General features: G+C 47.3%; 4 protein-coding genes across 5 annotated transcripts in view; 1 reads left to right on the forward strand and 3 right to left on the reverse strand.

Moving 5' to 3' along the window:
- Positions 1-11,091: 11,091 nt before the first annotated feature.
- On the reverse strand, positions 11,092-17,385 carry FIGLA (folliculogenesis specific bHLH transcription factor; the record flags this gene model as incomplete). The annotated part of the gene is made up of 3 exons (XM_084901245.1): positions 11,092-11,319; positions 12,878-13,030; positions 17,185-17,385. 3 exons carry the CDS (start codon positions 17,383-17,385, stop codon positions 11,092-11,094), a joined length of 582 nt encoding a protein of 193 aa, XP_084757371.1.
- A 5,242-nt stretch (positions 17,386-22,627) lies between these two features.
- On the reverse strand, positions 22,628-34,476 carry CLEC4F (C-type lectin domain family 4 member F). 2 transcript variants are annotated; one of them, XM_084901195.1, is made up of 8 exons: positions 34,339-34,476; positions 33,483-33,596; positions 33,179-33,274; positions 31,523-31,707; positions 30,589-30,844; positions 27,776-27,927; positions 26,681-26,799; positions 22,628-25,997 (listed from the first exon to the last, which is right to left on the reverse strand). In XM_084901195.1, exons 1-8 carry the CDS (start codon positions 34,397-34,399, stop codon positions 25,847-25,849), a joined length of 1,134 nt encoding a protein of 377 aa, XP_084757321.1. In that variant the 5' UTR covers positions 34,400-34,476; the 3' UTR covers positions 22,628-25,846. The 2 variants fall into 2 exon arrangements, with proteins under 2 accessions (XP_084757321.1, XP_084757320.1); XM_084901194.1 differs by having other exon boundaries at positions 30,589-31,707.
- Positions 34,477-37,341: 2,865 nt separating this feature from the next.
- CD207 (CD207 molecule) lies at positions 37,342-43,473 on the reverse strand (the record flags this gene model as incomplete). The annotated part of the gene is made up of 6 exons (XM_084901260.1): positions 37,342-38,447; positions 38,939-39,057; positions 39,997-40,148; positions 40,724-41,098; positions 43,187-43,303; positions 43,398-43,473. The coding sequence occupies 6 exons, from the start codon at positions 43,471-43,473 to the stop codon at positions 38,297-38,299; spliced, it is 990 nt and encodes a 329-aa protein (XP_084757386.1). The 3' UTR covers positions 37,342-38,296.
- A 24,614-nt stretch (positions 43,474-68,087) lies between these two features.
- VAX2 (ventral anterior homeobox 2) overlaps positions 68,088-71,037 on the forward strand; it is a gene marked incomplete at both ends in the record, with an annotated part of 23,216 nt that continues 20,266 nt past the window's right edge. Inside the window, one exon of the mRNA XM_084900964.1 lies at positions 68,088-68,307. Within this exon, the coding sequence (XP_084757090.1) occupies positions 68,088-68,307 (220 nt within the window). The remainder of the gene's footprint in view (positions 68,308-71,037) is intronic.

The following is a 71,037-nucleotide window of genomic DNA, read 5'->3' on the forward strand; positions in this document are numbered from 1 at the left end:
CAAGAAATTCAGGAATTGGATTGTTATGATGATGTTCCAGAAGATGATGACATGATTGTCATTGAATAAATTAGTAAATTCTTGATACTGTAGGATTCACAGTTTGTCTGGTTTGTGTTGACAACTACAGTACTACCGTACCGTATACAGGTAATAGATTTCCTTTATTTTCATTTAACAATAAATGTGTACCGTATTCTTCTTCATGGAAAAATAAGACATGCCCTGAAAATAAGACCTAGTGCATCTTTGGGAGCAAAAATTAATATAAGACACTGTCTTATTTTCGGGGAAACAGGATAGGGAATTTTTGTTTAGTCCACAAATAGCAGGTTTCATAAATTTCCATCACTCAAAAAATGTATTTTCCTGGTGTGTAATTTCATTTTCAAACTAATAATAGCAAGCTCTGTTGGCTCCTGCCACTGTTCTCAGGGCTTTACATGCATTTTTATTCATTTACTCTTCTGAGGGTGGTACTCTTATTGCCCCATTTTATAGATGAAGAGACTGAGGCACAAGATGATAGGAAACTTGCCCAAGGTTGCATAACTAGTGGGTGGCTGAGCCAGGATTCAAACTCAAGTACTATGGCTTCAGAGTTTATGAGCCCTAATCACTATCCTGCACATGGCCTCTTGGAAGAGACAAAATACTAATTTTTATTTATTTTTAAAAATATATACTTTATTGATTTTACACAGAGGAATTGAGAGGGACAGAGAGTTAGAAACATCGATGAGAGAGAAACATCGACCAGCTGCCTCTTGCACACCCCCCACTGGGGATGTCCCCAAAACCAAGGTACATGCCCTTGACCGGAATCGAACCCGGGACCCTTCAGTCCGTAGGCCGACGCTCTATCCACTGAGCCAAACCGGTCCTGGCAAAATACTGATTTTTAAAAGCCAAACTAGTTCAAGACACCAATAAAGTTGATAAGGCCAAAATATTCTCCTTTCCCCAAAAAGTTATTTTGCTCCTCTAGCCAATAGAGTCTAAAAAATAAAATATAAATATCCCCCCAGCTTCTCCCAGATGCCATCTGGATACAAATTATGAGTGCTGGGAAGAGTAGCACCATCTGGTGCCTTCAGAAATCGTTTAAGAGCCAGGCAGAACACAAGACTTTATTGTTATATTAATTTCCATATTAATTGCCTAGATGAAGTTTTAGCTGATGTTCTGAAGTTCTCTCTCATTCAAGTCCAAACTCACTTTGAAATCCAGTGAAAGAAACTATCACTATAGTTGGCTCCACAGACTGTGCTAGGAAGATCCCTTGTATTTGGAGTCCCCACTGCTTGGCTTTTTTTTTTTTTTTTTTTTTTTTTTATATATATATTTTATTGATTTTTTGCAGAGAGGAAGGGAGAGGGATAGAGAGTTAGAAACCTTGATGAGAGAGAAACATCAATCAGCTGCCTCCTGCACACTTTCTACTGGGGATGTGCCCGCAACCAAGGTACATGCCTTTGCCCAGAATCGAACCTGGGACCCTTGAATCTGCAGGCCGACGCTCTATCCACTGAGCTAAACCGGTTAGGACCTCACTGCTTGGCTTTTAACTAGGGGCAGGGCAGCATCAGAGACTGCATGTCAGACCCAGAAAAACCACATTTGGCTAGCCCCCAGTGGCCAGTTTAAAATCAGATTTTCTGACTCATTTGCAATAAAATTATTCCTAATCTCTTTACAAAACTTTCCGGCCAGCAATAATTTGTTAAAGAGAGAAGATGGCAATATAACAGACACCCACAGTGTTCCCGCCTCTTGGTGTTCATGCCCTGTGTAATCCCCTTCCCTTAGGGACTGGTGGGGCCTGTGACTTGCTCCTAACTAATAGAATACAGCAAAAGGGGTGGATGTGTTACAGAAGATTCTTGTGATTGTGTTACAGAAGATTCTTGACCTTGCTAGCTGACTCTCTTAATTGCTTTCTTAGCTTGAATGCTTTAGGCAAATAACCATGTTAGGAAAACTTAAGTGTCAAGGAACTGAGGGTGACATCTGGCCAGATCCTTCCCCAGCCAAGCTTTCAGCTGAGACCCCAGCCCAGACTGCCACTTTGATTTCTGCTTGAGAGAGACCTTGAAAGAGAGGATCCAACCAAACCATGCTCAGGCTCAAGTGCTGCCCCATAGAAATTGAGAAAATAAATGTGTTGTCTTAAGTTGCTAAGTTTGTGATAATTTGTTACGCAGAAGTAGATAACTAATAGATTGTCTTAGCACTCGCCAGCCCAGCCATACCTATCTACAGCTTTCCCCAAGGTGTGCTCTCAACCAATGACCATCAGAAATCTGTAGATAAAGAGCCTGAGTCCATGATCCGAGGTGTTGGAAGGACACATCTGGGTCATGTGCCTTCATAGGATTGAGCCTCAGCTGCCCACAGCAGTAACCTGCTCAGTCATGCATCTTTCATAGGCTGCTTCCTTCTCAGCATCACTTCCTCACACCCCAGTTGATGTTTCCCTTCCTCAAGTAATCTATAAATCCTGGCCTACTTTTAGGGGAATCCAATTTAAGATAGGAGATGGGGCCCAGCCAGCGTCATTCAATGGTTGAGCATCAATCTATGAACCAGAAGGTCATAGTTTTATTCCAGGTCAGTGCACATGCCCAGGTTTCAGGCTCTGTCCCCAGTGTGGGATGTGTAGGAGTCAGCTGATCAACGGTTCTTTCTCATTGTTGATGTTTCTCTCTCCCCGTCTCCCTTCCTCTCTGAAATCAATTAAAAAAAAAAAAAAAAAAGACAGGAAATGCGGGAGAGACAATGCTTTCAGAGCAAGAACAATGATAAATTCTAAGTCTAGATCTCCTGAAGACCCCACTTTCAGCCATCTCAAAAGAGGCCAGGAATGGAGATGGGATTGTACCAGCTAAGACACTGCCAGTTTGAACTACAGGGGACAGAGTAAACAGGACAGGATGAAGGTAGGTGTTGGACTTCCTGGATTCTACAGAACCAGACCATAGAATTATCTGGTTGTAAACTTTACATGCACTACTCTTCAAGGAGGCAATTCAGAGATCAGAGTTGCCGCTCTGACCACAGGCCCAGGAGGCAAGTCTATCTCCTCCAGGTTTCAGAGGGCAGAGCCATCACTGCAGAGAGCTGTGTTGGGGGGGAGGGGATGATGGGGGCTAGCGTGGGAATAAGAGGGGAATGATGCTGCCAATCCAGGCCTCCTGGAAGGTGGGATATTAAGCCAAAGAGGATTGTTGTGAAGTCATAAGTTCCAATGGAATTTGCCTTGCTAGTTTTGAGGCCTTAGTGGGACCCACCATCCTTTATTCTTTCCTATTCCCCTTTCAGAATGGGAATGCCTATCCCATGCCTATTCACCATTGCATTTGGAAACACATAGCTTGTCTGCTTTCCCAGGGTCACAGCTAGAGAGGAGTTTTGCCTCTGGGTGAATCATACCCAGAGTCAGTCATACCCACAGTGATATACTCAGATGAGATTTTGGACTTCAGACTCTTGAGTTGATGCCGGAATGAGTTAAGACTTCTGGGACTGTTGCAAAGGAATGAATGTATTTTGCATGTTGTAAGAACATGAGTTTGGGCAGTTAGGGGCAGAATGCTATGGACTGAATTGTGTGTCTCTCCCTCCCCCACCCCCCGCCACTCCCTGCCAAATTCATATGTTGAAGCCTAACCCCCAATGTGACTACTTGAAACCTTTAAGGTTAAATAAGGTTCTAAGGGTGGGACCTTAATCCAGTGTTTTTCAACCTTTTTTGGGCAAAGGCACACTTGTTTCATGAAAAAAATCACGAGGCACACCACCATTAGAAAATGTTAAAAAATTTAACTCTGTGCCTATATTGACTATATATAAAGTAATTCTCTTGAATAGGAATCAAATAAACACAAAGAAAGTATTTTATAATTACTTTATTATGAAATATTAAGTAAACAAAATAGTGAAAAATTATAAAATTCTTGTCTTGTCTGCACCTACGGCACACGCCGCGGAACAGCGGTTGAAAAACGCCGCCTTAATCCAATAGAATCAGTGTCCTTATAAGAAGAACAGAGACCAGAGCTTTCCCACTCACACTAGTTCTCTATTATAGGAAGCCACAGAGAGAAGGCAGCTGTCTGCTATCCAGAAACCAAACCTCCTAGTGCTTGATCTTAGCTTTCCCAGTCTCCAGAACTTTGAGAAATAAATTTGTTGTTTAAGCCACACAGGCTATGGTATTTTTATAGCAGTCCAAGCTAGCTAATACATGTTTTGTGCCTCAGTTTCCTCATCAGTAAAACAGGGATAATCGTGGCTACCTATTAGGACAGTTGTGAGGAAAGCTAACATAGGAAGATATGGAGGACAGAACCCAGCTACTTTAAGTGCTATGTCTTTTCGAGGAACTGTTATAAAAATGAAGACTACCTCTGTGCTCAAGGTGCATGGGTGTCCAACTTGCACAAAGGTGCCATGTGGCCTTGGCTAGATATTGAGATAATCCAGAAGATTCTCACTCCCATTGGCTAATAGTTACAACTTCACATTCTGCAAGCTTTAATTTGTATTCTTCTTACAGGCTAATTTTCCCAGGAAAGGGATCAGAAACTTATTTCTCAGGTAATGAAAACAGATGGAATGAAAGATATTAGGTGTAGGACCTGAGAGGATGAGGACAGAGACCACTGGAGGGGTTGGAGAATAAGAATGAAGGCTGACAGCCCTACAGCCTTTTTCTTCAAAGCATGAAATTAAAGAGAAAGTACAGTTGAGTAGATTTGTAACAAGTAAGGCCATTTACAGGGTAATTGTAAACTTTGAATTATCACACACACACACACACACACACACACACACACAAACAAACAAACAAAACAAAAACAACAACAACAAACTTTAAAGACTCCAAAATTGAATTTATTTGTCTGCAGAATATAGGCCTGCACCAGTTTTTTCACTTTCCATATTTGGAACCTGAAACACAGATGAGAGTTTACTGTAAATGTTGAAGACAGGAACAGACAGGTCACAAAAGAAATGTCTAGAAACCTGTTCATTTATTTTTTATTTTTTTAAATATATTTTATTGATTTTTCACAGAGAGGAAGGAAGAGAGATAGAGAGCTAGAAACATCAATGAGAGAGAAACATTGGCCAGCTGCCTCTTGCGCACCCCCTACCGGGGATGTGCCCGCAACCAATGTACATGCCCTGGGCCGGAATCGAACCTGGGACCTTTCAGTCCGCAAACCGACGCTCTACCACTGAGCCAAACTGGCTTCAGCTAGAAACTTGTTCATTTAATTAGTAACCAAAGAAGTTTGAATTTAAAGACATCATTTTTACCCGCTAAAATTCTATCATTTTAATAGACCCCACTGTTGGCAAGGCTATGAATTCAGCACTCTTATAGATGACAGTATTATTAATTAGCACCATGCATCAAGTCATAGGTTGTACCTACCGTGGCTCAGGAGTTCTACTTCTGGGAATCGATCCTTTAAGAAAAAATACAGAAAGAGTAAAACACATTTGGTTATTTGCCATGTTTATGAGAACAAAAACCTGAAAACAAATGTCTGTCCATTAGAAAACTGTCCAATTTAATGAGCCATTAAAACTTGTAATAAAGACCATATATAAACCTCTAAACATGCCAATAGTAGAACAAGGAACAACAGAATACACAATGTTATATATCCCATGATAATTTAACTCAGTTGTATAGAAAAAAATATTTGAAAGCATTTTAGAATATTTCCATCAGCGGTTTTACTAAGATCATTTTGTATCTTCTCGAATTTCGGAAATCTCAACTTGAAGAAAAAACAAATGCATGGCTAAAAACAAAAACTCACTCAAATGATGGTCAGGCAGTTTGTACAATACATTGGAACCTAGATGTGTGTCATTGTGGATAATAAAATACCAAATGCTTTAACTTAGGTTAAAGTTCTTATTTATTTCCTGGTCCCCCCTCATTCACATTTCCAGAGTGAGTTTTGTTAGAATGAAAGGCAGGTAAAGGATTTAACACTATTTCCCACATCCCACTGACTCACTGAATATCGGGCAGCTTACTTAAACTTCTGTCCCTTAGTTTCCTGACACGTAAAATGGATATAATCGTCTGTACATCACAAGTTGGTTACAAAACTTAATAAGCTACGAGGTACAATCTTCCAGGAACAGTGTCTGGCACAACGTAAGTATCAATAACTTTTCCCCCCTGACCTTGATTAAGCCTTTTCACTATACATGTGATCAAGCTTTCTTTTCTTGAGTTCAAATTTAACTTTACACCTTTTATTTTAAACGTTTTTATATATCTAGGAGGTTTTAAATCTAAGACAAATTCATGTAATATTTTGTTTACTTGAAGGATTAAAGGGTGGTTTAATTTTACCTGCCTATGGTCTAGTATATTATATATCATTGTCTTTGTTTTTTTCTTAAGAGTTTCCTGGAAAACTCCAAAAAGGCAATGTTTAAGAATGAGAATATAAAAACTTAAATTTTATTTAAAAAGTAAAGCCTGTTGGCCTCATCTAAGTCAATGTGTTACAGGATCAAGAATAGTGTGGTGAGGAACAGAAACCCAGCTTGCTGCCCAATTCCCTTAATAAGGCAGGTGTACTCCTGTTGTTGGGTGTGTCGCTGGATAATTTGACATATTATCCAATGTACCTTTCCCTCCAGCCACTCAGTCAAGGCTTGGGGTTGGGATGGGTGGCAGCAATAGAGGAGAATGGCAAGAATTGGATGGAAGTTTCCCTCAAAGGTAGAGGCTGGCCTTCCTTGGACAGACAGCACTTTGGGTTAGCAGAAAACCAAATGCTCAGTCTGCCTCAGCTAGTCCTTGAGGGAGGTCAATGTGTCCTTCCACCTTTCCCCCTTATCCTAACCCTGGGTTATCCAGAATATATTAAGTGCCATTATACGTCAGAGAAATAAAAAAGTACGTATTGGCCTTCTCAAATTATGCTCACTGATGGGGTTAGGAGCACAAACCAGGTAGAGTTCTTGCCAAACACACTTCACACACATACACATGCATGCACACACAACATACAAAAACCCATTTCCATGATTGATTCGACCTTTTGTCTCATAGAAAAATTAGAGTTCCAACAAACTCCCTCTCTTATTTTTGCAAAGAAATAGAAATGTGTCTATCCTCTAACTTTTTAAAGATCTTAATCAGATTTGGCTTTAAAATTCTTCCTTGGGTGCTGGTTTGATCTTTTCCTGAGTAGCTGTGGCCTCAGGAATCCTCCTCCTGAATCACTCCAGAGTCAGATGGAGCCCGTCCTGCATGTCCCAGCTCTCACCCTTCCAATGTTCCAGAGAGGATGACCGGATTCCGCATCATACCAGTACCAACCCCTCAGTGCCCAACGTTCAGAAGACACAACAGCCTCCTAGAGCCAAATGCAACCACTGGCACAGCATTCCCTCTGAACCTCAGTGCCCTTCCTTGGTCTGGGGCTGCAAAGTTAAATGCCTGAACTGGTGAAGTAATAAGGGGTGGTGAGGACCCACAAACCAGAGAACACCCACCCCATCAAAAAGGAAGTTCAGTTTTTTAAATACTCTGTTGGCTAATCTTATCAGAAAATGGCCCCTAGGCTACTTGTGAATATAAGGGCGAGGCAGACAAAAGTGCTTCCCAAGGAAAAGCCTAGGCTCACCCCACTGCTATGGTTAGGGTTGTCGCTAAAGCACACAGCCACTACCTGGGGGAAATGTGAGATGGAAGACAGAAGATAGATACTTTCCCTGAGTGATTATAAATTAATCCCAACTCATTTCAGAGCTTAAAATGCCATTAAAGGAAACGTCTGCAGTGATTGCTTTCACCCAGAGATTACCACAGACTGCAGAGGAAGTAGTAGAAATCTACCACCCACACAGGTCTCCTTCTCCCAGAAACTTTCCCAGGCCTGCTGCCAGGACTGGCCAAGATTTAGAAGTGTGTAGTGGACACACATCCGGGCCTCATCCTAGACACCATGTTTATCCCTATATCTCTTTCCAGAGCTCCTCTAAACCAGCACAACAGGCATCTCACCCAACACTGAAGGTGACACAACCTCCCCAGGGTCACAGGCCACTCTGAACAAAATTCAGAGTCTTGTGGTGAAATGCCCACATCAAAGCCACGCATGACCCATGGAGCAAACAATGGTGGTTTATTCAACATCTTGCCACCCAGCAATGCCCAATCCCCAAGCAGCAAAATTCTACATCTGCAAGTCCAATTCTAAATGAGCCTCGTCTAGACCTTGACATGAATCCCTACCCCACCCCGGGCCAGATGCTGTGGCTTCACCTGGCCCACAGCCCTCTCCATCCACACACATACTTGCTGATTCAGTCCCCCAAGTGAACCTACCCTCGCCTGAGAAATTAATCTCCATTCCCACCATCAGCAGATCTTATGTCCTACGTTTGGAACTTTGCCTCTCAGGAATGTTGCTGATCTTGCACAGCCTGTTCAGACACATCCCCAAATCCCAAAATATGACCATCTCTGCCAGCATCAGGAGTCCACTCCTCAAATCCTCTCCCAGGGCAAGACGGGGTAAATGGGACATCGGGTTGGCAACGTACTTTTAAATGGGTCAGGAAAAACATTCTTTGTACTGTTCTTGCAAGTTTTCTAAAGGTGGATTATTGTTTCAGAATAAATCTTTTTACTTCTAAAAATGATTTGAACATCAAAGAATAAGAAACCCTTGACAAACCTGATGAAATCCTAGAACACTTCTGCAAAAAAGAACTCTCTATATTCAGGCCTTAGAAACCACACTAGACAGAAGTTATAAAAATCCAAAATTTATTCTTTGTTTATCCTAAGAACAAGAGGCCCGATACATGATATTTGTGGGGGGTGGGAGGGTCTCTCAGCCCAACCAGTGCCCTCTTGCAATCTGGGACCCCTCAAGGGATGTCCAACTGCTGGTTTAGGCCTGATGGGGCCTAAACTGGCAGTCAGACATCCCTTTTGCAATCCAGTACCTAACTGCCCCTCTGCTTGCTCCTTACTTCTTGGCTCACTGCTCCTAGCTCCTGCCATGGCCTCTCCCACCACTGCTCCCCAGCCATGAGCCCGGCTTCTGGCTGAGCAGCGCTCCAGCTGTGGGAGTGCATTGACCACCAGTGGGCAGCTCCTGGTTTAGCATCTGCCCCCTGGTGGTCAGTGCACATCATAGCAAGTGGTTGAGCAGCCTTAGCATAACATTAGCATATGCTTTGATTGGTTGAATGGATGACCAGACAACTGGACACTTAGCATATTAGGCTTTTATTATATAGGATTAGCAAGTATGCTTGCTAATTAAACTTGGTTAGCTAAAAGACTAAAAATGAAGTGTCTTGTTCCCCTTTTAAAGGAACTTTTCAATCAGAACTTTTGTTTCCTACTAGAAAAAGTTAATTCCTATTTTAAATCAATTTACTAGAAATGGCCTATCTCCAGGATCACTTATCCTTATAAGACATGGGTCTCCTATACATCCTTGCTGCTGGTGTCACCAACATAGGCTTGCTCTGCTAAGAGGCCCAACAGGACTGGCAGAAATGAACAGTCTGTTAGCTCCCATGAGAATGGCATGGTGATGCCTACCTCATCAGTATCAATGGGGATTAAATGCAAGATTCTAGCCTTACTATCTAGTACATATTAAAACTTACATTTATGGAAGCATTACAGTTATTAGATAGCCAGGTTCAAGTTTCAGTTCAGGTCATATCTACATTCTTTTCTTTCATTCTCAGTCATTTGCTGTCAGTTCATGTAGTAGCAACAGGAATTCTGTCTCCTAAGGGTTGACTGGCAAGGGAAGGTTTATGTCTCAAATGGCCCAGAAGTTGAAAATCTAGACGAAGCATGTGCACAAATGGAGTACTTAGAAAAGAGTAATCAAATCAGAAATGGTAACCAAGGCCAGCCAGTCAGCAGGAAGCCTGTAAGACCTCAAGCCTGAGTGGAGCATTGGTGAGAAGCACATGATGAACACTTGCTACAAACAGAGCTAAAGTTCCTGTGGCTCATTGTTGATTGCTCACCAATCAATGCTGATTGCTCACCAATCAATGTGATTGCTGATGTTGCATCAAGCAGACTTAATAATGTATGCCCAATTGAAGATTGACATGCCAGGTACTGTGCTAGACACGACACTGACATGATGCCATTTGAACCTCACAGTTATCTTACATACAGGGTAGGTATAATTATCCTTCCCATTCTACAGATGAGCAAACTGAGGACTGGGGAGATTCAGAGTCAGTAGCTCACCCAAGGTCACACAGCTAGCAAGTGGTAGAACCAGGGTTTGAACCTCGGCATTCTATCTCTAAAGCCTGCACTCAACTGCTATTCAAAACAGCCTCCCATCACTAACAATCACTTGTGATTCCACAGCCCTTTTTCCCTTATATCAGACTAAGCAACTTGCTTGGTACAGTACATTTAGTTCTAGATTTCCAGAAGCCTTTCATATTTCAACAGCAATCGTGTCATTGGATGGAATAAGGGGTCTCATTTGTGTAACACTGAGACACAGCAGGGACCAGAAGTCCACTTTCTAAACTTGGAGAAGCAGGCTATTTCGAGTGGCTTCTTAGCTTGGCAGAGTAATAAGGGCTGTTACAATAAACTCCTTTGTTATTCCTTAAAAAATGCTGCCTTATAACAAGGCCAATTTTTTAAGTGTATGCGTGTGCACACTTGAGTGTGTGTGTACATGCTTGTATATGCTATGACCATGCAGCTTTATGTATGGCAATCTAGTACTTATTTCTTTTTCTATAGACTTCAGAGTCCAGAAAACCTTTTGATATATTAATTAGGGTCATAAAAAAATAAGCTTAGGTCTATGATAAGTGGTTCTGGAGGAGTTGGCTTCCCCTAGGGCTGCTTAGCAGTTAACTTGGGAACATAATAATAGATCTTCCCAACTAGCAAACTCCATCTCCCAACCTAGGTGCTTTCACAAAATGATCTTGTTTCAATAATGGTTCATCATAAAAAAATACCACACACCTCAAGGGAAGCATTTTGAATTTTTTTTTTTTTTTTGACATCTATATTTAAGAAGAAAGACTTTACCATACTCCTGGCTGGGGAGTAACTCCATGTGCAGACATCATGCTCTGGCGACAAGTGCATGCTGATCCACCACTGCCACCAGCTGCCCAGGGCCCTTCCTCCTCATTCTTCAAGCCCACATCACAGCGAGCATGTTGAGTGCTGTTTCCCAAGTGCTCTTTAGCCATGGATATATGTGGTTCAGAAGTATGGTTTATATAGTTCTGATGACCGGGGGTTTGTTTCTAGAAATCATATTTAGTTGTCAAATGCTATGACAGTCAGACTTCGAAGATTTAAATCAATATATTTCAAAATTGTAATGGATAATGTTCCAATTAAGTTATAAGGGTGATTCTTAAGTTGTGGAAAGAAAAATCATTGCTCAGTGGACTGTATTTTGTTCATCTATAACCTAAAAATGTTGTGTAATGGGCCACTACACTTAAAATGTTATAGCAACGTGGAATAGATCCTATACTTTAATGAAAACAGCACAAAACTAAGCACTTCTGTTACACAATAAACACACAGACACAGACACACACACGCACACACTAAGGCAGCCACTTGTATATCTGCAAACTATGGCCGTGCTAAACCCAACTATCCAATTTAGCCAATCATTGCCACACTGTAGAATGTGTCCTTCCGGCCATCACCTAAGAAGGACTAGAAGACAAGGGGGGAAAACCTCAAAAAAGTACAATTACACACCTGGCTATTTCTGCCCTAAGTTTCTAGCACATTTGTTTCTCTTCTAGTATCTGTCCTTCTCTTCTGTCCCTAAACATGGTCCCTCTGCTACTTGGAAAAGACCTTTGCTGGCTCTAACAGCTTTTCTTCTAAGAACAAGAGGCCCAATACATGAAATTTGTGGGGGGTGGGAGGGTCCTCTTTTCATATTTTACCTCCTCCGATGACTAATCCATTCTCAGGCTTTCAAGATTTGCCTCTCCATGGAATGAGCCCGTAAAGCCAACCCCTATCTTCCACTGCCTAATGGACACTTCTGAGCCATGCATTCTGAGAACAGTGGTGACGTTATGGTGCTTCACGGATTGCAAAGAAGGTTCATTTGATTGGTATCAGCAGACTATGGCTGTGCTCTCCAGCAGGGTTATCCCTTAGGGAAGACCTCTCCTAAGGGAGACTCCTTTGGGATAGAAATGCCTCTTCCTTCCTGGGTCCTGTCTGATGTTTTTCTTTTTTTCAATATGTTTTTATTGATTTCAGAGAGAGAAAGGGAAAGGGAGAGAGAGAAATTGAAACACCAATGATGAAAATCATAGATCGGCTGCCTCCTGCACACCCCTACTGGGGATCGAACCTGCAACCCACGCATATGCCCTTAACCGGAATTGAGCCTGGGACCCTTCAGTCTGCAGGCTGACACTCTATCCACTGAGCCAAACCAGCTAGGGCTGATGTTTTTCTTGCTGAAGAGAAGCCACCACCACAGGGTGGGTTTATGGGAGCCTCCTGTCATGACCCAGCTGTCCAGGTCCTATGCAAGACTCAGCATTTAGGAGCTCAGGGCCCTGGGCAGTGACAGAAGGTATATAGATGGTCAGGAACTTGGCTCCAAATCTTACCCAGACTTTATACACTCAATCCATGCTCCTGACATTTCTTAAACTTGTGGCCTTTAGCTGTATTTTGTGTTCTTCCTCTGTAAAATGAGGACCACAAATAACTCAGAGGGTTGTTATAAACTAACTGGAATGTATACATAAATTGCCTGGCACATACAAGGGCTCAATAAATGACAGATCTCATTGCTCTACCTTCCTAAACCTTTACCTCCGAGTCTTTGGCTCTTTCCAAAACATCACTGAGGACTCGTATGTATTCAGTTGCACCTTTAAGAATATCAACTTTGCTGGGCTTCCTGCTTTGAGGAAGAAATGGCACCAGTGCCTTCAGTTTGGAAAACCCACGGTTGAGATTTTTTATCTGGAAAAACAAAAGAAGCACAGTGAGAACAGAGAAGCTAATTTGTGCAGACACTCTCCCTCCAAAAAAAAAACAACAAAACACACACAGAGAGAGAAGGGGGCTTTGAAGGCTCATGTCCAAAGCTCTCTTGTCTGGGTGAAGCATCTAAACAGGCACAGGCCACAGAGGCACCACTCCACTGACAGTAGTCCCTGGCAAGGAAGTGACATAAACTCAGCACTGCGGGTGGACAGGCGAGAAGGAGTGTCTATGTTCACTGGATCCCTTTCTGTTCCTCTGAGAACACAACCACTGCATTGTAACGTAGAGGCAGTAGGGGCAGTGGCTAAAAGCTCTGAGCACGTAAAACTGGATTGAAAGCCCAGCTCTACCATTTCGCTTTACAAGAGTATTAGGATACTTCATATCACCAACACTTTGTTTATCTGCAAAATGAAAAACACATACCTTGTAGCTTTTTTTTTGTTATAACTCTTCAACTTCTTGCCTAGCTGAATTGATGACCTAGAGTTAAATGTTAAGAGTCCAGAGAGTCTGCATGTTGGTGAGACTCAAAAGGTAGAATGAGATGCCTCCCTCCCACCCCCCAAATCTCGAGGGTCTAATTCCTCAGCTCCAAAGCCCAAACGTGTGACAATATCCCCCTGGGGGACACAGGCCTTGAAAGACCTGGCTCCTACCATACCATAAAGCCAATGTACTCACATAGCAAGCCACTCCCACCCCACATCAAAGCGGACTAAGGACATAGCCCATTCACCACAGAATAACATAACAGAAAACATGAAATATTGAACTTTAAAAATCAAAGAACTACAAAGTATAACAGAAATAGGTGCCATTTTTCATGTGCCACGCTGGTAACATTTTTGTTTTGGTTTGTTCATAATACCCAGTACTGAGGATGGAAAGGGGAATGATCCTACATCTTGTAAAGGGGGATTAAAAAAATGGTAACTTCTCTAGAAAACAATTGGGCAACTTGTATCAAAAGTTGAGACTGTATGTATCCCAGTAATTCCACATCTAGCATTTTATTCTACAGTAATGAGCAGGCATGGGCATAGATTTATGTACCATAGTAAATTGCAAAGGGCACACATGTCCCACAGAAGGAGACTGGATAAGTTATGGTCCATTTCTAGGTTAGTCCATGCCATTAAAAGTTGCTCTTTGAAAGCATGCTTAGGGATATGAGGAAATGCTTTTGATAATGCTAAGTGAAAAAAATACAAATATATCTTCAATATATATACTAGACGGTCACAACTTACAGAAAATTATATATAGGGTGTCTCTCAAAAATGTATACTTACACTTTGAATAACTTCAAAGGCAGTGTTTATTAAAATGCATTTCATTTTCAAAATTGAGCTATCAATTAAAGTGTGTATACATTGTTTGGACACTGTATATACACATATATTAAAACTATTGGGTCGGCAACTAAGTAATTGCGGGTTTCACACATATATGGCTTCAGTTGAATTTTTAGGTTTGCAGACGTAGTACAAATGTAAAACACATTTTGTATTTGATAGTTGGCTATTCAGCTGTTAATCAGTAAAAAAAGTTTTTTGATCTGTTTTGTAGTTTTTGTTTGGCGTTCGTTGAAAAATGGAAAATCAAAAGGAACATTTTCGTCATATTTTGCTTTTTTATTTCCGCAAGGGAAAAATGCATCACAAGCTCATAAAAAGTTATGTGCTGTTTATGGTGACGAAGCCTTAAAAGAACGGCAGTGTCAAAATTGGTTTGCCAAATTTCGTTCTGGTGATTTTTCACTCAAAGATGAAAGACGCTCTGGTCGTCCAGTTGAAGTTGATGACGCCCTAATCAAAGCAATAATCAATTCGGACTGTCACAGTACAACACGTGAGATTGCAGAGAAGCTTCATGTATCACATACATGCATTGAAAATCACTTAAAACAACTTGGCTATGTTCAAAAACTCGATACATGGGTTCCTCACGAACTGAAAGAATCACAGTTAACGCAACGCATTAGCAGCTGCGATTTGCTAAAGAAACATAATGAAAATGATCATTTTTAAAACGACTGATAACTGGCGATGAAATATGGGTTGTTTACAACAATATCAAGTGGAAAAGATCGTGGAGCAGGCCAGGTGAACCAACTCAAACAACATCAAAAGCTGATATTCATCAAAAGAAGGTTTTGTTATCAGTTTGGTGGGATTACAAAGGAATTGTCTACTTTGAACTCTTACCACCCAACCGAACGATCAATTCTGATGTCTACATTGAACAACTAACGAAATTAAACAATGCAGTTGAAGAAAAGCGGCCCGAATTGACAAATCGAAAAGGTGTTGTATTCCATCATGACAATGCAAGGCCACACACATCTTTGGTCACTCGGCAAAAATTAATGGAGCTTGGTTGGGATGTTTTGCCACATCCACCATATAGTCCTGACCTTGCACCATCTGATTACTTTTTGTTTCGATCTTTACAAAACTCCTTGAATGGTAAAAATTTCAATAATGATTATGATGTCAAATCGTACCTGATTCAGTTTTTTGCTAATAAAAAACAGAAGTTTTTTGAACGTGGGATTATGATGCTGCCTGAAAGATGGCAAAAGGTCATTGATCAAAATGGGCAATACATTAAAGAATAAAGTTATTTAGTTCCATGAAAAAATTGTCTTTTTCTTTAAAAAATCCGCAATTACTTAGCTGCCGACCCAATAGAAAAAAGGCTGAGAGCATGTACACAGAGCATGATGGTTCATAGACATCATGTTTGTGCTATGTGTGTTTTCTGTTCCCTATATAATCATCTCTATATTTTCCAGGCATATTCATGGCATCATTATAAAGAATAAAATAGTGGACTTTAAAACTAATCACCTTTATTCTTTATACTGATGCAATGAATATGCCTGGACAAATTCTCCACAGAAAGACATTCCTTCTTGGTGAGAAGGCCCACACAAAATGCAAAATATTGGATCCAAATCTTGTTCAAGGGCCACATCATCACAGCAGATCACAGGATTATTTTCATGAAGAGTTTGTCTGGTAAAATCATACTTCTCCACTCTTGCAAGTTTCCCAGTTTTCCTTTAAGTCTTTTACTCTTCCTTTGTCCTTTCTCTGCACACTCTTTCCCAGGCAAAGCTCCTAGTGATTCACCGGGGCTACATTTCTAAGGTGCAGGTGGTGGCCAGCTGGGGCAGTGGCCCCAACTGCTCCCGCAGCAGGTCCTCCAGCATCTCGGCGTCAGGGTGCCCAGGAACAGGCCTCAACAGAACTTCTTCCCCAAGGCCCAGCTTAAATGTGCGCCCTGCCTCCTCCCCCATTCACCCTTCCCTCCCTAGGATCCTCTTCTGCTGCAACCCAACCTACAGACTGCAACTGAACCAACGGAGGCCTGATCTGACAAGTTTGGGGGCCGAGTTTAATCACAAATACCCAAAACTACCACTAGATGCCGCTCCTACTGCGGCCCACAGGACCAGTCGGGTTGGTGATTTAGCGCGAAGCCCGCCTGACTGGGAAATGGGCACTTTCTCTGTTTTGGCAGGGGGTTGACTGGGAGTCTGGTGCACACTGGACTTGGGGGGAGGGGGGCGGTTTTTGTTTGTGTTTGTTTGTTTAAAGAGTAACTTCCGTTAGGCCCCAATCACCCCGTTTGTGCTTGGAGACAGACGCAGAGGTCAGGGGAAAGGGGCGGCGAGAGCCCTGCACGCCCCAAGCGCCCACCAGCGCACTCGGTTGTGAGATTTAAACCTTTAAAAGCACCTGCCAAGGGGAGACATTTCTGAAGTTGCCGGGGCCTCCTCAGCCCCCCAGGCGTGTGAGCACAAGTCCGGGTGGGTAGGCACGTGAGGTGCCATCTCAGCGGCGGCGAGTGAGCAGCTGGACCGGGGTGGAGGGTAACAAGGCCACTGACCTGCGCCCAGGCCAGGGCACAGCCGGCCCTCGGGAGGCCCACGCTCCTGGTGGTGGAGGGTGAGGGGGCACGGATGGCCAGAGAATGGGTGCCCGGGGGCCTGGCCAGGTGGTGGGAGCTGGGTAGCAGGGACGGGGCGAGGACAGGGGAGAAAGTCACTCCTGTCCCCGGGCGGGCTGTGGGGCGGCCGAGCCCGGGTGGCCTCGGGGACCCGCGGGGCAGGCGCTCACCCTCTCGCGCTCCTTGGCGTTGGCCACGCGCCGCCGCTCCAGCACCAGCTGCAGGTCCTCAGTGGACGAGTAGCCGCCTGAGGGCAGCCGCTTGAGGCGGCAGATGGCGGCCAGCTGGGGCAGCGGCCCGAACTGCTCCCGCAGCAGGTCCTCCAGCACCTCGGCCTTCGGAGTGACCAGCAAGCCGGGCACGAGGTCCATGGCTGCGCCCTGGGCTGGGGCTCCCCGGGGCCTCTTATCCTCTCACTGCAGGCACCTGGGGCCGCACGAGGCCCCGGGAGCGGGGGCGGGGCCTGGACCACCTGCCGGGCCGGGGCGGGGCCTGGACCACCTGCTGGGCCGGGGGCGGGGCCTGGACCACCTGCGGGGGGGGCCTGGACCACCTGCCGGGCCGGGGGCGGGGTCTGGACCACCTGCTCCCATAACCCCATCCCCTGCGGGCAGGCCAGGTCCCACTCTCCGGAAACTATATATTTCTCTATATATATATTTAGATGGATAGGCATGTTTTAAAAAAACATTTCATACTATTGATATTATATATTGGTATTTCCAACTCCAATCCAACACCTCAGGTTTCTCCCTAGTTTCCCCCTTTCTTATTTGTAACTTCCCGCTCTCTTTAAGAAATATGTTTTAATACATATTTATATTTTTAATATATTTTTGTTTGCTCTAAGTTCATTTCGAAGCAGATAGAAGGCAACAGGAGCCAAATGTGTGGGAATGGAGCCGAAAATGGAGATAGTTGACCCATTTAACTTTCCTTGAGGATCACAAAAGACTTTATTGACATTGTTCTGTTTTTATCGCCAAACCCTTGCGTGGGCGTGGACTAGCTGGTGTGTATCAGGAACCCAGTGTAAGAACCTTATTCTTTCACTAGGGGCCTGATCCATGAATTCATGCAAGGGTGGGGTCCCTCGGGTGGCCTGCGGAGATGGGGCCCCAGCTCATGCCCCCTGCCAGTGCTGCGTCGCCCCCTGGTGGTCAGTCCACATCATAGCGAGCAGTCAAACTGGTTTCCCTGTTGAACTCCCAGTGGAACAACTGCCCCTCCCCAAGGGGACAATTAGCATATTATGTTTTATTATATAGGATATTTGCTCCCCTTCCTCAACTCCAACTGGAACTTTCTGGCCTCTTGGCTGTTAGAGTTCTTCATTGAACCACCTGTTCAGAGGGAGAGCAGTCTGAGCTAAGTTGTTACACCTGATAGGGACTTAGTGCCGATAACTGGCCATCTCCCAATAGTGCAATGGTCTAACAAACAAAGAGTTTATTTCTCCTTCCTCTAACAGCGTAAAAGGCATGGGTCAGCAGTGCATCTCTGCCCCTCATGGTCACTGAGGGACTTAGATTCTTCCCCAGGCATGCTCCTCCATCACTGCTCCTGGTTGTCACCTCCAAAAATGGAGCTGGTGCCCGGCAGGGATCAAACCTTGAAGCAACAAAGTCCCAGGCCATTCACCGCAGTCAAGGTTCAGAGCAGGGCCAGAAACTCTTCTAGGTGTACAGGTAGAGGCCAAGGAGTTAGTTCAGGGATTTAGGTGCTTATACGAGCTTTGGGAGGATTGAAGGAAAAGGGGGAGCTCTGAGTTCAAAAACATGCATCACCAAACCTATAGACCAGGGAGCAAGGAGCCATTGCTCCTGTAGCTGCCACTCAGTCCCCCAACACTGGGCAGGGGCCCTGGAATCCTGTGCAGAGACAGTCCCCACCTCCGAGCTTGCCCCAGGAAATAGGCAAAAGGCCAGGGAGGTGTGCTCTGCCTCACTTCCATTCTAGGAAGCTCGCACAAGTGTTCCTAATGAGATCACCTTAATTGCCCTCCAGAAGCCTGGGTACACGGGGTTCTTGGGAAATGGAGCAATGAGAAAGGGCAGCCTGGAATAGGGGAGTGAGGATGGGGGCTGAGAGAGCCAATCCGTCTTACCTTCCACCCTGACACACAGACATTGCTCCTGCTCCATCTCATGCCCAGCATTTTCACCTCATCAATCTCTGCCTGTTCATTGCCCTGAGGCTCCACTGAGAGGAGCACCCCCTCCTACATCTGCCATCCTGGGTGCAATCGGCAGCCCCCCATCATCCCAACCAGACCGGGGTGCAGACACAATTCTCTGAATCTCCTTAGCTCAGTGCTGCTAAAAAGCAACGTTAGTAAGATAATACAAAAAAAAGACATTTTAAAAGGGATCAAAACTTCAAAGAGACATGTCTACATTGCCTAGAATTCCTGTCCAAATTAACTTGGCAATGTTACTTATAATCACATAAATTTGTATTATTATCTATAATAATAAAAGCATAACATGCTAATTAGACCGGACGTTCTTCTGAACGACCTTCCAGACGAAGCCAGGGCTTGGAGGGAAGTCCTGGTCCCGGTGTGAGAGGGAAGCCCAGGTCCCGGGTGCCAGAGGGAAGCGGTGCCAGCAGCCGGGGGAAGGAAGGCCTACTGTTGCATGAATTTCATGCATTGGGCCTCTAGTTAATTACATATTATTTACCACATGGTATGTACTATTTTATCTCACTATATCCCTGGGAATCAGACCTAAGTCCCATTGTACAGATGAGAAAATGGATGCCAGAGAAGTTGAATGACAAGCCAAGGTCATGCTGCTGGTCAGTGGCACAGCCAAGCCTAGAACTTAGACTTGCTGCCTCCATGTAGTTCCTTTTCCTGGAGGTCTGAGTGGCCTCCCTCCCTAAGTCAGTGCCCCCCCACCCCCCCGCGCTTCCAGTTGACTTTGTCCATTGGCAAGCAGAGCCGAGAGAGAGAAGCAGGGCTGTGACACATGCCCCACATTCACTTCCTTTGAGGCTCATCCTCCTCCACCCGCACTGGGCACGAGCTGGGGTTACTGTTGGCCACATCACCGGCAGGGTTAACAGTGGGTCAGAAGAGGAGAGAAGAAAAACAGGCCCACGGGCTTTGTCCCCAGGAAGCCTCAGCAGGTGCAGAAAGATGCCGGCAGCCTTCACGCAGGGGTAGGTGGAAGCTTAGAGCCGCAGGGGCTGTGGGGCCTCACAGAACAGCGGAGACTCAAACAGGACCTCAGGGTCAGGTGGAAGAGCCGCCGTAGCACAGGGGGTCATAGGACCTCTGGACAAGTCGTCCAAACTGGAGGCTCATCTTGCCACCTGTGAAGTGGAGATTTTAATGGAACCTTCCTCAGAGTTGTAGTGAGGGGTTCATTAGGCCACTGGCATAACAGTAGCAGCTGATGTTGCACAGAAGGACCCGTGTGCCATGCACCATTGTAAACCTGTACACAAGAACTTTCTTTTTTTTAAATATATTTTATTGATTTTTTTTACAGAGAAGAAGGGAGAGGGTTAGAGAGCTAGAAACATCAATGAGAGAGAACCATCGACCAGCTGTCTCCTGCACACCCCCCACTGGGGATGTACCTGCAACCAAGGTACATGCCCCTGACCGGAATCAAACCTGGGACCTTTCAGTCAGCAGGCCAACGCTCTGTCCACTGAGCCAAACCGGTTTCGGCTGCAAGAACTTTCTTAATCCACATAACAGCCTTAAAGGGGAGGTACTCCAATATTTTCACAGAAGAACAACTGAGGCACAAAAGCCAGGTAACTGGTTTTCCCAGCTAGAAGGAGGCAAAGCTGGGATTGGACCCAGACAGTCTGACCACACAACCTGGGTCTATAACCCCCACTCTCTCCTGATTCACGTAATTCCTACTGTCCTGTGAGCAATGGCGATAGCAGCAGAGATGATTTATGAGCCAGGCAGAACGTCCAGAAATTCAGCCATTGTACAGATAAATCCTAAGGGCTCGTGCAGAGGGGTGTTCTGAGCACCAGTGCAAAAGCTGCCATCAGAGCTGGCTGAGAGGATGCTGAAGCACAGGGCTCGGTTCCCATGGCCTGGTAGCTGAGATATGAAGAAGGTGGCTCATTGGGGCCACCTTGAAGAGAGCCTGGAGTCCAGCCCTGGGTCGGGTACAGCTGGGAATGGGAAATGCCTGTCAGATATCAGAAGGTTAAGATTACCACAAAAGCAGGGCTTAGGGGAGAGTCAAGAAGCAGTGGGGTGCAGGCTGCTTTGGGAAAGATAGGGGGAACTAAGAGGCAAATTTGCGCTATGAAGACCCTTGTCCTACAGGTCCCTTTTCTATCCTAAATCACCCTTCCCAAGAGCAACCCAGGCATCCTTACTCTTCTGTGATTTTTCCTGGGGCCTTCATTGACCATGAGATTGGTTGGCTTTGAGCTGCAGGAATTGCTGGCAGCAGATAGAGTTAGAGTGACTTATTACTGGCCCTTCTAAGTGAGGACAATACAAAGGGAGAGGGTCTTTCTGGCAGGCACAGTGCAGGCATACTGGGGGGACTGGGCCAAGGCCCGGGCCTAAATCTGGGTACAGTGTGTGGGAGCAAGTGTTAGTAGAGGACACTCAGAGTTGCTGACTATGACATGGGCACATTTTTCTCTAAACAAGTGCCTTTCCTCATCCTCAAAATGCTGAGACATCTTCCAGAACGTGTTCACTCTCTGACTGAGAAGTTGTCCCCTGCCCCCAGAAAACAGGCCTGGGAGGTCATTTCATGACAGCACAGAAGTCTATGCTTCTTCCCCCTCTGCCAGAGTCAGGCTGTCCCCTAAGTCACAGTGTGAGAGCCCAGTCTCGATCAGGTTGGGTCCTTGTTTCCAGGAAAGACTGGAAACCATGGCTCCGGGAGAAAAGGCTGTGGACATCAAGGTGCCAACAGCACAGCCCGTATGGTGACAATTATCTGTCACAGCCTGCTACTGCCACCAACACAATCCATGGTCACCACAAGGGGCAGCTGTACGGGGTTTGCACAGCAGAGACAGGGTGGGGCAGGCCCTCCAGGGTGAGAACTGCCACTTCCCCCCAGGATAGCTGAGGGCTTCACTCTGGCTCCTCAGATGGCTCCACTCAGTCTGCAGACAACTTGGTTCCTCTGCCATTCTGACTCCCTCTTGGGGAAATTGCCACTTTCAGAACCTCCCTGGGCAGAGAGACAGGGCCAGCCCAGGCCTGAGAACTGATTCTGGAGTGAGCGGGAGAGAATCCTTCATGTTTATTTGTCCCTGTCCCATAACCCTTGGACCACAGGCTGTGGTCGGCTGGATTGATGATGCAGAGCGGCCTGCTACTCCAGAATGTCACCTCCCTCAGGTTTCAAGCTCCACAGGACTCCTTGCTGTGACTGTGAGAGGCTGGGTATCCCTGCCTCCTACTAGAATGCCAACTACATGGGGGCTGGGACTTTGTTTGTTTCACTGTTGAATCCCAAAAACCTAGAAAAGTGCTTGGTACATAGTAAAGGCACAATAAATTTTCCTTGATTGAATGAATATTGATAAAAAGCAAAATTCTTCAAGTAGATTTAGAGGTTATGAATCCTTAGACATAAAACAAAGGAACTCTGAAATATGTAAATCAAAAACTTTATAAATACAAGACTGTGATAAAATGATACAGATAGATTGTTACACATGCAAGAGTTTTGTTTTTTTTAATCCTCTTAGAGAAATTGACAGGCAAATTATAAATGAGGATATAGAACATCTAAATAATAACAATCACAAGCCTAATGTAATAAATATGCCTATGGAACTTTTTTATAAAAAGTGAGCATATTCAAGACCAAAAGAAAATCACAGTAAATTTCAAAAAAAGCAGGACGTATTATTTAACACTGGCTGCTGTTTTATTGTATATAAGCCAGGAAAATCCTAAAAATAAAAATGCACACATTCATGTCTGTTTTTCTCAAAAAATCTACTATAATGACAGTGAAGAAATCAAAATGAGAAAAATACAGGATGACAAAGAGAATGGGAGAGGAAGAATCAATAGCAGATTATTGATTATTGATTATAAGGCATTTCAACAAAATTTGGAAGCTGCGAGTGAATGGAGGGCTGGTAGCTGACTCAGCAAAACTGAGAAAATGGAACTCTACCACAGTAGTAGTGTCTGGATAGGGGTAGTGAATAAAAATCAGGACAACTCGGTGAATTCAGAAGTACCTGTCACCTCCGAAGGCAGGGGTGCAGGGCAGACTGAAAACAGAAGAACTGGCTTACTCATCTCCTCCTCCACCTTCAGTAACCAGGCAACACCCCACTGCCTGTATTGCAGAAGGGTGGTTTATATCCAGAGAGGTTTGCACAGCCAGACTGAAGCGGGGAGCTTCAGGGGCCTCTATATATCAAACTGTGAGCTGCCCGGCCCCCTTTGCCCTCTGGGCCTATAGACTGCTCGCCACTCAGCTTCTATTTCCCAGGCCAAATACTGAAGAATTTCTTTCTGAGTAGTGTGTTACCCTTGTGGTACTGGATGGGGTCTGGGCCTGGGGTGGGTCTGCCTAGGGCTTGTTAGTGTGGGTTCTTGACTTTGTGCAGGAAAGATTTCACAGCATGGTCCAGGTGGCTCTTGAGAGGATGTTTTGTAAAGCTGGGGACAGTGAAATAAAGGGAAGGCTTAAGGTAGAAGAAGCAGCAGGAGAGGAAAAGTCAGAGAAAAGGGGGCCTTAGAGTCCGATTTAGGGGATTAGTTCAGGTCAAGCTGCCACTGACCGCTGCTCCCCTGGTTGCAAGTCTTGTGGAGTTCCTTGGAGTGTAGGAGCAAACAGCAGAGATACAAGTAGTGGGGTGCTCTTGCGAGAGAGCACGCCATGGATTCTTTGTCTTGAGGCATCTTATCTTTCTTTGGCCAGATTCCCGGGGGAGATCTCAGAGGAGACTCAGAAATTCCTATTCTTAATAGTCATTAGCTTTTCAGGTATGTCCTTCAATCTGTTGATGCATCAAAATGTGGGGGGGGAATTTTCTGATTAGTTTCATTTTTAAAGAACGTCATCAAGAACATCATTGAAGAGGGATCAGGACTGAGGCTGTTTTGTCTCCGGGAGGTATGGAATATGTAAACCATTTGCTCCTTAGTGCCGTTGGTTAGGAAAGATAAAACCTTGTGATTCATTAGCTGGATGTAAATTGCTCAGATTTTTTGCCTTAATTATATTGTCTCGGTTTCCTTTATTCCACTTGTCAAGGAATCTCCCTAGATTCTTACTACCCTGACTCACTTGGAGGAACTGAAATCAGAAATGCAGGGATACTCTGATGAAGAAATGCAGCTAGCCACTTCATGCCCTTCAATAAACCCACCAATCACCAAGTTTGTCCCATGAAGATCTAAAAACTTTTGAAAAACTTAAAGGAGACTCGCCCTGCTAGATAACCAAACATATTATAAAACTACAATAATCACAACAACATGTTTCCCGTAAAGGAAAGAGGAATTAATTCATTGGAATGCAATCAAGACTTCAGAAACGAACTTGTGATTTTGTATTTGAAAAAGTTGGCTTTTCGAGTGAGTGAAAAAGAGTATGTTATCATTTAATGATAGTTGAGAAAATTCCAGATGGCTTAGTAATGTAAATGTAAAAAATAAAGCTATATAAAAATAGAAGAAATACAGAAAAATTTTATTTCAATCCTAGGATGGAGGAGAAGTCTCTAAGATTAATGATAATAATAAAAAAAACTAAGAAGCCATGAAAGAAAAAGCCAAAAAGAAAATATGAATTCACACAGATTGAAGTCTGTTTCAACCGTAGATATCATAAAAGATAAACATATTTCCATTTCTGATCAAAATGGAGTAACTGGACCAGCCCTTTGCTGTAAGCAACTAGAAAACTGGACACAATACACGAAACAATTATTTTCAGACATTGGACAACAGAGCAAAACTGTGATTCGAGCTCCTGGATGGGGAAGCAGACCAGGTGAGCCCATAACACCCCAGGGTTTCTTCCTTAACACTCTTTTCAGACCACAGTGCAAGGAAGAGGGCCCCACGGGGGCGTGACAGTCTCATTAAGCTGGAGAGAGAAAAATGGGGGTATGGGGAGACAGAGTACTTGAATTTGGGAAGGAGTACAAAGGGGAGAGAGCTATACAGTGAAAGCACTCCAGAAATGTCAATGTTCCCTCTGCATGCAGAGGGTGGGGGGACACCACATGGCAGGGCAAAGAACTGCTCAGAAATTCTTATTCTAAACTGAGCTGGCAGAAAGCTGAGTAGTCCTAGGAAGGATGAATGGGGTCATAAGATGAGGCCAAAGCCAGAGATGGTAACGATCTGAAGACAAGACGAGACCAGCCACAGGAGAGAGAGAGGTTTGGGAGTAGTTTAAAGGACTGGAAAAATCCAGCCCTGGCCCATCTGCAGCAAAGGAAATGCAGGGAACACGTGGGATGGCCATGGCTTGTTCCAGGAGAAGGGACACTGAGGAAGGAGAACCAACCCCGGGAGAAGGGAGTGCGGCGGCTGTCGCAGAGACAAGCACAAAGCTTCTGTTCGTCCACAAGTGTTTATTGAAGACCTGCTGTCTGACAGGCCTGCACTGGTTGCTGAGGCGGATACAGAAGCACAGCAAGGCTCTTGCCTCGAGGAGCTGTTTATCCCACAAGGTCCTGCGAGGTAAGCATGTTGGACGGGTTAAATAAAAGGACAGGGAAGGAAACACAAAGGGCCAAATGGAAGGCCCAGGAGAACAAGATGGGTTCCGAAGCTCCACAGGACATCGTGGTGGAAAGGGTCCAGAGCTGGCAGGGGCAGTGAGCCCTCAGCTCTGGCTTACTTCAGGCCACACCCTGACTGATGGGCTTCTTGCAGATCCACTGATGGAGGGCATTGCAGTTGTTGTCATTCCATTTCTGCTGAAGATGAACACAGTCTTCATCCTGCCCATCCCCATGTTGCCAGTTGTCTGGCTGATTAGGGAACCAAAACCTGGAAAGGAGAAGGCTAGATGAAAGAAGCACCCCCCCACCCAACACACACACAAACACACCACTGCCTCCACTGTGGCATAAGCAGCTGAAGTGACATGGGTCCCTAATTCCCTGGTGGCCCCAGGATGGGAACAAAGCTGGGCCCAGACTCAGCATCAGGGTGCTCTGCTGAGGTTGTCCTTAGTTACTGAGGATCAAGAGAGAGAAGGGGTGTCTGAAGCTATGAGCTCCCTCCTCGTATTTCACATTCAGATACTGTGTGATGGGGGACCAGGCCTATGTGGAGTGTAGACAGGCGAAACAAACAAATAAACAGGAAGGTCTTCTTATGAGCTGCCTGCCAACCCCAAGACCATGAGGAGGGGTTCAGGCAAATATGTGTACACACACACACACACCATAGACATCACACACATCATGCACATCACACATGCACAAACATATCACCCATACATCACACATAGTCATAAACACATACTGTACACACACACATCATAAAAAATCACACACACACACACTGCATATACACATCACATACACACATCAAACACATTTCATACACATGTCGCACATATAACACTAACACTCAGTGGGCAGGTATACACACACAGGACAGGGAATCACTAAGCAGGCCCGCCCAAGACAGTACCTGGGACAACACCAGACAGTGATTGGACTCACACTTTGCTGCTGGCATCATTGAATGGTGTCCCATCAATCCAGCGCCAAGAGCCCTCCCTGTCCCTGTCGGTGAGGCCAATCCAGTAGTAGTTGGACTGTGTGAACTCTGTCAGATAGGCCTGTAAAGAAAAGGCAGTGCTGCTTGGCCCCGAGTGAGGAGCTGGTTCCCCCAGCCATGGAGAAGAGGAGTCCAGGGCTCCGCCTCCGGGTTCCAGGGCATGCAGCCCACTCCTCTGAAGGAGCCGGGTCCCTCCCTGCACCTCCCATGGTTTATCCAGGATCTAGGGCAGCAGCCAGGTCCCCTCAAGGGAAGTTCAGTTTCTTCCATGTTGACTTAATGAGGAGTGTGGCTTTACTGAGACAACGAGACTGGGCTATGAGAAAGAGAGAGAGAGAGAGAGAGAGAGAGAGAGAGAGAGAGAGAGAGCGAGAGAGAGAGAGAAAGTCCTGGAGACCTGGCCATGGTTTATTAAGAAGTTTTGTTTTACAAAATAGCATGTCCTTTGACAGACATACAAGAGCAGTCTCAGGATAACACAGGGATGGGCAGTTCTATAAAATGAATTATGCCAAACCTACTTTGTCAAAAACCCTAGTAAATTCTAAGTACCTTTGGCAAATGATCCACCAAAACTACAATGCCTTTGGTGGTCCTCAAACTCGTATTGTGCACCTGGCCTTGCCCAGAAGCCTGGGTCTCTGTTCATGGACCCTCCGTAGCCATTGGATTAACTGATGTTAAAATCAAGATTGACAACCAGAGAGGAGGCTGAGGGGCTAAATGAGGGGATGGGAGGGAAGGATGTTTCCAACACTTTAAGGGCAGTCACCTGGTGTCACCTCCCTTTCCTCGCTGCTGACATCTGTGGGCCTCTGGATGTGGCCCTCATTCAATGAGGACTTCGGGGTTTGCTGTCAGTGCTTCGACCTCCCGTGCAAGATGGTCACTGGGACTCAATAAATATTTGCTCCCTAACTGATGAGATGACATGAAAGTTTCTGCCACAACTGCTCTGAGAGGGGCAAATCCAAAGTATTAATGGCCCTTATCCCATATCCACCCCATCAGCACCATCCCAAACCCAAAGCGCTGACCTTCTCCTCTGCAGAAGTCACAGAGGCCAAGTGGGCTCCATGGGACACACAGGACTCCTCAGCCTTCTGCCAAGACTTCTTGGCATGAGAAAAGTAATACATGTTGCTGCCGTAGACCTTCCAGCCTTGCAGGATCAACTGGAGAAGTTCATCTGGAGCAAAGGTTGGGGATGAGAGAGAACCAGGGGCTGGCTGTGGATATCTGAGAGCTCGCTTCCTGACCTCTCCAGGGACTGACCACTGGGTATCACAAGACCAGGCAATGCTTTTTGTCATGCAAGGCCCAGGAGGCTGCACCCCCAGCCTACTACCCGCTATGTAAGGGCAGTGCAGCCAGGAACATCTCACTCCAGGAATCCTCAGGCAGCTTTGTGGACTCCTGCTTTCTGGGTATACTACCCTGTTTCCCAACTCATTGCTATCACCTGACAGTCCTTTGCACCTCAATTCCCTGCCAAATCCCTGCAAGGAGATTTCTCAGCCACCCCATGGCATCACTCATTTCCTTGACTTCATCTCCATCCACTTCAGCTGCCCACACCCAGGACCATACCTGGGATCTTGTCATCACCTGGTCTGCCTGACTTCACAATTTCAATTAGCTCCTCCCTGAGCACAAACTCTGAGTCTCTCAGCTCCTTTGTCCCTCCCTGCCATGGCACTCTGCTCCTTAACATCATCTACACCTACAGCTCTTCGAAATGGTGCCACACAGACTCCCTTATTCATCCATTTTATTCTTTTATTCTACATTCATGCCCAGCCAGCGTGGCTCAGTGGTTAAGCATCAACCTATGAACCAGGAAGTCATGGTTCAATTCCTGGTTGGGGCAAATGCCTGGGTTGCAGGCCTGATCCCCAGTGTAGGGCATGCAGAAGGCAACCAATCAATGATTCTCTCCCATCATTGATGTTCCAATCTTTCTCTCCCTCTCCCTTCCTCTCTCTAAAATCAATAAAAGTATATTCAAAAAACCAAAAACATCTCTTTCCCTTGTGGCACCTGAAGGCTGGTTTCCTGTTTCCACCCTCAGCCTTCTTTTCATAAAGCATTTTATCTCATGCAAACCCCACCTTCACTCCCATTGCCATAACCAGAACCAACATTCCAGGGCTCCCACATCTATGTCTGCAGCCAGGACCTCTCTCCTACACTCCAAATAGCCTGCAGGTCAGGTCCCGAGCATCTCTGACTAAGCATCTCCAAATCTTGCTGCTCTTCTGTTTTATCCCCCATCTCAGCAGGACACCTCTCTAGTCAGCTCCTTGAAGCCCTTCGGTAGATATTCATTCCCTGAAGGATGAAAGCCAAGCTTAGAGGCCTTCCACACCTAGCCAGTCTCTCTCCAGGTGTGCCTACCTTTCCAGCACAGTGTCTTTCAAACTACAGTTATCACCCAATAGTGGGTTGTATCAAGGTGTTTTTTGTTTTTTAAGAATAAACTATGAGCCCTAACTGGTTTGGCTCAGTGGATAGAGCGTCGGCCTTCGGACTGGACTGAAAGGTCCCCGGTTCGATTCTGGTCAAGGGCATATACCTTGGTTGCAGGCACATCCTCAGTAGGAGGTATGCAGGAGGCAGCTGATCATTAATGTTTCTAACTCTCTATCCCTCCCCCTTCCTCTTTGTAAAAAAAATCAATAAAATATATATATATATATATATATTTTAAAAAAAGAATAAACTATGAAATATCATGGTGCATTTGTATAGTAAAAGTTTTGTTGTGGTGTGTGTGTGTGTGTGTGTGTGTGTGTGTGACACATAATTATACTGGGTCACAAGGTAAAATGAAATTCATGCTGTGGTTGCATTTAAAATAATTTGATAGCACCATTCTGCCCCCCCGCCTACGGTCCTTTCAGCCTGTACCTCATCAACTGCCCTCTTGGCCACAGTCCAGTCAGACAAGCTGCTTGAAGTTTCCTGAACACTCGTGGCTTCACATGTCCATGCCTGGGAACCTGCTACTTTCTTACCCTATTTGTTTGTCAAACACCTACTAGTTTTTCAGGACTAAGTTCAAGAGCCATCTTCTCAACAAAACATCTTTTGATCTTTTCTCCTCCGAAAGATTTCCTCCCCGTACCCCCTGAAAGGTCCCTTCTCTACACCAGGGGGCATCGGCCCCCAGAAGATTTCTCTTTCCCTTCTTTTCCTCTTGCCACCCCCGGTTCCTAGACCTGCTCTCACATAACACTCTTAACGCCTCTCCGCCTCTCTGCATGCCTTTCATGCAAGGCTCCTCTACCAGCCTGTGAGCGTCCAGGGCCGACATCACTCCTTATTCATCTTTATGCCCCTGATACATAATAGGGCCTCAAATTTTTTTTTTTTTTTGGTCAGATGAATGTAGGAATGCTGAATACTGTGTTAAATGCTTTATATGTGTAAGTAAACTCATTTAATCCTCCCTGTGAGGTGAATATTATTGTCCCCACTTTGCAGATGAGAAAATGGAAGGTAAGCAACTTGATCAGAGTTAGTGATAGCAGGACGTCAGAAATACAGCTGTCTGGCCCCACTAGCTCCCGCTGTCTTTCCACACACCGTCACTATATAGTCCCTCCCCTCCCCAAGTATCAGTCTACCCAGATGATAAGCAACTTGAATGCAGGGACTCTGCTGCCTATGCCACTTCCACCACTGCCTGGGCACATGAACCCTATTTGGTTGGATTTGGCCCCTTTAAAGTACCCATGCTTCTTCTCAGAGGGATGCCTGGTGAAGTAAGCAAAAGGCCAAAGGGACAGGAGACTCAGCCCTCCCAAGAGACTGTACCTTCCCCAGGCCAACCCCTCCCTCCACTTACTTTGGGATTTATGTAGCTGCTCCTGCGAAGCAAAGGCTGCCTGGAGGGTCTCCAGGCTACTCTGCTGCTCCTGGACTTTCGCAGTTAGTGCTTTAGTGCTCTCTAGCTCCCCTTTTAACCTCTGAACCTCAGCATTGGCCTTCTGCAGATTGCTCTCTAGCATCCGGGTCTTGGACTGTAAGGTCGCAGCATCCTTCATTCCTTGTTTCAGGATCTGTATCTCTCTGCTGGCATTTTCCAACTGATCGCTTAACACCTGAATATTGGAATGTAAGGCATTGGTGTTTTCCAGTTGTGTTTTCATTCCTTGGATCTGAGCATTGGTCTGCTCTAGGCGACCGTTTGCTATTTGGGTCTGGTTGGTGGCTGTTTTCACATCACTTTTTAACAAGTGAATCTCATTGCCAGCCCTTTCCAAATGACCTCTTAATGACTGGATCTCAGCAGTAGTGTTGTCTAAACTGCCTTTTATAAGGGTCTGGGTCTGGGAGTTTAAGTCACTTGCATTTTGCAGGCTTCCCTTTAGCTTCTGAATCTCAGCATTGGTTCTTTTCAAACTATCACTTAAAACCTGATTCTGGTCCCTTAAATGATTGACACTATCCAGATTGCCTCTTAAAACCAGGATCTGAGCATTAGCATCCTTTAAACTATTGTTTGCCAATTGGGCCTGGGCATTTGCCATTTCCAACCCTGTCTTCAACGCCTGCATTTCACTGTTGGTATTTTCTAAGCCTCTGCTTAACACGTTGAGCTCAAAGCTGGTGTTTTCTAAACTGGTTTTTAAGAAACTCTGGGCCTGGGAATTTAAAGCATTTGCCTTTTCCAGATCTCCCTTTTGTCTCTGGATCTCAGCACTGGCCCTGTCCAAGGAACTTTTTAGCATCTGGACCTGGGAGCTCAAGGTACTGGCTTCTTTTTGAACGCCTTTTACCATCTGGATGTCAGCACTGGCATTTTTCAGATGACCACCGAGCAGCATCTGGATCTGAGAACTGACATTGTCCACTCTGCACATCAACATCTGGATCTCCGAGGTCCAGGTGCTGGAGTTCTCCACGTGGTCTTTAAACATCTGGAGGGTCTTTCGTAACTCTGCCACCCCAAAGTGGTAGGGATCTGGAGGGAGGAGATGGAGAAGGCAGCCAAAGAGGCCCATTACATAGGGAAACATTAGTTGTATGGAGCCAACCAGAGTGTTCTTGAATTTTCCAAGGGGAATTTCAGTGACACAGCCCTGCATGCTCCTCAAGCAACCTACTGCTCCCTGCAGCCACTGAGACCCTGGGGACGGGCCACCTGAAAATATGAGCCAAAAAAATGAAATAAAGGTCTATCCCAAGTGAACTGTAAGGCAGAAAGATTAAAATACTTGCCTATAGTAAACTAGCTGCTATCAAGAGTCATATTAATAGACAAATTCTATATAATAAAAGGGTAATATGCAAATAGACCAAAAACTGGAACGACGGATGGCTGTGATGTGCACTGGTCACCAGGGGGCAAACACTCAACACACGAGTTGCCTGGGTCAGTGCACTCCCACAGCGGGAAAGCTGCTCAGCCAGAAGCCTGGCAGCTGGTGAGTGCAGGGGCAGTTCTGGGAGCCTCTCCTGCCTCTGCAGCAGAGCTAAGGGTGTCCGACTGATGGCTTAGCCCACTCCCCAGGCCGGAGCAGTCCTAAGCCATCAGTCAGTCATCTCCCAAGGAGTCCCGGACTGCAAAAGGGCACAGGCCAGGCTGATTCTGTTCCATTTTAAATCAGTGGAGCAGAATAGAAAATATTATGTTCCAGAAATACACCCATACATGTATGAACAATCGATTTCAATGAAGATACAAAGGCAATTTGTGGAGAAAGGATAATTGTTTCAACAAATGAATGAATGAATCTCATATACAAAAATTAACTCAAAATTAATCATAGGCCTACATGTAAAACCCAAAACTATAACATTTCCAGAAGAAAACACCCAGAACGTCTTTGTGACCCTGGCATAGGCAAAGATTTCTCAGATATGAGACCAAAAGCACACCCATAAAAGAAAGAAATCTATAAATTATACATAATCAAAATTCAAATCTTGTTAAGAGAATGAAAAGATAAGCCATGGACTGAGAGAAAATATTTGCAAATAACATGACCGATAGAGTACTCAAAAAAAGAGTACACATTACATGATCCATTTTATATGAAACTCTAGAAAAAGACAAGAGATCTATATTACAGCAAGTAGATCTGTGGTCACTTGGGGATGAAGGGAAGAGGAGATAGGGAACGATGGCAAATTGCACAAGTAAATTTGGGAGGAGGATAATGAATATGTTCATTATCTTGATTGTGGTGATGGTTTATGAATATATACATATGTCAAAAGTTCTTAGATTGTCCATTTTAAATATGGGTATTTTATTATGTGTCAATTATACCGCAATAAAGCTGTTCTCTAAAAAAAAAAAAAATCATGCCTTTTGGTGATAATGATACTCATTCAAGGGCAGAAAGTGTTAGGGGAGAGGCCCATCCTAGGGTCTGGTACTCAGATGCCCCAGCTCCCTCCCACCCATCCGTACCACTGTGGCTACTCACTGTCAGGTTCCACTTGTAACTGCCAGGTAATGTTGTCTCCAAGAAACTCTTGTGCGTAGGCATAGGACTCTGGTGCAGGTCTTGGTTTCTGTAGAACTGAGACACCCCATTCCTGGGTCAGCACAATCCTTTAGCATTTAGCATTGAGCTTGAGAACAGGTTACCCCCTCCCCCAGTCAGGTGGCACCCAGTACCCCTCAGAGCTTCTGCTCTTGGGCCTCTGCTTTTTGGAGGCCCCTCTTGGTCAGTGGCTTCTTTCCAGTAAAGAGAGTGTCTGTGGGGTTCCGATTACCTAGGAACTTACCATAAAAGAGAGCCGTAAAAGAGATGACAATGATCATGACCATAAATACCAGGCCGGCCAGAACAGGCCTTGACATCTTGGGGGCTGCTGGAGCCACTGCCGAGGAGTCCAGGCCTGTGGGGGAGACACCAGTGTCCAGGAGAAGAGTGCGGGCTGGGCAGAGTTAGCCCCTCGGGCTCAGTCTCCTGGCCTGTCTGATGGGGATGAGAACACCTGCACTTATTATCACGGAGGAGGGGAATGAAGCCTGGTAGAAACACAAAGGCTGGAGAAGGTGTACAGGGTACAGACTTAACCTGGGCAGGGAGGGCAACAGAAGTGTGATTTGAATGAAAGAAGAGGGAAGGATGAAGGAAGGCAGGATGGGAAGGAGAGAGCAAGAATCCTGACCTCAGAGTCCGAGTCTCGCCCATGAATCCTGACCAGAGCAAGACTCACAGGTCTTTGGGGCTGCTGCCTCCTCCACAAACGGACATGGGTCAGTCCTGGAAACCCTCTGTCCGTGTCCTAAGAAGGGCTGTGCCACGGAGTCTGGGAGCTGATCCCCTGAACCTCATGGGGTACAGAGATGGGATTCAAAACCAGGTCCCTCAGAATTCTAAGTTCATGCTCTCTCTTGCCAGGTTGCCATCCTTAAATAAAGGTCTGGGGATTTTATGCAGAGACTGGAGGGTGCCCTGCCTTTCTGTCCTCTCCCGGCCCACCTTCTGCCATTGCCTGTTTGTTCTGGAGGCTGACATAGCGATGAGCATAGAGAGCTCTGGGCTGCCAAGAGGGGGCTGAGAAAATGGCGGAGGGCTGGGCAACAAGCAAGCCAGTGCCTGACTGAGGACTGCTGAGCCCTCAGTGTCCTCACCGTGGGAGTGCAGGGCGACAGATTGGTTGTCTCTGCGGAAGTAGGCCTTGGCAGCATTCATCTCTGCTTCCTTCCTCCTCCAGTGCTGCTCCCCGCCTCAGCCCCTGAGGCTTGTGTTGTGGGCCAGTCGTGGTGATGAGAAGGAAGCTGAGATACCCTGGATTTTTATGCTCCTGACCACACCTAAACTCTGCCCTCCTCCTTCTCCCCTCCCGCTGACTCTGCAGAAGTACCCCAGTAAGGCCCCTCCCCCCAGGACACCTAGGCACCAGTCTGCCCAGGCCCTATCCTCTTCCTCTTCCCAGTCCACACCAGTCCTTACCCTCTCCTTAGGCCCATCACCCCAGCATCTGTTCTCCAGCGTAGCCCCCAAACACTAGCCTCTGCCCCCAAATCAAACACTTTCACCACAATTTAGGAGGAGATTAGAGGTTCCTTCCCAACTTTTTTTTTTTAATTGATTTTTTTTTTTTTTTTTTTTTTTTTGCAGAGAGGAAGGGAAAGCGATAGAGAGCTAGAAACATTGATGAGAGAGAAACATTTATCAGCCGCCTCCTGCACACCTCCCACAGGGGTTGTGCCTGCAACCAAGGTACATGCCCTTGACCGGAATCGAACCTGGGACCCTTCAGTTCATAGGCTGATGCTCTATCCACTGAACCAAACCGGTTTCAGCTCCTTCCCAGCTTTGCAGAAAAAAAATTCCTTGTGACCCATGGCTGACTTAATCCTAGCCCTAGACCCTTTCAGGGCCTCACTGTCCACTCAGGGCCTCACAGCTGGCATGGCAGGTAACGGTCTGTGGTAGAATGAAACATGTAGTGGATTCTGTCCCAGTTCATGGATCAGAGCTCCTAAAGCCCATGACATTTCCTGAGTAATACGAGTGTTTTTGTTATTCAGAGCAAGCCCCTTTCAACTACCCTTGAGTTTATGCTAATAAGGTGACTAGGGGTGGACCCTTAGATAGCTTCACGGTGGGAGGTAGTCCCAGAAAGAGCAAGCTCCTACCTCTCCAATCCCACCCCAACCCATCCCACCCACCTCCAGGTAGAAGGGGCCTTGAGACTGAGTTATGAAAGCCACAAACAATGAGAGCGATCTGAGGAGCTTTCAAGGAGTTTCCTGGTTGATGAACACATCCATGTGCCAGGAGAGTATTGCTCCCCAATTCCTCGGGGACAGAGGCTCTTGTGCTCTGGGCCTTTCCTGACCACACCCTGTATATCCCTACAGCTGTTTGTTTGCAGCCTTTATCATAAACTGTAATCTCTCCCATCACAGGCCTCCATGCAGGCCACCATCTCATCCACTGTAACCCTATTAGTCTTATAACTTTAGTTCTCCCTGCCTCTATTCTTGCCTCCTTCAAATCCTGTCACCATAATGCATGTGTAATGATCTTTTCCAAAGCCAGTTTGATGCCCATGCCTGCATTACCTAGATCTCTCAGCCAAGGAGAAGCAACACTCACATTTTGGTTTCTAGTAACATTCTCAAAAACAAAACAAAACACACACACACACACACACACACACACACACAAACAAAAAAGCAAGGATGTTTTGAAGAAATGTCTGATTCTAGGAGTGGAGCAGGAAATCTACAAAACGATACTGGGGTATCTTACACAGTCAGAAAGTAAAGAGATGTGTTTGTTGTTTTTAAATGATACAAATATATCAAAAGGACACAGGAGCCAAATGAAAAAAGCTCCCAAAGCTGGAAGGACTTAAGCAAGAAAATATGTATGGTATTGCCCTAGCCGGTTTGGCTCAATGGATAGAACGTCAGCCTGCGGACTGGAAGGTCCCAGGTTTGATTCTGGTCAAGGACATGTACATAGGTTGCGGGCACATCCCCAGTGGTGAGTGTGCAGGAGGCAGCTGATCGATGTTTCTCTCTCATCAATGTTTCTGACTCTCTCTCCCTCTCCCTTCCTCTCTGTAAAAAATCAATAAAATATATTTTTTAAATATACATATATAGTATTATTGGATTATAACCCAAAGTACAAAATCTATGAATTCATATATATAAATAAATATTTGAATAAATAGATAAATCTCCCATACAGAAGGATTACATATCAATTCTTAGATATGCAATCATCCTTAAGTGTGGGCTGCACACAGTGACTGCAATGGTCTGTTTGTGTTCCCTCCAAATTCATATGCTGAAATCCTAACCATCAATTTGGTAACATTAGGAAGTGGGGCCTCTGGGAGGCGATGAGGACATGAGGGTGGTATTCTCATAAAGGGGATTTGTGCCCTTATACCATGTGAGGTCATAACAAGAAGTCTATGGCCTGGAAGACAGCCCATTTCATTGAAGAAATATGTACCCCTGTAGGACTCTGTTCTCCTTCCTGCTTCCACTCTCCTCCTCTCCAGCTGGTGCTGCCTGATTCCTGCCTCAGCCACTGGGCTGAGATTGGAACCCAATTTCTGTGAACGGGGTCCTGGGAAGAGTAGGAAACCTGAGGAGTTTTCCCCTTGAGAGTAAAACCAGAGACTAGAAGACGTTCCAGTGAACATTTGAGAAGAAAGATCACCAAGAAAGTCAAGACACTGCAGACCACCCTGGCCGGTGTGGCTTAGTTGGTTAAGGGCTGTCTTGTGCACCAAAAGGTTACTGGTTCGATTCCTGGTTAAGGCACATATCCAGGCTGCAGACTCAATTCCCAGGAAGTACCCAATCAATGTTTCTCTCTTTTCCTCTCCCATCCTCTTTCTCTAAAACAACAACAACAACAACAAAAACAACAACAATAAAAGCATATTGTTTTAAAGAAACAGACACTGGAGACCTCACTCCCCTTCACTTTGATAAAACCAGAGATAAGCATTGGTCTTATTCTGTGGGATAGTTCTACTCCTTGGTAATTTTGGACCCCCCCTGGTTCCTGAGGACATCCCAGCACTTCACGTCTAGCAAAGCAGATGGCCTTTCCTGCACATTCACCTGTACACCCAGGAATGAAACATGCACACAGAGGGAGGCCTTTACACAGGCAGCATTTTATTCTATTGAAGCTTGGAGGTGAACTCTTCAGGTACTGAGGGTCACTTCCTTTGCATGTGAAGCCAGGAAATGCAGAAGAAAGAGGAGGTGCAGGATGTGAGGTGAGCAGAGGGCCTCAGAGTTTACTGAGTGAGGGGGATGGAAAGGACCACCCGATGCTGGTCCAGCTCTAAAGGAAACACATCTCCATGTCAACCCCTGATCTGAACCAGTTGAACCTGTCCCAGGGAAGAAGGGGTTCAGACCACAGAGGATGCCGATGAAGAGGATGATGGGGCCATGGCATGGACAGGATCCCCAAGAGCAGAGTCTTCCCAAAGAACCCGGCCATCTATGCAGGCAACAGGGAATTTGGGGGATCATTGGAAAACTGCTGGGTATCGATAGCAGAAGAATTGCATGGGCATCTGAAGCAGCTTTCATGTGATTAAGCTGAGTCTTCTCTGAAGGGACTCAATTATCTTTCAATGGCTCTCTCTGCCTCTACTCTGACCTCCCTCAAGTCTTGTCACCATATTGCAGGCATAATACTTTTTTCAAAAAATAACTAGGTATGCAGGTGGACACACACATTACCTAGCTCAGTCAGGAAGAAGCAGCAACACTCCAAAAGCAACGGCACCCAGATCTTGGCAAAACCCCAGGGTATGCCCCAAATTAAAGGTCCTGATCCATCTAATAAGGCAGTTTGAATTTCTAAATCTTCTCCACCATGCCCTCCCATTTCAACCCAATATCTTTCCAGTACAGCTGCCTCTATGGAGTTGAAGAACTTCCAGCCAAGGCAGATGGACTCCAGGTGCATATGGGACACTTTTGAAGCAAGGAAAGTTAAGGTGCAAAGTCACCTTGGAGTGTGGAGGACGAATGGCACTTCCTTGAGTCTGGAAAAGCACTGAGACTCAAAGTGCCAGCGTGGGGGCCAGTCCTGTCATTGTTCAGATGGAATATAGTGACGTTTACAGATGAAAGGGAGCTGATGGTCACAGGAGGCATCATTCCATGACTGAAGTGAGGACACCTCTAAATGGACACAATGTTCATTGTTCCTAGCATTGTTGGGCTCACCTGGACTCCAGAACCTATCAAATAAAAAAACAAAACAAAGGAAAATGTATTTCCAATGAAGAAAGGAGTAACTTCAATCCAAGCTTTGGTCCCAGGTGATAATGTCACAAGTTTTTGCACCCAGGCCTGAGAGGAAGGGAATGAGTGAGCTGTCAATCTCTAAGCCTACTATCATCTCAGATTAGGATTGAACCGGCCCACCTCTCTCATAACTCCACACAAACCACACTCGGACACCTAGATGTAGGCCAGGCCCCCTGCCAAAGCTGGCTGGACAGCCATACTGCCAAACCCCAGAGGGTACAGAGAGGCCACAGATATGTCCCCACCCCCCCTCAGGCAATTAGTGACAGAAGTGAGCTGGGTTTTGGTTCAGTGCTCCAGGCACCAGTGGACAGGGAAAAATCACAAACGCTATAGTCAGAGGGAATATTCTCCCAGGCTTCTGCCCTGGCCCTGATCCAAACAAAAGTCAGGCTGGGAAGGAGGGCTCTGGGGGCCTTACTTCATACTCTGGACCTTGTTGAATGGAGTGTTGTCCACCCAGTACCACTCCCCTTCACTCCCTGCTTTGGTCAGGCCAATCCAGAAGAAAATCCCGCCTGCTGTCTTGTACAGAAACTCCTGTAGGGAAGACAGAATGAGAAGAGATGCTGCCATCACTCAGAGTTAGAACACCTGACACTGGGTATTCTTCTCCTGTCCTCAGTGACAGCCCCCAAACCCCCAGACACCTGCATACTGACCTTTCTCAAGCTTTTTCCTGTCTCTGCTCAGAGCCCAGAGTCCATCTTCCTAATTGTTTGTCTTTGCCCTGCAACTAACAGACTCAGGACTCAGGCCTTTCTGACCCTCAGGAAGCTGGTGCTAGAGCACAAGAAAGAATAAACTGAACTCCAGAATAGGGACCCTAGGAGAATGACCCAAATAATGATACCTAAATTTAGTGAGCACTTCATATGTACAAGGTACTATACATTTATATGCACTTACTTGAGTATTGTTGTTTGTTTGAGGCAAGTACTATTATTACTTGTGTTTCATCTGAGACTAGTTTGGGACTCTAGACTCTGACCCCAGGACCATACTCTTATCTACACTACTACCACACCTTCCAAATGGAAGGGGTTTGATTTCCTGTCTCACCAGGTAGAAGACTTCTTGGGTTCTGTGGTGTCAATAATGCTGTTTACAAATATTTCTGTCTTCTGGGCATCCAGAAAGATGGTTCCTTTCTACCCTCTTTGAAGCTAGAAGTATTACATAATTTGTTTTACAATGAAAATGTGAGTAGAGATGTGTTAATTCCAGGCAAAACCAATACACAATTCGTCATGTTTCCTTTTCCTGCCTCTGCAATGGTAGAAACATATGTGAGATGAAGTCTCCTTGAGTAACCACAATGAGCAAAACCTCTTGTAGGCCCTTGTTGGACATGTAGTGTGAGAAGTAATTCTTCATTGTTAGGTCTCTGATATTTGGGGATTTTTGTCATGGCAGCAGAATCCTGCCCATCCTACCTAACACAGCTACTAATATACCTCTAGTAGAAACAACACTCACCTGCTCACTGTCTGAGGTCACTGAGGTCAGGTCTGAATTCCTGGACTTGCAGAACTGCTGGGCGCTGTACCAGGTCTTTTGGACTTGAGAAAAGTAATAGAAGTTCTCTTTGAAGTACTTCCAGCCTTGATAAACCATCTGTAGAATGTCATCTGGAGAACAGGGTGAAAGGTGAACATTGGTGTTTCTATTTCTCTGGGTGCTGGCTAGGTGGGGACACTTAAATGGGATCCCAGAGATAGCAATGAATGGGGCTGGGCTCTAGGATCCTTTAGTCCTTGCTTAGGTATTTGGGGTCAATCCTTCAGATCCTAAAAGTCTGACTGAGGTTAGTAGAGTCTCTGGGCTCAGAGAAGGCGAGTGAGAGAGGATGTCTCGTGAGAAGCAATTCTCCATTGGCCATCACAAGTGGCTGAGACCCTGAGCTCTAGGAAAGAAACATAATGGAAAATAGCTGGGTTTGGGCTAGGACAGAGACTCCCTAATGCCATCTTCTGTGCCTTTGTGTGGAAGCCCAAGTTGGTCCTGGTTCCTTTTCTCCTGAAAAGCCCCTAAGTCCTCCCCAACCCCAATGCTGAGCCCTCTCTTCTTAGCTTTGCAGCCATGTCTATCCTGCTCCTCTTCTGCTTCTGTCCACACACACTAGCCCCAATGGCCTCAGGCTTGAGACCAGCAAGGTCCCATGGGCCACAGATCAGCTTGCAATATTATTTTCTCAGTCACTTACTTTGCTTTTTGAGTAACTTGCTGATGTTCTCCAAATTGCTCTGGAGTCCTTGAACCTTTACATTTAATGCGCTGGCTTTATCCAAATCTCTTTTCAATTCTGGGATCTGGGCATTTAAACTGTAGACTTCATCCCAATTTGTTGTTAACATCAGGATCTGTGCATTGGCTGTCTTCATACCAGTTTCCAGTCTTCGCATCTGAGAACGCACATGATCCAGGCTAGCATTCACCATCTGGACCTGAATGCCAGTTGCCTTCACGCCAACTCTATTCCTCTTAATTTCAGAACTCAGGGTGCTGATGTTGTCCACACGACCTTTCAGTAACTGGGCATTGGTCTTTACATCTGATAGTGTGCCCATAAACCACGGATCTGGATTTGAGAAAGTCCAGAGGTCAGTCAAAGGGATCCCTAGGGATGGGGGAGGGGGGGTGTTACCAGAGTGATAAAAGGAAGGGAAGAGACGGGTTAGAGTTTCCCAAGGACCCAACCCAAGGGGCTGTTGTTTATCCTACGTTCATTCCTAATCTAGTTACTTAACAAACAAGTGATGGCACCTACCATGTGCCAGGAACTGTGGTAGCTGTGAGTAATGCAAAGATTGATAAACATGGGCTCTCTATTAGAAGATCTCACAGGCAACAGAACCAGGAATTATAACCCATTTCTAAATTTTCTTTAAGTGTTCAGAGCACATTTGGTAAAGGGGTGCCCTCAACTACACCTTTGGCCCCCTCCCCACAAGCCTCTGTGCCCTATCACTTGATTCCCAGCTTCTCCTTCCAAAGACTCCTGCAGTGGCCATCAGCGAGGGCAGCTCCACCCCTCCCACATCTGTCCACAGGCTCTTTGTGACCATGAGAAGAGCCAGCCATGCACACTTCTAACTTGGAAGTGACTTCTCCAGAGAAAACAGAAAGAGAGAATTATGAAACCATTTACCCGTTTCTCTTATCCTTCCCGTTGTCACACTCTGATTAGGTCAGAGGTTTGGTGCCAGAGAGGAGACCAAAAGTAAACCAAGAGTGCCTGGCCAGTGTAGCTCAGTGGCTGAGCATCGGCCTATGAACCAGGAGGTCACAATTCGATTCCTGGTAAGGGCATATGCCCAGGTTGTGACTGCAATCCCCAGTGTGGGGTGTGCAGGAGGCAGCTGATTGATGATTCTCATCACTGATGTTTCTATCTCTTTCTCTCCCTCTCCCTTCCTTCCTGAAACTAATAAAATATATTTCTTTTAAAACCTCACAAAAGTAAGCCAAGAGGCCTCCAAGCAGAAGAGACTCTGCTCAGAGGCTCCAAGTCTAAGATCAAATATGTCCCAAAGCCACAAAAGAAGAAGACAGATGTCCCCTTCCTCTGCTTGCTGGTGGAAGAGGAAGGCTGTGCCAGCTGCAGAAGCCATGGGCCTCAGCTGGGGGAAGAAGAAAGATAAGCCACACATCCAATGAAGAAGTAGGAAGGCTCCCTTGACATGATCTTCATGGGAACAGGAGAATGAAGAGAGCCCAAAAGGGTTCTTGGGAAGGGGAAGAATCCTGGAGATTTGTTGACTTCCTGGTCAAGTTATCCTTCTAGTCATCTGGGGTTGAGTATACAGTTGGGATTCCATCTCTTGTAGAGTCGGAAACATCTTACTCACTGTTGGGACTTCCCACAAGGCTCTCTCTGGATCGAAGGGACATAGAGCTCAGAGAGGGAGGAGAAAAATGACATGGGATAAAGAAATAGATGAATGGCCCTGGCTGGTTTTGCTCAGTGGATAGAGCATCGGTCTGTAGACTGAGGGGTCCCAAGTTTGATTCCGGCCAAGGGCACATGCTCTGATTGTGGGCTCAATCTCTCATCATTGATGCTTCTATCTCTATCCCTTTCCCTACCTCTCTGAAATCAATAAAGAAATATATAGTGAAAAGAGCCGAAACCGGTTTGGCTCAGTGGATAGAGTGTCGGCCTGCGGACTGAAAGGTCCCGGGTTCGATTCCGGTCAAGTGCATGTACCTTGGTTGCAGGCACATCCCCAGTAGGGGGAGTGCAGGAAGCAGCTGATCGATGTTTTTCTCTCATCGATGTTTCTAACTCTCTATCCTTCTCTCTTCCGCTCTGTAAAAAATCAATAAAATATATTTAAAAAAGAAAAGAAAAGAAATATATAGTGAAAAGAAAAGAAAAAGAAATAGGTGAATGTTTCCTTGGAACAAAGAGTATATCTTTGAGCACAAGCATGCAAGTGCTAATCCCATTCAGAAAAATCTCCCCGGAATTGGGAAAGAAAGAGCAGCAGTTCATTTTATTGAGGACCCTGTGAATGCACAAGGAAAGAGGCAAATGAAATGAGGCAAATGAAAAAGCCACAGGTGGGAGAGACCACTGGAGAGCAGGAAAGAGAGGGCTGGATGTTGTGGAAGCTGACTGGCTCTGGAGAAGGAGCTGGCCACATGATGAAGCCAGAGGACTTACAGAGAACGGCCTGCAGCACGACAGAGGCAAGAAGGACCAGTGTCAGGATGACAAAGGCAGCACGGACTGTGCAAAGTTTCCTCAGAACTGGAGACGAATCCATCTTGGGAGGAGGCTCTGTTGGAAGAGAAGACAACATTTGTTGAAGGGCCAGCAAACTCGGGTTTAGGCAGAGAGCATTGAGCGGGTTCTGAGTAGGGACTGTGCTTGCCTCGGGGCCAGAGGGAGATGTTCTGTTTATCTACAGAGAAATGAGCATCAGGGATCTCACTCTCTGCAGCCTTCATCCTGCACTCTTACCCCTGCAAACAGGTGCTTCTGGCCAGTTCTCTCACCAAGGAACTTTTATCTGGAAGAAAAGGGAAGTGAGTCCCACAATGGATCACCAGGTAATCCCCAAGTTCCCCATTCCTGACTTAGAAACCTTGCACCATCCAGAACTGAAATATCATTGCTGATATGTACACATAAGGAACTGTTTGACACTGAAATTGGATCTCAAAAGAACTGTTGATTTAGAAAGAGACTCACTACAGACTGATTCATATGCCTTTCAGCATAACAATTATTGCTTGTCTCATTTTTTATCCTTATAAGTATTTTCGGGCTTTCCTCAAAGGTCTGAACTTCCAGGAAGAGGTTATTTGCCTCCTCCTTTGGGGATGGGGTGAGTCTGTTACTTGGATACCTTGACCATCTTGTCCCAAGGCTATCCTACTTCTTTAATCCCCTCATCCATCATTTATCCACCCACCCATTCATCCCACAAATGCATATTGGCTGCCTTATAAGTACCAGGCACTGTACTAGGGCTGAGCCACAAAGATGAGTAACTCAGAGTATTTGCACTCAAGCACTTCACAGGCTGAAAGGAAAGACAGCTTATCGATATTTCTTTCTTTTTTAAAATATATTTTATTGATTTTTTTACAGAGAGGAAGGGTCAGACTGTTGGACCTCAAAGGGAGGATGGGATAAAAGGGAGAGATCAACCAAAGGACTTATGTGCATACATATGAGCTTAACCAGTGGTCAAGGACACTAGGGGGGTTGGGACATGAATGGGGGGTTGATACCTTAATCAATAAAGAATTTAAAAAAAAAAAAAGAAAGAAAGAAAGAAAGAAAGAAAGAAAGAAAGAAAGAAAGAAAGAAAGAAAGAAAGAAAAACATTGTGGCCCTAACTGGTTCGGCTCAGTTAATAGAGCGTCAGCCTGTGGACTGCAAGGTCCCGGGTTCGATTCTGATCAAGGGCATGTACATTGGTTGTGGGCACATACCTTTGTTGGGGGCATATCCCCAGTAGGAGGTGTGCAGGAGGCAGCTTATCAATATTTCTTTCTTTTTTTAAATATATTTTATTGATTTTTTACAGAGAGGAAGGGAGAGAGGTAGAGAGCCAGAAACATCAATGAGAGAGAAACATCAACCAGCCGCCTCTTGCACATCCCCTGCTGGGGATGTGCCCGCAGCCAACGTACATGCCCTTGACCGAATCGAACCCGGGACCTTTCAGTCCGCAGACTGACGCTCTACCACTGAGCCAAACCGGTTTTGGCAGCTTATCGACATTTCTCTTCCATCAGTGTTTCTAACTCTCTAACCCTCTCCCTTTCTCTCTGTTAAAAAAATCAATAAAATATATTTTTAAAAGAAAACCATTGTGATAAAATATTATAATTTCTATTATTAAAGCATCTTAGATGATAGAGTATTTCTTTATCAAATGGAAGCTTCTCATCTTTTGAAGAAGTCTGCCAAATCTGAGAAACCTCATACATAACAGATTCTAAGCATATATTTCTTGGAAGGTAGGAAAGAGATGAAGGAAGTAAAGAAGGAAAAGAGGGGAGGAAAAAGAAAAGGAAGTCAGTCCAGATAATTACATGGATGAATGGATGGAATGGATGAATAGGTGGGTGGATGGATATACCCATCCATTGATTATGGGTCCTTGAAAAACAAATGAATGGAAGAACTGATGGTGATTATTTCTCAAGTCTGAAACCTACAGTCTGTGGACTGGGATCTGTCTTCCAGAAGTTACTGCTTCTTCCCACTGCCTTCAGAAATCCTCATTCATTACCACAGCAAAGGCATGAATGAAGGATGATTGACACCTTACCCAACGTGCAAAACAATTCTGGCCATAGGACTACAAAGCTAGCCCAGCCTTGCTGAGGCTGAGCAAGTGAAGCCAGATGGCAAAGTGGTGTCAGGGACTGGGGTTGGAAGCTAAATGAGTGGGGAGTGTGTGTGTGTGTGTGGGGGGGGGGGGGGGGTTCTACATGTTCAGGGGATAATTGAGAGGATCTGACCTCCCTGCTCAGCCTTATCTGGCTAGCCCATTGTTCTTACAGGCCCTCCCCGCTCTCTCTCTGGCTGCCTAGCCTCAGACTGGAGCCGCTTCTCTGAATAAGGAAACTCCACGTCACACTTTGTGGAGTGTGGTGTGGAGTGCTGAGAAGGAAGCTGGGTCACAAGGATGGTAGGATTCATCCTCTTTCGTTTCCTCTCTACCCACATTCTGTCTGTAGCTTCCAGGACTTCTGTTCTAACCTTTGACTTTAGCTAATCGCACAAACCGAAGGCCTCAAGCTAACTCACTGCATGTCTCTACTCAGTTATATCTATACCCGTTTTCTACAGTAGGAAGTGTGCAGGAGGCAGTTTATCAATATTTCTTTCTTTTCTTTTTTTTAATATATTTTATTGATTTTTTACAGAGAGGAAGGGAGAGCCTTGGTTCAATGGTTAGAATGCTCTGCTCCTGGACTCTCATGCTTGGCACCCAGTCTAACCCTAGATTCAACTCAGCCCTTCTGCTCCTGACTCCTGGCCCTAGATTCACAACGACATTTACAATTCAGGGCCCCGGGTTTGGGAAAGATTCCAAGTTACACAAGATTGTGGTAGAAGGAACCCTTGGGGCCCAGGTCTCCTCCTGAGGCATTTGAGAGAGAAGTTGAGACACAACACAACTTGGGAGCATCTGGCCCCTCCCTTCTCTGCCAAAAAGTTGACTTTTCCCAAATCTTTGCTGGTTGGTGGCATGAGCCATTAATGGCACATTCACGTGCCCTCTCAGTGGTCCCAGGAAAGGATCCAGAGCTTCAACATGCCGGCACCCAGTAGAAGAAGGGGAATGAGGTAGGGGAGCATTTACTCGCGTGATAGACATGGAAGCCTCAAATAGGTATCCTACTGATCACTGGACAGAAGGCTGATCCAGCAGGAGGAAGTTAAACACGAAGCAACCAGAATCCTGGGCTGTGGGTCCTGGGGGACTTCAGAGGCAATGGGTGGAAAAGTCCCGTACAGAGTTTCATTTCCCACTTGCAGAGAAAGAGTGTGTCACATGCTATTTTCCATCCGCTGGTATCCACTGAGCACAAGCACCTCTCCCTTGCAGCCCTCTGATGCTCCACCGGGCCCTGCCCTGAAGGCCGGGAAGGAGGGAGGACGGAGCAGGAGACAAGTACTCAGCCATGCTTTGTAACCAGAGATGTGGGCAGTTCTCCTGGACACTCCGGAGATGCCATAACTTCCAAACAGAGGAAGAAGTTGGGGCTAGACCAGGAGTGACCAAAAATCACTGCTGTCATGAAAGAAAAGGAAGTCCAATTTCATTTTCTGTTTCCCCACTGGCCGTGGTCATTCATAAAATGTATGTAAAGAAATGGATAAGCAAAATGTGATATGTACAAACAATGGAATATTATTCAGCCTTAAGAATGAAGATAATTTTGATAAATCTTGAGAACATCGTTCTACGTGACGTAAGTCATAAAAGGACAGTACTGTATGATTCCATATACACTGAGTGGCCAGATTATTATGACCACCTGACATTTGTAGGCAAATTAGCTGTACACATATAATCCCATATCGTATAGGATATGGAAGCCAAAGACCTGTTCAAACACCTTTGCTGTCTGCAGTTACCAAGATAAAATATCTCCAATTTGCACAGGAACACAAGGATTGGAAAAAAAGTCACGTGGTTCGATGAATCATGTTTCCAGTTGCATCATGCAGATGGCAGAGTGAGAATTTGGTGGAAATATCATGTAAGCATGCACCCCACATTTATGAGTACAATCCTTCAAGCTGGTGGGGGCAGTGTTATGGTTTGGGGCATGTTTTCCTGGTGTGATTTGGAACAATGTCTGAATAGCACAACATACCTAAGTATCGTTGCTGATCAAGTTCATCCTATCATGTTGATGGTGTATCCCAATGGAGATGGCTTCTTCCAACAAGACAATGAGCCATGCCACGGTGCTCATATTGTGCAGGAGTGGTTTCAAAAACACGAGGGAGACTTTACCTTGCTTAGGTGGCCCCCACCATCACCAGATCTCAATCCAATTGAGCATTTGTGAGACGAAGTTAAAAGAGCCATCGGGCAGCTGGTTCCACAACCATCAATTCTCACAGAACTGGACAGTGCTATTCATCAGGCATGGTGTCAGATCCCTCGCATCACCTTTCAACATCTCATGGAGTCAATTCCAAGAAGAATCGCCGCAGTATTGAAGGCAAAAGGTGGCCCAATGAAGTACTGATGGGGTGGTCATAATAACCTGGCCACTCAGTGTATATGAGGTGTGTAGAGTGGTAAAATTCACAGAAATTGAAAGCATAATGGTTGTTATCAGGGGTTGGGAGGAGAAGTTATTGTTTAATGGGCATAGAGTTTCAGTTTCTAAGACAAAATACTTCTGAATATGAATGGTGGTGGTGGTTGCACAACAAAATGAATGTAACTCAATGTCAATGAGCTGAAAATAGCTAAGATAGTAATTTTTGTGTATATTTTACTATACATTTTTAAAAATTGTTATTGAAGGAATTAAAATATCTAATACAATTATTTCCTCAAGCAATAATTTAAAATTTTTAAATATTCATTTTATAGGTGAAGCAATGGAGAGCATTATCAGCTGCTAAAGTATGCATACATTTTGGGGGGATACCTTGCATTCCCCCAAAAAATGTACACACACTCTGAATAATTACAAAGTCAGTTTTGTACTTCCACTGCTAATGGAAATTATTATTCTAAAAGCATAATTCCAAAACAAATAAAATTCCTGACCCTGCCACAGTTGGGGTATATGCTACTTCTCGGTACACACCACTGATCAAAGCAATTTCAGGAATTTGAGTAACTAATCAACTGCAGACACCTCTAGGATTATTGTGCATTTTAAAAACAGCTTTGAAATTAGACTTCTATCAGGTATTAATTAAATTATTATTTCTCTCTCTCCCTCTCTAAAATCAATCAATAAATTAAAAAAAAAAAATTTAATGCAATACCTGACTCTTCAGTCAGGGTCATTGACCTATTTTGGCTTAGATTGTCAAATAAAAAAAATGACTAAAGCTTTGAAAAGAGGTCAGTGCCCCTGAATGAATAAATAGTCAGGCATTGTATGTTTGAAAAATCCTTGCAGCAGCACAGTTGTTGAAAATGGCTGGTCTAAATCTTACTTGTGCTCCTAAGACACTTCTCAAATATCTTTTCAAACGTTAAATCACAGAATAATCTCCAGAGGGGAAGCCATGGGGGGAGGCGGAAGAGGGTGCAGGGGAAATGGTGATGGAAGGAGAGGCCCACCCACCCTTTTGAGAACAGGGCACTTCCACCCCATAATGAACATGTTAAAAATCATTTCTAAAAGCCAATTCGCTCTATTGATTTTCTCAGTAAAATTTGATATCCATAGTAAACGTACTGAATTAGCATTTCTAAAACTCAATCAGAACCCATGAAAACTTATTGTACGTCCAAAAATTAGACAAATTGGGGGAAGAGGCACAAGAATTTTACTTGACTGAGCCAGGTTAATCTCTAAAACTACTTTTGAATTATGTACTGTGACATCAGAATTTTTTAGTTCAAAAGAATCTACAGAATGCAGCCAGATTAAAATGCTGGTGGGTGTTTTATTCTTTTTGTTGTTGTTGTTGTTTTCACTTAAGGATTCAGTGTCTTGGCTGAATAAAAACATTTGGCACTTGATAGGTGCCAAAACTCCGAACCTTAGACTGCAACAAGGCTCACTTTTTGCTGACATACAGTTTGATCTCACCTATGGTTGTGAGAGAAGAAAGTTACATTATTATGATTGTAACGTTGTTTTTTAAAAGCCTCACAACACCCCTGACCGGGGATTGAACCTGAAAAACCTGAAACCTTTCGGTGCACGGAATGATGCTCCAATCAACTGAGCCACCTGGCCAGAGTTGAACTTGGTGTTTTTCATTAAAGTAGAAGTTACTGATAATTTGATTAGGAAAAAAAGCTCATACATTAGAAACAAAATTAAGGGTTTTGGGGTGTTTTTTTTAAATATATTTTATTGAGTTTTTATAGAGAGGAAGAGAGAGGAATAGAGAGTTAGAAACATCGATGAGAGAGAAACATCTATCAGCTGCCTCTTGCACATCCGGGAATGTGCCCGAAACCAAGGTACATGCCCTTGACTGGAATCGAACCTAGGACCTTTCAGTCTGCAGGCCGACGCTCTATCCACTGAGCCAAACCGGTTTTGGCCAAAATTAAGTTCTTAAGCTAATTTTGTGTTTAAGACTGGAAAATACATTGAGGGATGAGAATACTAATATTGTCAGGTAGCATTTCTTACACTTTGCTCTGGAAAATCAACACTCATGTCCCAAGGAGAATAAGCTGTTCCTCTTCCCCGGCTGCCCCACACAGCCACAACACCCTGATATGGGCATGGCCCCATTTTCTGGGCGTGGCTGGTGGTCACCTTCTCTGGAGTAGATGATCTGACAGGAAACCCCCTAGTTCCTGGGTACTTCCCCTGGAGCAAGAACCTCCAGGACCACAAAGGTCCCATGTTTGACCACAGGAGAGACGGATGGGGAACACAGCAGCATCTCTTCAAGGAACAAAACGTTTTCCTTGCCATATGAAAGTAAATTGCAGCATAGTAGATGATTGGATACTTCAGCATTTATCTTCTGAAAGCAAGGACATTCTCCTCCATAATCATACCACTACCACACCCAAGAAATGTCATGTGGATACAATATCTAAACTGAAAATAAGTCCCTTATACTGGGGCCGGGCGGCTCCTGACTCTAAGATCCAATGAACATTTGTGCATTTCCTTTGATTGGCATGACTCCAGAGTGTTCTATACCATAGAACAGCCTCACCTCCTCCACCATCATCATACACACACACACACACACACACACACACACACACACACACACACCTTTTTATCTTTCATGCCATTGACATTTTGGAAAGTCCAGGCCAGTTGTTTGTACAATATTCCCAATTCTGAATTTATCTAATTATTTCCTCAGGATTAGTCTCAAGTTAAAAAATAAATAAATACTCTTAGTACAGCTTGACAGGCCCCCAAGGTCTGGGTGCTGAGTGGTGACTGAGCTGGGAGCCCAGCAGGTATGCACCAACCATGGCCCAGCCTGGCTTCCTCGTGTCCCCTGGGCTCCACAGCCCTGGTGCTGCTCAGGTCCTATGCCCTCCCAGTTAGAACCACAATAAAGATTGTTCTGCGCCAGCAAGTGCTCCTGGGGCCAAGGGTTGCCTTCTGACAGCAATACCTGAACCCTTGGGGCAAACATGTCTTAATGGAAAACATGGAAACTGGGAGAGACTACTCAGAAACCCATATCCCAAGGCCAAGATGCCACCCCACTAGGCAGAGAGACTATGTCCCTGAGGACTCCACTGTGGGACCACAGAACAAGACAGGTCACATGGCTGCAATACCAACTATGTGCAGTTGGTGTGGGAATGAATGATGCCTTAGTAATGTGAACCAGAGAGCAGGCTGGGCCCAAACCTCCTGAGCTGCACTGGGACTCCTCTAGTGGTGTCTCCAAGGACATGCACACACACCACCACCACCACCACCACCACCACCACCACCACCCAAAAAAAGTTTCTTTAATTTGCTTTGGCCTAGTAATTTAAAACTAAAGTGATCAAATAAAGACTCCTACGTCTGGCCAAGATGGAGTAACAGGAACCATGTTTACTCCCTGGGGTGGGGTGGGGTGGGGTGGTAGGTGGTGGTGGTGGAGGGAACATTCTGGGAACAATGGCCTTTCAGACACTGGCCACCATGTGAAATGAAAGAAGCAAGTAAGGTGAGCCATATCACTGCCCCAACTTACTATCTTGAGAGTTTCTACGGCAAAGGGAAACGGAGCTGAGAGTCCAGGGAGCCTGAGGCAGGTGGAAGGAGGAGGGCAGAGGCCCTGAGAGGAGAGAGCTGTACAAACACGAACTCCAGAGAGGTGCAGAGGGTCCCTCAAGGACCCAGCAGAGTACAGATGGTGCATGTGTGTGAGGGAAGCACATGAGACTGGGGAGAGGACACTCTAAAAGAGTAGGAGGATCAGTGGCTGGCACACATACAAAGCCAATAATGAGGCTGTTCCTGCTGGCCAGACTGGAAAAGCTCATTCTTCACAGGGAACCCGGTAGAGCTCTCAGGAAGGTATTATCTCAACTGTGGAGGATAGTTAGCCCTAGACTGGGCACCTCACAAACAATAACAGCTAACTCAGAAAGGACTGTCACCCAGGAACTTCACTGCACCCCAGAATAAAGCAAAAAACTAAAATAAGATTTTTTTTTAAATCCACAAATATTCAAAAATCTGGAAGAAGCCAGAAGGGGCTGGGAGCCATCAGACTGTGATGCAAGGCTGCCCACAGTGAAGTGAAAAGGAAGGAGGGTTGGGTGAAAGCATCTCAGGTTGACGGTGATCTACGGAGTGTTGCACAAAACAATGGGAAGTTCTGGAGCCAGTGCCCCATCAAAGGAATCTCACATCTCCCAGGCATCCCCGTGGTATCCTGCCTCAGTATCCTCACTTCGCTCTGCCTGGGAGCAATTGTGGGGGACGTGACCTCAGCACCAAGGAGGTGATGGATTCCAGAGGGAGCAGCTGAAGACCTCTGTCAGTTACACTGCCTGGAGTTGGAGATCTGACTGGTGCATTTTCATGCTCACCACAGGGAGGGTCTAGCAAAGAGTGGAGGTTAAATATCGAGAGTGAATAAAAAGGTTTCTTGCAGAAACTCTGAAGGTCATGAAATTTCTCTGAAGGTAACTGTGAGCTTCTCACCACTCTCTGCCAAATAAGTGCACCTCCTCCTCACTCTTGGAGGCCCCACATGTTTCAGAGTCATGCTGCACACAACAAAATGAGAGAGAGAAGAAAGATGATCATTCTAGTAAGAACCTACAGGTCATCTCATCTAGCCCTCTGCCTGTGGGAACCCCTGCTGGTCAAGGCCAGCAAACTGTTCCTATGGTTATGGGATGGGGGACTGGACTGACCTCTCCATCTGCTGGAAGGATACAGCTCCAGGAGACCAAAGCACCTGAGGATGGAGCTCATCCTTTCCCATCAGACTGTCCCCATCCATCCCCCAACCAGGGCTCTGCACCCACAACAGGGACAAGGCCTGAGCTCTCAGGAAAACCCATGGAAGAGTCGTTCCTCCTAATTTACCTTCAGCAGCCACTAGATCCTTCTTGAGGTCAGCCACCTCGCCCTTCTCACAACCTTCCCCTCTCTGCACTCTCAAACTCCTGCCTTCCTCTTCTTCCAGGTCCCCACCTGGACCCAGGGCTATAATGGAAGCTGCTAAGATGCTTAAGCACAGCACCTACATCGTCCCCAGTGGACTTCCTATAGCTACACAGAGAAAGACGACTGCCAAACAGAATGTGGCCAAGAAAGGAAAGCTGTGTCCAGACGGCACCCCAAGGGAGGACCATGCCTTGAGAGTACCTTAAGGGAGGAGGGGAAAGAGGCAGTGCCTGACCAGACTCCCCTCCTTTCCTGTTCCCCTGGGCCTTGAACTAGCCGGCCCCCCATCAGAGTTCCCATCCCAAAATTGCTGCAGAAACCAGCAGGACTATTTGCCTGGGACTCTGTGCTCTCTAGAAAGACTAGGAGGTGAGATCCTCTCCAGCCCTGACCAGCTGGATCTGCCCCATCAGGCACAGCCATCCTACATCTCCAGCCAGGAGTGCCGGGTAACACAGGTAGAATATGGTGTCTCCATTGTGCGGAATCACCAGAGTCCCCCATTCCCACTCACCTAGTACGCAGCCCTTCTTCCAGTGAAGTGAGATGGAGCAGGAGCAAAGGCCTGTGGCTGGGCAAGACAGGTGGCACTGTCTGCAGCACTGTGGCAGGACAGTCACCTGGGGAGGCACGGGGGCAGAGAACAGGGTGGGAGAGAAGTATCTGACCCCCAACTCTCCTGGGTCTCCCAAGCTTCTGTCCTGCCCACTCACAAGTCCCCCTGAACCAGTGCCCACAGCCAGCCAGACCACAGCTGTGGGGACTCGGGCCTCACAGTCATTGCCAGGTCTCAATTGAGAAGACCTACTAGTAAAGCAGTTTCTACAGCCTAAGTTGGACCATGTCTCTTCCCTGCTTACAATGCTTCCAGAGCTTTCCATGCCCTGTGGGGTAAAGTCTACTGAAAGCAGACTCCAGAGCCCTGAATGAGCTGAACCCATCACTGTTAGTGTGGCTGAGGTGATGAACACTTTCATCAAAACTATCAATAAATGGTTATTTTATATCCCTCACACTCCATTTTGAAAGGCAGAACATGAACATGAACTGATGAACAAAAACAGACCCGGAGACAGGGAAGCATCGATCAGACTGTCAAACCTCAGAGGAAAGGTAGGGGAGGGTGGGGGTAAGGGGGAGAGATCAACCAAAGGACTTGTGTGTGTGCATATAAGCCTAATCAGTGGTCATGGGGGTAGGGGCATATGTGGGGAGGGATGGGAATGGGGGGATGAGAACAAATATGTGATACCTTAATAAAGAAATTAAAACATAATAAAATCTAATTGAAATGTATTTAATTTATTGGGGGGGGGGCAGAACATGTAGTGCACTTTAGAAGGATGTGGAGATGTTGAGAGCAGATGTCAGAGAAGCAGGACTGCAGTGGTTCAGAACCGGGCTCTGCAGCCAGACTGCTTGGTGTCCCCATACTGTGTGGCCTTGGGCAAGTTACTTAACCTCCCTGTGATTCAGTTCCTTACATACAAAATGGGGCTAAATCTCTACCGCACAGGATTGTTGTGAGGATTAATGAGGGTTTTGAAATGCTTAGGAGAATGTTTGACACCTGGTAAACCAGTGTTTGGTATTAATAAATGAAATTATTTATTTATTTGACTTCCTAAGCTACATTGGATTGCATCCAGCCCTAAATTTGTCCCCACCCTGTGACCCCCTGCCTTTCTCCACGTGAGCACATACCCCACGCCCACCACCCTGTTTGTCCTATTCTAGAAAGGGAGCCTTTAGCACTGCTTCTGTAAGACACACATCTGCAAGCTTCGTCTTTCCCCTCCCCAATGCACAACCAGGCTCACATATTGGTCCACTCATCGCTTGTGTTACTTTCAAACACCTGGTCAATAAACAAAGATCGGGTTCCCTTCTCATTCATCAGCAGGAAGAGCATGGAATCCATTCCTAAGTGCCCAGCTGATATCACGGTGACACCATGCTCTCTCCTTCAGTGACCCATAGATGGCGCCATTTCCTCAGGCTGGGCGTAGAGGGACTGGCTGCCGCTTAGACTAAGCAGTCTTTCCCAAACTTCTCTCATGATGAGAATCACCTGGTGGAGTTGTATACTTACAATTTTACCTATATGTTCCCCAAAATTCTAGTTTAGCACTTCTTAGTTGGGATTCAGGAATCTGTAGTTTAACAACTCCACCAGGTGATTCTCATCATGAGAGAAGTTTGGGAAACACTGGCTTAGAGTAACGTTTTTTACTGTGTGTATGTGAATTTGGTCCTTGAAATGCAGGACTGTGTGATCGTTATAATGGAATCCTGGCCTTCCAGGGGCTCCAGACCCCTCATGAAGGCAGCTAGTGGTCCTAGTAATCCCATCTTTGTCCCTCGGTCCCTAGGCCAGGGTTCATGAAACTCAGTAAATGTATAAAGTTGCCAGATTCTTTCAACAGAGAGATGGCTTCATGGAAGGCAGACAACTGGGGGCATTGTCCCCAAGGAGCTGACACAGACGACCAGGCTTGGTCCTCAGGACCCAGACAGAGTGGAGGAGCCTCTTTCACCAGCTGGTGATTATGAAACACACAAGCCCTGGCAGGTTCAGTCCTGAGAGTCCAGTCAGTGGGTACCTATAGGTCCTGCCAAGCCTCTTGCTCAGGTGCAACCTTTTGGTGACCCTTGACCCTCCTAGTACCACAGTGCTTCTTCTGCACATCATCCTGTGCCATTTGCTTCTATGTCTGCCTCCCCTGTCAGACATTGGGAATAACCTCTAGTCACTAAGAGGAGGGAGGCTGTGTGTCAGACCACGGGGCAGCCGGGGGTGGGGGTGCCCATGTTCGCTGCATCAGGATGGGTGTTCCCATCATTCTCTGTCCTCAGAACTCAGACCAAACTTCATGATGAATATAGGACTTCCCGTTGGTTCTGAACTCTCAGCCCTAAAGGTCCCTCATCCCGCCCCCTTCCCACCTCCTCCGGAGATACTGGGTTAGGGAGAGAAATGCAAAAGGCGCCCAACTGTTGGAGATATCCCACCAGCCCCACCCAACCCTTACCCTTGACCCTGGGCGGAGAGGAGAGGCCCCTGGAGCCTATAGAGGGCCTTCACCAGGAGCCCAGGGCCCATGCACCAGAAGGTCCAGCCGGGTGGTCGCTGTACGATCGCGACCAGCAGAGGGCAGCACGAGGCCGCTTCAGGAGCTGGCGCCTGGAGGAGGAGAGAAAAGAAGCCCAGCCTCCCTCCCCCTGAAATTAGCGGAAAGACAGGGATGTGGCATTAGCTCGCACTCCCCACCCTGGCCCGGGACAGAGACAGAGTAGTTACACGCTTGCTTGTGGGGAGCGGTTGTCAAAGAAACTGGCTTAGCCCTGAGACAAAGAATTCCAGTCTCACCATTTACTGTGTGGCTTTGGGCAAGTTATCGGACCTGTCTGAGCCTTTACTTCCCCCTCTACTAAATGAGAGTGGCAGGCTCCACCTTATTGGGTCAGTATGGAGCTGATGAGCACACAAGTAAGTGCTTAATAAATGTTAATTAATCCATATCAGCACTTTTATTATTGAATCATAATTGCCTGTCTGTACATCTCTGTCCTCCCCACACTGCCCCCACCACCACAGGATCCCTGCCTAGATAAAGTGAGTCAGTCATCTTGACATTTACCAGTGCCCAGCACCAGCCCTGATAAAAAAAAAACAATTTGCCAAGTAAATAATGACAGTATCAAGTAATACATTGGATACAACCCATTGCATGCATTGATATAAACAATGCATAGAGAATTTGATGAGTATCAGGATATGCTCATAGTCTCAAAATCCCTCCCCAAAATTTTTATTAATAATGAAGGGGAAAATAATTACTTGACAGGGAGAAACAGCAGACACCACCTTGCTGAAATGATTCAAGTTCGCTTCACAGTAATGGGATAAATCAGAATCATGCCCCACCTAATCGGTTACAATGAGAAGAATTCAGCATCACTTTAGTGATATTCCTGCCAAAGATGTATAATGTGGATTGAATCATGAGGAATCATCAGACAGACTCAGACTGATGGACATGCTGTAGTCTAACTGGCCATGGAGTCAAGAAAAGGCTGGAACTCTTCCAGATTGAAGGAGTCTAAAGAGACAATGTCAACTCAATGCAATATGTAATCTCAACTGAGCCCTTTTGCTACAGGGATATTGTCAGGACAATTGACAAAATTTAATGAGGTGTAAGTACTGGATGGCAAGAATGTAAATCTTATGATTTTGATAACTGTATTGTGATTGTGAGGGAGGATAGCCTTGTTTATTGGAAGTACAAAATAATGGAATAACCTCAGCAAGTTATGCTCAAATGGGCTGGCAGTAGGGCGAGTTCTTTATATTTGATGACTTTTCTGTAATATAAAACAAGAAACCATTATGTATATAAAGTACCTGCTCATATTCTTTAAAAATGTGTGTGTTATAAGAGGCAAAGAAAAGTAGAACTGTTTCCAGCTAAAGGAGATTATTAAGAACTTAAAAAACTAAATGCAATAAAATGAATGGTATTGGATTAGTGATTTCCAACAGAGTGCCACAGGAATTTTTAAAACATGCAATACCTTACTCTTTAGTCAGGGGCCCTGACCTCTTTTCTCTTAGATTGTCAAATTTAAAAAATGACAACAGCAATAGCCATCTGGTGTGAAGGAATCAAAATCATACCTATTTTTTGTCAGGTCTTCAAAAATATTTTTTAAATGTGCTTCAGAATTTTAGTAATTAGTTTATGTGCACCATGAGCTTAAAAGGGTTGAAAATCATTGGATTATGTCCTAGACCCAGAAAAATATAACATAAAGAACATTATTGGGACAACGGGCAAATTTTGAATAAGACCTGAAGATTCTATAATACCACTATATCAACTTTAAATTTCCTGATTTTGATCGTTGCCCTTTAGTCTTGTAGGTGAAGGTCTACATTCTTAAAAGTACACACTCAAGTTTTTAAGCTTAAAGGAGCATGGTGTATGCCACTAATTTACAAATCCTTAAATAGTAATCTTATAAATACATAGAATGATAAAGCAAATGCAGTTAAAAATGTCCATACTGAAATTGTTTGTACTATTCTTGCAACCTTTCCATTAATTTGAAATAATTTTCAAATCGTTTTTTAAAAGGATATAAAAAACAAAATGATATATAAAACCCAATGTACATGAATAATTAACACATGCACACAAAACAGTGCATATTTTGTGAGACTACGTAACAGCAAAGATATACACCGTGAACACAATCCAGTGGTTCTTTATTGGGTCAGGGGGAGGAGAATGGGAATGTATGAACCAAAGAGACTAAATAAAGCAATTTGTTTACAGACTGGAGAGCTGGCTAGACTAACAACGCTGCCACCAAACTTCTCACCTCACACTTCTGAGGAATGGGGTGTGATAGTAGAGAGGAACATGAAGAGAGGGGTTGTCAGATAAACCCACATTGTTCCTTGTTTTATCTTTACATTTTGGCATTGTTTGAATTATTTTATGATATAAATAAAATACATTCAAATACTATTTATGTAATTTTTAAAATAAAGGAAAACATAGTGGAACATCCATTTGATGTTATCTAGACAACTATTAAAAATGAGATAGAGCTACATCCACTGACATAGAAGAATGCCATGGTCTACTTGGAGAATGCCAAGTGTTTTCAATAGCAATTTGCAGAGTAGCAGGGATAGTATAAATAGTAGTTGCAAAAGACATAGTTCCATATGCTTAATTGTAACTATTAGCCTTTAATCCTACTCCAAAGGGAGGATTAAAAAGAGGGACCTGTATACACTTCTAGTCTGATTGTTTTGCAGATTTGTTAATTTTTGAACAAATTTGTTAATTTTTAATTAACCATATAATGCATGAATATAAACTTATAATGGAAATAATATGGATTGCTTTTATGATTTAAGATACATATTATTATAAGAGAAGGAACTGTTTCTTACAGAACAATTGATTTTTTAAAATTTATTGACTGATTTGAAGAGGGAAAAACATAAATTTGTTGTTCCACTTATTTACCCATTCATGGGTTGCTTCTTATATGTGTCCTGACCAGGGATGGAACCCGATACCTTCATTAAGTGACAATGCCCTAGCTTACTGAGTTACCCGCCCAGGGCAGAACAATTGATATTATTAAATAAGAAAATGTAAGCTTTCTTTCAACAAAACACAAATTTAAACAATAATGATTGTGTAAGTATGCCTCTATTGATATAGCAAATACGGTGCAAATGCCCAAAGGTGCAGTTGTCTTTTTCAGTTCTCTTGGATGGGACGGTAAGAGTCTCACCTTCCCAGAATCCGCGCCCCCCCACCCCACACACACACACACACACACACACTCAACACTAGCCAAGTAGAAGCCACTGGTGTCTCCAAACCAACGAAATTCTCAGCTGCCCAGCCTGTGCAGGGCAAGGTGCCTATGTCCCTTCCTCAGTTTGTACCCGCCTATGTCCCTTCCTCAGTTTGTACCCGACTGTCCGGGTCACTTCCACTGTGGAGCCTTACTGTGTTTCTCCAGGCGGGAGAAGGAACTCCCAACCTCCCCCCACCCCAAACCCTAGTGCTCCAATAGCCAGATCTTCCCTCTCCCTAGAGGTCTTACCACTCTGAGGAGTATGTCTCGCCCCACACCAGTCACAGCAAAGGGGGGGAGGGCAGGGAAGGGAGGAAACTTTAAGGCCTGAGGGCAGGACTGTACCCAGCACATAATGGCCCAAAAATAAATGCCTGTGCAAACTGCTTTGGAAAGCAGTTCGGCAATATATGTTAAGTGCAATGAAAACGTGAAAACGGACCTATCTTGTCGACTCGGGGCCGAGAAATAATCCTCCCCAAAAGAGTTATATATTTGACCATTTTATTTCGAGTATTGGTTTCAGGCTTAAAAACTAGACAGGTGGGGATATCGAACAATTGAATGGTTAAGAAAATTGCACAGTGACATAATAGAATATTACTCAGCTATTGAAACGTATGCTACTAAGGACCATAACACATGGCAACTATTTAGGTCAGACCTCAAATAGAAAAGGCTGAATACAAAACTGCCTGGCTACCATGACTAAAATCATATAAATCATGGGGGGGGGGGGCGCGGCAGAGGGGGTAAGGAGTCACTTTTTATTTTTTTAAGGAGAGAGAGTCATGAATTTAGGCTTGAGTATTGGGTGGTTCTTTTGTTTTTCCCTTTCAAATCCATTATCGTTATTCTAACCTATGGGCAGGGTGCAGAGCTTGAAAGGAGTTTCAGCATTGTTCATATAAAGCTGAGAGAAGAGGTGTTTTCAGCCAGAGGAATGCACTTCCAATGAAGGGATTCGGGCACCTTGACCGGCTGGTGGGGACTAGGGATCCGGAATGGGATTCCCAGGGTCTCTCCGAACAAACCTGCAGCCTGGGTGGAGGTTGGGGAGTGGAGAGGGAACCTTCGCTCAGGTCTCTCCCACTTGGTGCCGGTGCCGGCCCGGCCTGGAGGAGCTGAAAGCTGGCTGTTTGCGCGGCTGGGACTTCTCCAGCGGCCGGTCCCCTCCCCCTGGCTTTCCTTTGAGCGGCCTCCGGTCCCCGGTCCCCGCCGAGAGCAGCCGGCCTGCGGGCTGTGTGAAAGGGATCGAGAGGAATCGGGAAAAGGCAGATCCCTCTCCGCGGCGGAGGCCCGGCTGCGCTTTGTTAGGGCCACGCGCGGCCTCCGATTTCCGGCGCCGCCCTCCCCACTCCCCCCGCCTCACCTCTTACCACCCCACCCCGTTCTCACCCCTAAACTCCTGGGGCCCAGCTTACCCGGCTTCTTCCCCCTCGCCGGCCCCTCCCCTCTCCCTGCCCTTTCTGCCGTCTTCATCCCGCTTTCCTCTCCCCACCCCGCACCCCGCCCGCAGCTCCGCCACCTCCAGCCCAGCCTCCCTCACCGTCACCCCAGGATGTGCCCGCTTCGCCCCTGAGAGCGGGCTCTTCGGGCGGGTCCTCCGGGGCACCCCGGCCCGGCTCCGCAGAGGCCCCAGTCCGCCCCGGGGAGGGAAGGCAAAGGCCGGGCTGGGGAGGGCACCGCGGGTCCCGGGGCGGGAAGGGCGGAGGTGGGGGGCCCTGGGCGATCCCAGCGCCTCTCCGGGGGCCCCTCTGTGTATTGGGGGGCTGGAGCCACCCACCGAGGGCAGGATTTCCGAGTGGGGCTCCCGCCTCGCACTTCGCAGTCCGCCCAGGTTTGCTCTCCAGGAGTATGGGAAGTGGAGGGAAGGGGGCTGAGAGAGATGGTTCAAGTAGTAGGCGACACATTCTCCCTAAAAAAAATGAAGTCAGGGCTCAGGCACCCCCAATTCCCTGCTTTCGGGGAAGCGCTGGGTCGCTGAGAGGCCCCTCTCGCTCTCCTCCCACACACACACACACACACACACACACACACACACACACACACACACACACGGGGCTCAGAGGGTGCAGGGGGGTGACCCCAATGGGGTGACACCCCGCGGTTGCTCCTGTTCCGCCGCGGAGGCCGCGGGGAGGGAGAGAGGCGGGCTCTGGGCCAGAGATGCCTCGCTCTGCTCGGTGCCCTTTGTTGAACTATGTGTTTGCCTAAGAAATGTTCTACCTTGCCAGAAATAAATCAAAATGTTTACTGAAGAAAAGTAGGTAAACCCCGTTCTGCAGATACGGGTGCCGGAGCGCAGACACGTCTGCTCTTCATTCATCGAAATTGTCTGGGACGGCCTCCGGGCTCCTCTCCCCGCGGCCGGGCCCAGATGCTGCGTCCCTGTCCCGCCGCCCGGCCGGCCTTCGCTGCGGGGCCTGCCAGGCCCCTCCGGGCGCCGGGAGCTGGGGGTTCGGGTGCAGCCTCTCTGCGACCACAAGCACCCCGCCCCCCAAACGCCCCGCCACGGCTTCCGAGCCCAGCCCCCAGCCCACCTCCCCCAGGACCTTGACCTCGCCCGCGGACGTGGCCTCCGGGTTTAGACCCCCCTGACCTGCTTTTGAACCTGATAATCCGTCTCCAACTCGCCCAGAGGGATCCCTGGCCGCGGCCGGGCCGCTAATTCCCGCTGACCCCGTGGCCGCCGCGCTCCGCCCGCCCGCCCGGCCGGACAGGCTGCGGCCTCCGAGCGCCAGGCGAGCGGGTGCCCAGGCCGGGGCCGCCCGCCACACCCCATTCCCCCCCCCCCCCGCCCCCTCACAGGGCCTCCCGCGCCCTCCGACCTAAACAAACAGCTCAAGTTGCAAACATTCGTTCCTTTCTTGCTTTCCCTGACAACGAGCAAAATCTCGGGTAACATACTGAGCTGGCGACGCTGTGTGGCAGCGGGCAGTGCAATGAGGGCGAGGAAGGGGGAAGCCAAAGACCAAGGCACTGGTGAAGGCAAAAGAAGGTCCGACTGAGAACAGAGAACAGAGAACAGAGGCAGCGACTTCACTCCCACCTTTAAGGCGGGTGGGGAGGTGAAATGTATGTGGGAAGGGGCCAGAACCCGGGCGCCTGAGGATGGGACTGAGGGTCTGGGCAGACACCTCATTCTGTACTCCTTTGTGTTGTTTAGCATTCCCCCCATCCCCCGCCCAGATAAACGTTTTCCTTTTAAAAAATTAAAATAGTTTTAAAAGTAAATGAAATTAGTGCACACCATAGTTACTTACAAACTAAATCACACACACACACACACACACACACACAGCATGGGTTCGAATATTTGTTTAGGGTTTTTATTTATAGTTTTGTTTTGTCAGCTAACTGAACATGAGGTACTGTGGTTCCCCTTCTTCTTAAAAAATATATATTTTATTGATTTTTTTTTTACAGAGAGGAAGGGAGAGGGATAGAGAGCTAGAAACATCGATGAGAGAGAAACATCAACCAGCTGCCTCCTGCACACCCTCCACTGAGGATGTGCCTGCAACCAAGGTACATGTCTTTGACAGGAACCTGAATTGAACCTGGGACCTTTCAGTCCACAGACCGAGGCTCTATCCACTGAGCCAAACCAGTTTCGGCGGGTGGTTCCCCTTCTTGGCCCTTTTTTTTTTATTATAGGGCCACTGAGGCTGTGCAAAAGCACCGCTCTTAATTTTTATGTGCTGATAGATTTTAGAGAGAAAGAGGGAGAGAGAAAGACATTGATGTGTCGTTCCACTGATTCATGCACTCGCTGGTTGATGTCTGTATGTGCCCTGCCCTGGATGAGACCTGCAACCTTGGTGTGTCCGCACCAGGTTCTGGCCAACCCAGCTACCTGGCCAGGACCAAAAGCACTGTTTTTAGGGGAGTTATTTTGAGAGGTGGTTTTCCAGCCATTTAGTCACCAACTGGCACCTGTGAGCCTCGAGGTGGAGTGTCCCTGAGACGCCAACCTCGGAGTCCCCAGCCTGGACCCCACATCGGGTGTCATTGTCTGAGGGTAAGTTACCTGCTCCTGAGATTTCGACTCTACCACTGATTTAGGTCTATTTGGTTCACAACTGTCCCCTCCCCTCCCCCGTGCCTGCACTGTGCCTGGCATGCAGTAGTAGGTCAATAAATAGTTGTTGGGTGAGAAATATTCCAGCATGTATGCATCCGCTCCTGGAGAATCCTTCCCAGTAGATGCAGATTTCTGGCGACATCGGGTGAGGTGAGGGGATAGGCTTCCTAAGCGAGGATCTAGATTTACCAGCATCTCCTCCTAGGCTGACAGTCACCCACATCGCTGCCTCTCGCCCTTCCGTTTCAGAAGTCCCTCTTCAGGGACAGGAGGGTTCCTCCAGGCTCTCCCCGCCCTTGTATCTGGGTAACTCCTAACTTTCTCAGCTGGCCGGGGCTATTTCATGATAGTCTGAGTGCAGCACAGCCTCAGGCAATTAACCACACAGCCCTTGCTAGAAAATTAATCCGTTTAGGCAATGATATACATAACATCAGAACGTGGTAGGAGTGAATGGGTTTTTCCAAAAAAGAAGGACGTTTTTTTAGATGGTTCTGTTGCATCTGCAGCATCCCTTCCTCAGTTTAAATAGCACATCTGGATTGGGTGGTAATTTCCAAAGAAAGACAAGTAAAAGAGGGTGAAGATAGACAAGTAAAAGAGGGCACTCCTCCATAGGGAGAGGGCTGTGAGAAGAGGGGTGTGGGATATGAACCAGGAAAAAGAGGAGAGAGAAGCTGGGGAGAGGGGATGGAGGGAGACTGCCTAAGGGCCAGGAGGGGGAGAGAGCACAGGGAAGGGGTGGCCAGGAAAGGAGGCAGAGGAGAAGGATGAGGTGGCAAAATCATCTGAGGAAGGGGAGGAAGGAAGATTCACAAGGAACTGCCTGGGAAGAGGAGTAGGACATCCAGAAAGCCTTGGGGAGAATCTGGAGGAAAGCAGATGGGAAGAGATCACCAAATTGGGAGTTTCAGCTCTGTCTTGGAACCTGGGGACACCCATTCCCAAGCTGAGCTGGCTGTTGACTTGACCTCTGGCCTGGCTCCACCCCTGGGTGTCTTTCCCCAGAAGAATCCTGAGTCCTGTGGGTTGAGGACTGCCAGTTCTGGTTAAACACCTGGGGGTTGGGTCTAATTGGGTCCTGGCCAGGCCTATTTACCTTCTCTGACCCTCCCACCCCCAAATGGACCCCCTCTCCACCTTCCAGGTCCCACCACTGCTGGCTTCCCCCTCCCCCACCCTACCTCCAAAGTCCTGGCTAAAACTACTCTTTCTCACTCCTTACATCACCACTTACTGACCACTTCTGACACTTGCTCCTGCCTTTCACCCAGCAATACCTGCTTTCCATACGCTTGGCCCAATTTAGTGGTTTCCTGGAAGCCCTTTAAATACAGGGAGCCTACTGGGAACCAGATCTGAAGCCATTTGTCTGCCGCTGAGCAATAGTAACTTTTTCTAAGTTCCATGAGTGATCTAACACGTAGCAGGTGCTGAGAACTCCCTTGCCTCCTCCTTTGAGTCTTCTAGTCTAAGGCCAGAGTCAAGGTGGGAGTTGCCTGCCCCAGAGAACACAAGTCAAACTGGAGGCAATTGGACACCAGAAAGGGTAGGTGCCAGCTAGGAGGACTGGCAGGATCCCCCATCTCCTGCTCCTGCCGCCCCAGCCCAGTCAACTGGGTTCCCTGCCTTATTGTCAAACAAGAGGGTGCGGTAGGGCAAAGGAACTCAGACTTCTGAGCCTCTGGCTCTGGGAATGTGCTGGGAGGTGCACAGGCTGGGAGAGGAGAACAAGAGGTGGAGACAGAGGCCAGGGAGGGGACCGGAAAGAAGGGAAACCCTTAGGTAGGAGGCTGCCAGCCAGCCCCTATTGACACTTGGGAGTTCCAGTTGTCCCCTTTCTCCCAGCCTCCCCAACCCCCCCCCCCTTTTTTTTTTCTTTTTTCACATTCTCCCTGGGCTGTGTGGGAGTGGGCAGCTGGCAGGAGTCCTGGATTTCATAGCCCCTGGCCTAGGAAATGGATCCCTACCTCCGTGACAGTGCACAGGGATCCAGTGAGGAACTCAAGGCGCCTATGTAGGGTAGGGGTGTCGAACTCAATCAGAGAAGGGGCCAAAATCTAAAATCCAGCCTAAATCGCGGGCCGAATGGTTTACTGAACAGTCATAAACTGACAATGTCATAAACTGACAGCGGAGTGCAGTGATGACAGCGCGGTGCGGGCCACATTGCAAGGCCTGGCGGGCTGGATTTGGCCCGCGGGCCTTGTGTTTGACACATGTGCTGTAGGGAGACTGAAAATGGTGTGTGTGTTGGGGGGGGGGGAGCACAGGGAGAGGGGGGTGGGTATATCTCCTCACCAAGCCAGGCTCTGGCTGGGTTGAGAGGGTGGCAGCCCTATCCAGGCTCTCCAAACCCAGTCCACCTCCTGGGATGCACTGCCAGGGTGGCCTCGCTCCTCCGTCCTCCTCCCAGGCTGGCTCCTCTCTAGTCAGTGAACGGAAGACACCCCACCTCCCCCAGCAATTCAGGGAGGCCACTCATCTCTCCCCACTGACAGGGCAGCTCACCGTGAGCACATGCACCGGAAAGCCCAGCCATAGACCTCAGAAGAGGACACCAGGACGGAGACCTGAATTGCCACACAGAATGACATCACTCGTAAAATGAAAATTTTAATGTGTGAACCCTGCAGGGTTCCTTTTTTCTTTGAACAGAACCCCCCCCCCCCCCCCCGCCTTGCTTGTGGCAAGAGGAACAGGCTTGGGGGCTGCAAAGGTTCAAGTGCCTGCTTTCTGCTTAGAATGTTTCTATTCTAGACAATGCTTGGATAACAAAAATAAACTTGAAAGAGCCAGAGAAGAGAATGACTGAAGTGCGAGTGAAGATGACAGGCTGGATCAGGTGCCCGGTGCGGGCACTGGCTCAGGTGGCGGTCGCTGAGGAATTTAGTTGCTCGTTAAGGAGCCAGGCTCCATGGGACCCTGTGCAGGGCTCATCCTCCCCAGGAGGAATTAAGAGCCCTCCTGTAACTATGAACCTGTTTTCTCCCAGGCCCTTCAGTGCCTCCCCCCACCCCCACCCCACCAAGAACACACACTATGACCCGAACCCTGGGCAAAATATTGCTGCTCCCCTCCCACTCCCAAATTACCTTGTAGGCAAGTTTCCTTCCTTCCTTCTTTCTTTCCTTCCTTCCTTCCTTCCTTCCTTCCTTCCTTCCTTCCTTCCTTCCTTATATCCTTCCTTCCTTCCTTCCTCCCGCCTGTCTTCCTTCCTTTCTGTTAGTACAGAGCAGCTGGCCTCCTCCCCTGCCCCCTGACTGCCCCCTTTCCCCGTGTCCCAAACCCCGCACTGAGGCAGTTACTCAAATGATTGGTGTTCTCCCTCCCACCTACCTCAGGCTGGAGACAGTTGAGTTTGGACACATACACTCGGCTGTTCACAGGCACACTGGGCAAACACTAAGGCACTCACACTCGCACGCTCATATACCTGCTCTCAGGCTCATCAGAGTCATGGAAGCTGCACCAGCAACACATGCAGCCACACATCCACTGCCCCATGTCAAGCAGACTCTCCGGAAGCATCGCCCACCCTAACACGAGGGCCAAAAAAGAGTCTGCTATTACAGCTCTTTGGGGGGAAAGCCATAGATCCCCCTGCATACGCACATCTTTGCTGGTCTCTCTCCACCTTTCTTCTAAGCCCCTTCCGAGTCAAAGGAAGGGAAATCCCGACCTGGCCTCTCTTGGTTCTGTCCAAGAAGCGAAACTCAGGGAGCACCGACTCCTCGGAAAGTGCTGGGGGCCTGGAGGCCTCAGAGGGCCAGCAATGCCCAGGGACACCCACGGCTGCCAGGCCTGCCTCCAGCCGTGCGCCCCGTGGCCCTAGCCCCTCCCCAGCCCAGCCCAGGCCAGCCCTGGGACGGAGGACTGGGGTCGAGGAGGGAGTGTCAACGAATGGGGGGTGGGGGTGACACAAGGAATACCCACGTTCCATCCCTCTCTGGGGGTCCGGCCCCCGGTGTGGATGCCTCAGAGCCGCAGGAGAACTGGGCGTTTACTACCCGTCAGTCGTGGCCTCATTTAGCCCCCTCGGCTCGGCTCCTGGACCCGGTTTTGTGTCTGCACGTACGTTTCCTTTCCCCTGGCGAGTGTGGGTCCTGCCATCGGTCCCCTGGCCTCACGCTCTCCGGCTCCTTCACTACATCCTCAGCCTTCTCTCCCGGGAGCGCCGGGAGCGCTCTTCTCTCTGAGTTCCAGAGTGTAGCTGGAGGTTTGAATCTGGGGGCAGGGATGGAGCGGGAACCCTCAGCCTGAGCCCCCCTGCCCCCCCCATAACCCTCACCCCAGCCCGCCAAGCGCCCGATCCGGCCAACCTCCAATTTTCCGCTAAGTCTCCTCGGAGTCGCCTCCGGAGCATTTTGGTCGTTGATCCCAAGTGCATCCCTGGGGAGGGGGGAGTGAGAAGGGACGGAGGCTGGCGGTTGGGGGAGGGAGGTGATGAATCCAGAAGATGTGGGTCTTTCCTCAGTCCCTTGAGGCCGCCCCAGCCCCCCTCTGGGGCCGGGAGTAGGATAGACGGGGGTGGAGGAATGGGACCCCCGAGCCCGGGTTCCCCCGCCCGCGCGCGCTGCTCCTCTGAGCGCCGGGGGAGCCAGGGACCCTCCCGGGGCCCAATCAGGGAAAGGGGGCGGGGACTCGGCGGGGGCGGGGCGGGGCCCAATCAGGGGAAGGGGGCGGGACTAGTCGGGGCGGGGCCGGGGAGGAGGCGGGGTCGGGGCGGGGCCCGCGGGGGCCGGGAGCGCGGGCAGGGCCAGCCCAGCTCCGCTGAGCGGTGGCGGCGGCGGCGGCGGCCGGCATGGGCGATGGGGGCGCGGAGCGCAACCGGGGCCCCGCGCGCCGGGATCCCCGCGGCGAGCGCAGCGCGGACCGGGGCGGAGCAGAGGCCCGGAGCGGCCGCAGCCCGGAGAGCACCGCCAGGACCTCCAGCCCCGCGGGGTCCAGGGAGAGCGGCGCCGACTGCGACGGGCAGCCCGGGGTCGGGGAGACAGACCACTGCCGCCGCATCCTGGTGCGAGGTAAGGGGACAGCTCGCGGCCCTGGGCCCCTGGACCCCACCCTGCCTCGACTGGGGTCTCCGATCCTCCCGCCGGCCCCACTTCCCAATCCATAGTCAGTCAGTCATTCAGTCAATGTTATTCTGAGTGTCTGGTGCGCTGGACATGGATAGGAGTGCAAGGGACAAAGCGGCTATGTGATGACAGAGGGAGGTGGAGGCCGGGACTCCGCCCTGCACTCCTCGCGGCAGGTGCAGGTGCAGAGAGCATCGTCCCAGCTCAGCGGGGTCAGGGCTGGGGGCGATCAGAGCCCAGATCCGCGGGGCGGGGATAGGCCCCGGCTCTGCTCGGCGGCTGAGGAGCTGCCCGGCCTACCGCCCAGCCTTGTTCCCTGTTCCCAGCTTCGCAGACCGCTCCAGTCGCTCCCAGGAGAGGCCCAAGGACTTGGGGGATGGCTCTACCAGTGCCTGCCCGCCTATGCTATCCTGTGCTATGTTTTCTTGGTCCCCACTTCCTCAGGGCGCCCCGGCCCAGCCGCTGTGGGTGAGGCCTTCTCCGGGCCGATCTGCCCCTTTCTCCCTCGCCCTTCTCTCTCCTCTCTTCTTTCCGGGCCATTTCTCCCCGCCGAGCTCGCCTTGCCTTCTCCGCACTCTTCCTGCAAGCGCCCCTGTACTGCACCCGGGCACCCAGCTCTCCCTCGCCTTCTCTCTGGCCTTCTGACCTGCTGAGCCCGCCTCAAGCGAAACTCTAGGCCCAGCTTTCGCGGGACCGGGCCTCGCCCAGAGAGATGAGGGGAGAAAGGGAATTCTGGCGTCTTGCTCTTAGTCCGTTTCTAGGCTCCATCGGAGCCTGAGTTCTGTTTTCCCCAGCATCTCCGAACCCCCGGGGCCCGAAACCCAGAGCCCAGAAGAGGCCATTTGTGGGTAACGGTTCCCCTGGCTTCCTTCTCCAACTCCGTGGCCGAGCGAGCGTCCCTCAGCTGCCTTTGTCCAGACCCTTCTGTCCTACGCACACCATCCCGCCCCGGGAAGGGGAACGAGCCTGGCTGTAGCTAGAGGTCGTTCCAGGGCCAGGATCCTGGTTTTATCTGATCTGAACTGTGTTATCCACACACAGACTGGGACACCTGGGCCTAGTCAACCCCCCCCCACACACACACACACACATACACAACACACATACACAGCTGCTGGGTTCGGGTGGCTCTGGGAACGGGGACAGGGCTAGAGTATGGAGACAGTCCAGTGTGAAGGGACCCTGATCTTGGGAAACACTCCTGGTTTCAGGTGTGATCACCTAAAGATGGGGTACCCAGTGCCTTTCTTGGAGTGGGCGCGAGTTACAGGACAGGGCATGGGTGGAGTCCCCATCCAGCGGGGATTCCAGCAGGTGTAGGGGCCTACTGGACACCGGGGATTAGGTGAGATGGATGTCATTCCACAGACTGGGGGCTGTCCTGGGTGCAAGGCCTTAGGGCCCCAGCTTGGAGTTCCATTAAATAAATCTGCAGGATTTACAAAATCGGAGAAATCAGTCTGCTAAACCCCAAGGCCCTCAAGTGCCTGTGACACTCACCACCTCACACCCCATCTACGGGTGGGCATTTCCTTCTGCCTGGACCATTGTGACTTCTGTGGGGTGCAAGACACCCAAGCCAGGAATAACCCACATCCAGGCAAAGATGAACTTGTGAGCATGGGCAGGAGGTGTATTTTTATAAATGCCTGCATGCACATACAGGGATGCCATTACATTTGCACAATAGGATGGAAATATGCCGTTGAATGTGTGTTTACACACCTAAAAGAAATAAAAGGTACACAGGGCCCTCATAAATCCCTCTGTCCTTTCCCGTGTGGTAACAAGGAGGTTATTATAGGCCTGAGATACTCGGGAGGTCACCTACCACTAATCCCTCCCAGCCAGGGTCACCTGCGTCACTCCAGGCCCTCCTGGGCCCCCGAGCAGAGGCTCTGACAAATAAAAGGCTCAGCATTAGTGCGGGAAGTCAGCAGTGTCTTAGCCCCAAGAGGAATGTCCCTCCGTATGCTCTAAGCAGAGGGTTCATTTTGCCCTTGACCTCTGAGGACACCTCCTAACTATCTTTGGAGGAAACAAAAATGAAAAATAAAAAAGGTAGATGGAGGCATTTGCCATCATAGCCTTCAGGATGCCGGTGGGCTGCGGACTCTGGGAAAGATCCCATTCTCTCTTGGCTTTCCCTTCTTTCTCCCTCTTCTCCACTCTGCACTTGCTCCCCTGAGGGTCCCCATCCCAAGGTAGCAAATCTTTGGGGGCCGTCCCATGACACAGGGGAGTAGGAGGGGGTGCTGGAATTAAGAGAAGTTGGTTTGTAATACTAGCCTTATCGCCTTTTGAACTTGAACCAGTCTCTTTGCCCCTTCATGCCTCAGTTTCCTCATGTGTACAAAGAAACCCGTAGCTCTTTCCTGGAAGGGCTGTGCTAAGGGTCGGAGTGATGCCCATAAAACTGCAAGCACGCAGCAGAATCTGCAGAAACGTTCCACTGAATGAAGCATGGGGAGCTGGGAGATGACCCACAAACCGCTTCTGGGAATGGGGTTCCTTCCTTAGAGGCTCCCCACAAAGCACACTCTGTTGGGGGCAGCGTCTCCTTTGTGCCCAGGCCCAAGGGTGTTTGGAGGGGAGCAGCCAAGGGGTCTAGAACGGGCAGATGTAAAGAGGATCCGGGACTCCTTGCAGACCGCACTTGCAGCCCCCACCCCAACC

This window comes from Pipistrellus hanaki (assembly GCF_964339955.1).
Source record: "Pipistrellus hanaki genome assembly, chromosome: 12".
Taxonomy (NCBI): domain Eukaryota; kingdom Metazoa; phylum Chordata; class Mammalia; order Chiroptera; family Vespertilionidae; genus Pipistrellus; species Pipistrellus hanaki.

Excerpts from the sequence above, each read along its gene's own strand:
- CLEC4F (XM_084901194.1), bottom strand. The coding sequence starts at position 34,399 with ATGAATGCTGCCAAGGCCTACTTCCGCAGAGACAACCAATCTGTCGCC. Across the intron at positions 33,597-34,338 it reads TGTCGCCCTGCACTCCCACG|GCCTGGACTCCTCGGCAGTG; the intron begins GTGAGGACACTG and ends TCTCCCCCACAG. Across the intron at positions 33,275-33,482 it reads TTTTACGGCTCTCTTTTATG|TTCTACAGAAACCAAGACCT; the intron begins GTAAGTTCCTAG and ends GGGGTGTCTCAG.